The sequence below is a fragment of the Nuphar pumila genome, chromosome 9 (assembly GCF_984573655.1).
Source record: "Nuphar pumila chromosome 9, dmNupPumi1.hap1.1, whole genome shotgun sequence".
NCBI lineage: Eukaryota > Viridiplantae > Streptophyta > Magnoliopsida > Nymphaeales > Nymphaeaceae > Nuphar > Nuphar pumila.
This window is the reverse complement of record NC_143257.1, coordinates 42678617-42750705: the sequence shown is the minus strand read 5'-3', so window position 1 is coordinate 42750705 and position 72089 is coordinate 42678617.

The window sequence follows — 72089 nt, the reverse complement described above, 5'->3', positions numbered from 1 at the left end:
TGCCTCCGAATTTTTGGCAAAATTTCATGGACAACTCAGGGCGCATTCCGTGATTTTTTTGAGATTTTTAATAAAAAATAAATGCATGAAATGACGTGTGGACTTACTGACAAAAACAGAGACCTACTGAAAATAAGCAGAATTGAAATAAATGCTAAATTAATCCTAATTAATTCATGAAATATGCTAAATGAATGAAATAAAATGCAAATTAAACCTAGCTAAATGCATAAAGGTTAAAAATCATCAAGGAAGCATAATTAAACATTTTTATATATGTCGTTTTATGAGAATAGCTCAATCCATCTCTCGGATGAGCTCTTTCTTCAAACGACTCCCGAATCAAATTATGGCATCAAATCAAGGGGAAAAGAAGTGCACCTTACTTCGTTACGCAGCGTAGAAGTTCTTGAAAGGGGCGGCTATCACGAGCTTCCTTTGTCCTTCGCTCCAGGCTTCGGATGGTTCACCAAAATTGACCTATGCTTGAGTCGAATTGACCACTGCACGAACTTTACTCCACCTTCTCCAATGAGCTAAAGGGGGCACGATTTCCAAAGTTCAGAATCAGATTTTAGGGAGGCTAGGTCGGATTTTCAAGTTCACAAAAATGGTCTCCAAAGATGGTCTCCTCTCCTGGGCGTGGAGCCTTGTTTTTATAAATTTTTTTGAAGAAATTTGAAATTCAAACAGGCTCAATCTGAGCCCTCCATGTGGCGCCATCTCAGGGGGTGCTATCTGGGGGTTTGAAATTCGAATTTGGCTTTTGCAGAGAGCCCTCAGGTGGCGCCACCTCATGGTGGGCTACTTTTATTAAAAATAAAATAAAAATCAAAATGGAGCCAAGTGGAGTCCTGGAATGGCGCCACCTCAAAAGGTGTTCTGAGGTGTAAAGTTGGAACAGTAGGAGCATGCCATGTGGCGCCACCTCTGGGGAGTTCAAATGTTTGAAATTTTGCTTTTTCTGCAGGAAAGGAGGGGCTGACATGTGGCATTTCCTCAGAGTGGCTCCTACGATGCCATGTGGCAGGAGGACATGAAGGGAGGAAGCAAAATGTGCCACCTCATAGGGGGGTTTTTCTACTTTTTCTGATGCAGGGAGGTCTGGACATGTGGCGGACAAGTGTCAGCTGTCTGGAGAGGCTTTCTCAAATGGCGCCACCTTAGGGGGAAGTTTGAAATTCAAATGGAGGTTGGCCCTAGAGGAATGGAGGGTGGACATGTGGCGCCACCTCAGGGTGGCTCCTACGATGCCACGTGGCAAGAGGGAGGAAAAGGAGGGAAAGGACATGTGGCGCCACCTCAGACCATCTGGAAAAATCAGGGCTCAGGATTTGCGCCACCTAGGCCCTGTTTGAATTTTTGAATGGTTTGCTTTTTCTGAAAAAATCCAGGAGTGACATGTGTCTCCTACTTTTCTGAAAAAAAGTAGGGAGAAGACATGTGTCCTCTACTTTTTCTGAAGGAGTGAGAAGGAGACATGTGTCACCTGCTTTTTCTGAAAGAAGCAGAAGATGACACGTGGCAGAGGGGAGAGAAGGAGGTCCAAGCCATGTGGCGCCATCTCAGACAACATGGAAAAGGGTAGAAGTTCAGGATTTGCGCCACCTATGAGGAGATTTGAATATTTGAATTCTAGCTTTTCTGAAGAAGCAGGAAATGACACATGGCAGTTTCTTTTTCTGAGGAAATGAGAGCTTGTCACGTGTCCTCTGCAGGAGACACACTTCAAATGGCGCCACCTCAGAGGAGACAAGCCTATCTTTTCTAGAGGAATCTAGGAGTGACACGTGTCTCCTACTTTTCTAAGAAAAGTAGGGAGAGACATATGTCAGGCTACTTTTCTAGAAGGAGGGAGAGGTTGACACGTGTCCCCTGCAGGAGACCCACTTCAAGTGGCGCCACCTCAGAGGAGACAAGCTCCACTTTTTCTAGACAGGACAACCTATGACACTTGGCATCTCCTGGTAATCTTGGATTGACACATGGCGCAGGATGGATAGGGTGACACATGGTAGATAAATGGGATGACATGTGGCGGCTTCTGAAGGTAGCCCCACACTGACACTTGGCATGTGGATGAGAGGAGAGAGAAAAGACAAGTGGCACCAATCCAAGGGACAAGGCTCCTATTTTTTTGGGTTTTTTAAAATTCAAATTTTCAAAAGGAAAGCTTGTGTGACGCCACCTCAGTGTGGGTCCCACATTGCTTCTTTATTGAAATAAGGATAAAACCACAACTTCTTTTTGGAATTTTCATAAAATCTGAACTAATTGGTAAAACAGGAATTTTTGGAAAGAGTTGGCCCTTGTAGGGCAATTTTGTAAAAAGTGGATAGTTGAAATAGCTGACAAAAGGCAAAATCTGAGTTGAAATTTATTGAAAATTATCCAGATTGTTTTCTTGAGGAAATATTTTGAAATTCAGGGCCCTGGGGGTAAAATGGGAAGAATTGATAACTTTGAAGACCCAGGGTTTTGAAATCAATTTTGAAAAGAGTTAAAATTCTAATCTGGATTGAAAATTTTGAAATCAAGAGTTTTGGACCTCGAAATGACATGCTGTGCAGTGCAGTGATTTGAAATGCTCATGCAATGATATGCAATGTCATGTCTTATGCAATGCAACCTTGAACCAAGACTTGGAGATGTCTGTCTCCTGTCAGGAGTAAAATTTTAAACATCTGAGATAAAAAAATAGAGAAATTTTGAGAGTTTCAGATGAAATTTGGACTTTTGTAAGGTCCAGGCTCAGAAAATGACCATTTTGCCCTCCGGCGATTTCAAAGGCTGGATGATGGTGTTTGGTGGAAATGTCAGGGAGGTGAGTGAAAATTTGGGGTGTTTACAGATGCCCCTCTTTGCTACTAAGCCGGCTTGTGGCCGAGCTTAGTGGCAAAGAAAAACACACCAAATTTGGGCTATAAAAAAAATGCCTCAGTTAGAAGGATCTAACTGGGCGTGAAGATGGTAGATATGAAATGGAGAATGAAGAGGAAAGATTTGCTCTATGAGAGCGAAGTTCAGGTTTATGCCCTTGACCTGGATGGGACAAAAATACCTCGCATGGAACGAAGCTCAGGTTTGACCCTTAACCTGATTAGGGAATGGAATATCTCATCGAAATGAGACTGAGGTTTGTACCCTTAACCTGATCAGGCGGAAAATGAAGTACCTCTTTGAATGAGGCTCATGTTTGTACCCTTATCCTGATCGGGTGGAAAATGAAATACCTCTTTGAATGAGGCTGAGGTTTGTACACTTATCCTGATCGGGTGGAAAATGAAATACCTCTTTGGATGAGGCTCAGGTTTGTACCCTTATCCTGATCGGGCGGGAAATGGAAATACCTCATTGGTTGAGGCTCAGGTTTGTACCCTTATCCTGATCGGGTGGAAGATGGAATACCTCTTTGAATGAGGCTCAGGTTTATACCCTTATCCTGATCGGGCGGAAATGGAATACCTCTTTGAATGAGGCTCAGGTTTGTACCCTTATCCTGATTGGGCAGAAATGGAATGGAATCCTCGAAAGAAGAGACCATGATGGAACCTTCGGATCTTGCACAATAAATCCGATAGGGTTTTTGCAAAAGGAAGGAAAATGGGGTCCCTAAAGCTTGAAAAGGGATTGGTTTTGGGCGTCTCATTGCTGAGACTAAAATCAGCTTTTGAAATTACCTTTTGCGAGGAAATGATTGGTGGTTCGACCTCGAACCGAAATGGGACTGTCTATGGTGGGACAGTGGGGACACAGGGAAGTGTGCAATCTGAGAGTTCATGCTCTCAAAGAAGGGAAGGAATCAAGTCCTTAGGAGGGATTTAAAATTGATGTCAGGATGTATCAAAGGCGGACATCAAGCTCTCACTTCACGCCAGGATAGCTAGAAAATATTGTCAAAATGTTGGAAATCTTGCTGTTGATTCAAAATTTTTTGAAAATGTTGCATATTTTTGCAAAGATGTTCTTTCTCTTCTACCCAAAGCATTACCTCCAAACAAGGTTCACTTTGTAGAATCGAGACTTGAAATCCAAATTGCTCGCAATTGACCTTCTTCAAAGAAGTTATCAATTTCCGTGATATGAGCAAGAAAGAGAATTTGATATTATGAAAGCAGTTGATGAAAGAGTATTGATAATAGAACTTCACAAGATTAAAGAGGATTCTTGATAGATCTGGCAGTTTGATATCCTGAGGGCTTCTCTCATGATAATCTTTCTGCACTCTTTTGGTTCTCTGGGTTTTTGCTACATTCTCCTTTATTTTGGAGATGTTCTGACTTTTTCTCTCTTTCTTTTTCCTCTCTTTCTCTCTTTTGGGAAGGGTACGTCACAAACTCCTTCAACTTGGAGATGTTTCGTTCCTTCTTGGATGATGGGTTTGGAGATCTTTGGGTGATAGCTGAAATTAAATATCTTTTAGGGATTGTCGAGAGGTTCAGCGCATCTGCCTTCATCTCGACAGTGCTTTGGACTTTCCCTGGAAGGATCCGTCACAAACTCCGTCATCTTGGAGATGTTTCGAATCTTCTTTGGCCCCGGGGGTCTACTCGCCTAATTCGCCTTCATCTTGACGACAGGTGAGAGATCCCTTTTGCGGATATTTAGTTGCAGCTTAAGTGATTTTGAGGAAACGGGGCTTGGGTAAATGCTCTCTTTTCTAGCGCTCAGGATATTTCCACTGCCTTGTCTTTACAAGAATAATCCTTAAAGAGGTGCCATAACTGCGATCAATATCAATCATCTACGATTTTCAATAACATTGAATCTTCTTTTCTGGCCATATCGAGGACTTGTCCTTCATCCTTTTGGTTGGCCAATAAAAAGAATTTGAATTTTGAATCTCTTTTCGCAGAAGCTTCACTCTTTTGGAAGTAATGCTGACGGTAAACTGAAATAAAGATTTGTACAATAAAGATTCTGAAATCAACAATTGATTGACAAATTGACAAAATTTTCTTGAAATCCTTGGTGAAAATGAGTATTTGAAATCCGGCTCAACACATCCGTGACGAAAATTCTCCTCTCTTTTTCCCCAAAAAGAGAGACTCAGGCTTAGCCCTTACCTGAATGGGAAATGGGAAATACTCCTCTCTTCCCTAAAGAGGAGGTGTTTGCAAAACGAACTTTCGAAGAGAAATTGAGCTTTCGTCAAAGCTCCCTAATATTAGGCTTCTCTTATGGAAAGGGGGCCGATAATAGTGAGGTCATAAAATTGGGTCATGAAAGGAATGAGTCCATCACACTCTCCCTGCAAAGAGGGTCCTTCATGATGAAGATGGCCTAGTATGAAATTGGGGGTCACAAGAAAAGCGAGTCTCCGTCGAGCCTCTCCCTATTAAAAGGGTTCCTCGTGTGAAATTGGAAATTATTTTGCAAACGGTTCACAAAGACGCGAGTCCCTTCAAACTCTCCCTAAAAAGGGGCTAAGTGAACGAATTGGATAGCATGCGAAAAAAACGAGCTCCCTCGAACTCTCCCTAAAAAGGGTCTCTCGCAAGAGAAAATGATTTGAAATTGGATATTGAGACTGATTGACCCAAAGGTCGAAATTGGAAATTGGAAAATTGGTTGTTGAGAATTGAATGACCCAAAGGTCGAAATTGGATGACCTGACGGTCGAAATTGAGAATCGGTTCGACCAAAAAGGTCGAAATTGAGAATTGGTTGACCGAAAGGTCGAAATTGTGTGACCCGAAGGTCGAAATTGAGAATTGATTTGACCAGAGGTCGAAATTTGGAAATTGATTGACCCGAAGGTCGAAAAATTGGAAATTGGTTGACCCGCAGGTCGAGAATTGGAAATTGATTGACCCGAAGTCGAGAATTGGAAATTGGTAATTGAAATTGAGAATTGGAGATCGGGTGACCCAGAGGTCGAAATGGAAGAATTGCCTGATTTGAAGATTTAAATTAGAATTTGGAAGGCAAAATGTCAGATTCGAGCAATTGACAGACTTTGATGATTGAAATGACTTGGATTAATCAAAGGAGAATGATGAGTTCGAGTCAGCGCTCGAATAAAATTCAGAGATCACGAGTCAGAACCCGGATCAACAGAAGAAAATGAAGCGCTCGAGTCAAGGCCCGAGTAACTAAAGAGATCTCGAGTCGGAACCCGGATCAACAAGGGAAAATGAAGAGCTTGCATCTGAGCTCGAAATGAGATCACGAGTCAGAACTCGGATCTACAGAGAAAAAAAATGAAGAGCTCAAATCAGAGCTCAAGTGAATAGAGAGATCACGAGTCAGAACCCGGATCAACAAAAGAGAATGAAGAGCTCGCATCTGAGCTCAAATAAATAGAGAGATCTCGAGTCGGAACCCGGATCAACAAATGAAAAATGAAGAGCTCGAGTCAGGGCTCGAGTAAGGTAATGAGATCACGAGTCGGAACCTGGATCAACAAAAGAACATGATTTGAATAAAAAACTCGAGTCGGAACTCGGTTTTCTGAAAAATTGGGATTTTGAAAATGTGCCAGTTTGAGTACTGGATTTTGAAATAATACCAGTTCGAGCGTTGGGTTTTGGTTCAGTATTGGTGATGACCTTTTGATTTTGAATCATTAGGAATTGTGATGGGACTGTTTATTGAAATCCCAATACTGACCAGATTGTTGTTAATGCAAATGAATATGAATTGATGCATATGAATGCACATGTGCATGAAATGAGGAATTTGTTTATCCTGCCTGCATATAGAACAAAATTTTAAAATGCCTCAGTGTAACTGGGAAAGAAAGTTGGATCATTATTTGAAAGAAACAGGAAGGATTACAAGAGAAGGATAAATGTTTCAAGTATAAATTTTTTTCAAGTGTCGAGCATTAATAGGATCTGGCAATTCTACCCCATCGGCATTGATGAGCCGATATGAGTTGCGGGGTAATGCTTCTTTGACAACATAGGGACCTTCCCAATTTGGCGACCATTTGCCGCCGGGACGATGCTTGAGATAAGCTGTGGATCGAAGTACTAAATCATTGACTTTGAATCTTCTTTCGATGATAGATTTCACGTATTGCCTGGCTACTCTCTGGCGATAGGATTGAGCATGCTCTGCTGCTTTTAGCCTTCTCTCGTCGAGTAAGTCTAGTTCCACTAGTCGATGCTGCTGGTATTGATTAAGAGGTAATTGCAGAAGTGAAGCAAATTTCAAAGCGGGCTTCTGAACATGTAGCGGCAATACTACTTCTGTTCCATAGACCAGTTCTGATGGGGTAGCATTCGTTGGTGTGCGAATGGTGGTCTGATAGGCCCATAGTGCATCGTGGATCTTCTCATGCCAGTCACGGCCTGTTTCCACAGTTCGCTCCAAGATACGAATTAGAATCTTGTTGGTGGCCTCTGCCTGACCATTCTCTTGAGGATAATATGGAGCGGAAAAATGGTGATAGATCTTGAATTTTGAGCAAAATGTCTTCATCTTTTCATTCTTGAAATGACTGTCATTGACTGACACAATGTCATGTGGGATGCCGAAACGGCAAAGGATGTTCTTGTGGATGAAAGAGACCACATGTCGGCCTTCAACTGTGCGAAGAGTGATAGCTTCTACCCACTTGGTGGAATATTCTGTTGCGGCAAGGAAATATTTATGGCCATTTGAAGCTGAAGGAGTGATGGGACCTACGACATCGAAGGCCCACATGGAGAACGGCCATGGAGAGACAACAGACTGTAAATAAGTTGTCGGAGCATGAATAGAAGGTGCATGTATCTGGCATTGCACACACTTCTTCACATAATGATAACAGTCTTGTTGCATAGTCTTCCAGTAGTACCCTGCTCTTATGATTTGCTTGACAAGGGTTTGGTAGCCGACGTGACCACCACAAATACCTTCGTGTGCTTCTCGCACGACTTCTTTGGCTTCGTCTTCATCTAAACATCTGGAATACTCTGAGCTAAATCCACGACGATAGAGGACATTGGCCAAAATGAAATATCGAGTGGACATACGCTGGATTGCTCGCTGCTCTTTCTTTGAGAGTTCTGGAGGAAATTCACCGGTTTCTATGAAAGTTTTGATGTTGTAATACCAAGGCTTCTTCTTTTGCTCAGCCTGGTTTACTTGCTCCGATGGAAGGAAAGCAGGTTGGTCAAGTCTGCCAATTTCAAAAGAGCGACAAGATTCTCCATTCTTGAATGCCATAATGAAGCCTAAACTGGCTAGACTATCGGCCACTTGATTGAAATCTCTCTTGATATGGAAGAGATGAAATTCTTCAAACTGGCTGACAAGAGCTGAAACAATTTTCTGATAGGGAAATAACTTCTGATCTTTGACCTGCCATTCGGCTCGAACTTGATTAACAACGAGTAATGAGTCGCCATAGGCATGCACTCTCTTAACATTGAAGTCTAGTAGAATCTTTAGACCTTGAATCAGGGCTTCATATTCAGCCATATTGTGGGTACATTGAAAATCTAACTTGAGGGAAAATGGAATCATCTCCTTCTCAGGAGTGATTAATAAAATTCCGATACCTATTCCGGCCATGTTCTTAGAACCATCGAAAAATAAATTCCAGACTAGAAATTGCTGGAGATTGCAAATCTGCTAATCAGGGAAGTCATCTTCGGCTTTCACTTCTTCGGCCAGAGGAAAATCCGCCAATTGATCTGCAATTGCTTGGCCTTTGATTGATTGCTGCGAGACATATTCTAAGTCATACTGCATCAGTAAGACTTGTCATTTTGCGACTCGTCCGCTGAGGAAAGGCTGCTCTAAAATATACTTGAGGGGATTGAGTTTAGAAAAGATTTTGACTTCAGATGCCAACAGGTAGTGTCTTAGCTTCTGGCACATCCATACCAGAGCTACGCAGGTCTTCTCTATTTGAGAGTATCTCTTTTCATAATCTATGAAAGTCTTACTCACATAATAGATGGCGTGCTCTATCAGGCTGCCTTCTTTGTATTGCGCCAAGAATCCACCGCATGCGACTTGATTAACTGAGATGTATAATAAAAGGGGTTTTCCCAATTCTGGTGGCTTCAGGATGGGAGGATTAAGAAGATACTTCTTGATTCGATCGAACGATTGCTGGCATTCTGGCCCCCATTCGAACTTCACTCCTTTTCTGAGTAAGTGGTTGAAGGGCTCACATCTCATCGCCAAATTGGAAATGAATCGCCGGATTGACTGCATACGTCCTTGAAGGCTACGTAGTTCTTTGAGATTCTTCGGGGGTGGCATATCAATGATAGCCTTTGCTTTGGCCGGGTCAACTTCAATTCCCTTTTTGCTTACCAGAAAACCCAATAGTTTGCCTGATTCGACTCCAAAGACACACTTTTGCGGGTTAAGCCTTAACTTGTAAAGAATAAGTCTTTTAAAGACTTGATCAAGTGCTTCGAGGTGATCTTCTTCATCTTTAGATTTCACGAGAATATCATCAACATACGCCTCCATGATTTTGCGCATCTGATCGTGGAAGATGACAGTCATTGCCCGTTGATACGTTGCTCCAGCATTCTTGAGCCCAAAAGGCATAACCGTATAGCAGAAAGTGCCCCAAGGCGTAGTAAAGGAAGTTTTTGATTGGTCGCGGGCGACCAACTTAATCTGATTGTAGCCGGAATATCCGTCCATGAAAGAGAACATGGCATGTCCTGCCGTGCTATCGACTAGAAGATCGATGCTTGGAAGTGGATAGTCATCCTTCGGAGTTGCCTTATTGAGGTCTCTGAAGTCTATGCAAATCCTTACTTTGCCGCTTTTCTTTGGGACAACGACGATATTGGCTAACCAATCTGGGTAGTCAATAGCTCGAATAAATCCTGCTTTGAGCAGATCTTCAAGTCCTTCCTTGACTTGCTGTTCTATTCTGGGATCCATTTTTCTCAGCTTCTGCTTGACTGGCTTAGCATCCGGCTTTAAGACAAGACGGTGTTCGACTAATTTGGGGTCTAAGCCTGGCATGTCTTCATATGTCCATGCAAACACTTCTTCATGCTGCTTGAGAAAATCTATAAGCCTTTTCTTTTCTTCTGAACTCAGACTGGTTCCAATCTGGAGAATTTTTGGATCTTCCTCTGAACCGATATTGACACCTTCAGTTGGATCTTGTACTAGAGGAGATGGTTTGTCCTGCTTCTGAACTGCGGCGAACTCCGGTAATTCCTGAAGAGACTGATCGTGTTCTGCACAATCATCTGACTGCTTTGCAACCTTATCATTTCCGGTGCTTGCTTTGATTCTGTGAATTGCTGTCGACTTCTGAAAGGCCTTGGGATTGAGAACGAGCTTCTTGATTGTCCGAGAAGTCATTCTGAAATTTTGGATAAGAAATCTGGTTCAGATAAATCGGCCTACAGTAAGACAAGCAATCATTTGAAGAGAACCATGCATAAAATGGCATTGAATTATAAAATGATGAGATAGACAGAAAGGGAGTAGATGGCATCCGAATAGACAAAGAAACTGGGAATTTTATTGATTGAATTGATTAATGACATTGGTAAAATGAGACATTTATTTGGAAAAGAATAGAAAGAAAATAACAAATGGTCTTCATTGTGCCCCTTTGACAAAAACAGTCTTCCTTGATGAGCTTCCTCCGGAGAACCCCAATCCTGCATTGTGGGGACGATGCTTCTGGATCACTGGCTCGATGCGGCCATCTTCGTTCTGGCCGAGTCCCTTGAAGGGTTGATAGCCATGCTTCAGGAGCAAATCGAATCCCTTTTTTGACTTCATAAATTGTGGAAACAATGGATGATCCTTAATGGTGCTGTAGTCGATTCGACCTCCAACCTTGAAGAATTGAGGACCTTTCCATCATGTTGTGGCTACTGTGTGCAGAGATGGCTCTGATGGTGCCTGAAGTATTTCTCGATTCTCCCCGAGATTGATCTCTTCACTTTCCCTGATGCTGGGAATATCTGCATTGAATGATGGCCGAGGAATCATGGGCTGCGGGAGCCTTTCTTCTGGGTCTTCTCCCAATATTGTGGTTATCATTCCACCTTTTGACCACTTCACACATTGATGTAGGGTGGAAGGCACTGCATTAGCATTGTGAATCCATGTCCTTCCAAGCAGCAAGTTGTAGGTGGGTGGTACGTTAACCACATGGAAAAGCACTGAATGCACTGAATAATTAATGAACACCTCCAGGAATATCTTCCCTTTTGCCGTTTGACCATGGTTGTCAAACCCATAGATGGTGATAGGGTCTGGAATATATTCTTCATCCTTGATCCCTAATGCATTTGCGGTCATTTCAGGGCAAATATTGAGGCTACTGCCTCCATCGACCAACACATACGGTACTGTCATTCCTCTGACCCGAACGACAATGTAAAGAGCACTATTATGAAAGGAATGAGGCTTTGGAAGGTCCTTATCTGAAAAAGTGATTGGTGCATTGGTCATGGCAGAGTTCACAATCTGTGCCATGTCTTCTGGAGTGGTACTGGGCTTAACTTTGATTTTCCTGAGTAAATCATCAAGTACTTGTCGGTGCTTGCTAGAATTCTTGGCCAAGTCAAGGATGGAGACATTGGATAAAGCGGTCAGAGGCTTCTGACTTGAATTCTCTAGCCTGGGTCTAACGATTTGCTTGAAGAAGTCAGGAGTTCCTTTTGATTTGGGAACTGACTTCACAGGTGCTTCCGAAACTTTCATTTTACCAAATGCCGAAATTAAGTCCATCTTCTTAGAATCTGGAGCTGCTTGTCGTAGCACCGTCACCTGATGCTGAACTTGGAGATCATGCGCAGAACATGGCTTGATATGTTCATGCGGTAGAAAGGGTTGTGCAGACACTACTGCTGTGGTGTGTGAAGGGAAGGGGTGATTGAGAATGTCCATTTTCTCTTCTTCTTCTCCTTCTACCAATAGATTCTTTTCAATGAGATCTTGTATGATGTTTTTGAGAACAAAGCAGTTCTCGGTGTTGTGTCCCACTGTCCTGTGGAACTTGCAGAACTGATCTTTCCATTTCCCCATGGGCACAGGGGGATCGGCCAATCTGGGCAATTTGACCATCTCTTTTGATAGCATGTACTCGAGCACATCCTTGAGTGATTGGTCAAGAGGAGTAAACTTTCTGTCGTAGCTCCATCCTTCATGTCTAGTCTTCTCACGCAGTTTTGGCCCTTGATCCTGCTGAGGAGGATTGCTGTACTGAGGAGCAGGCTTTGCTTTCTGGTCCTTGTTGTTCGAACTGCCTGTGCCATAGCAGTAATCTTTCTTCTGCCCTTTGTATCAATTTTGGCCTTTGTTGTTGTTGCTGGCAGAATAAGTGAAGTGAGCTTTCTTTTTCTGCTCACCTTGGGAGTTGTTCTTGGAAAAGGTAAAGCCTTCATAGACTCCATTTTCCACACTTAGTTCGAGCCATTCGGCTCGTTCAGTCAACTCAATGAAGGTCCTGGATGGTGCTGTGGATATCAATCCTCTTAACGGCTGCGAAAAATTGTTGAGGATCAGGGACAATGCATGCCTTTCCGAGATAGGATCTCTCATCTTATTACAGGCTGATCTCCATCTGTGAATGAAGTCCCGTGCTTTTTCATTCTCATTCTGCCTTAAATTGCAGAGATGACTCAGTGTAGGCAGCGCTTCTGTGTTGAACAAGAAGCGTTCAATAAAGAGATTCACAACTTTGTCGAACTCCTTGAGATCGATGGGGTTGATATGCTCAGCATACCACTTGGCTGCCACTCCTTCCAAGCTGCGGGGGAAGCATAGAAACAATGCTCGGTTATCCCTCTTAAACCGAGAGCATTCAGCAAAGAAGGTGGCGAGATGAGCTTTTGGGTCGCCAGAACCATCAAATTTGATGAATTTTCGGGGGAGATTCCCCAGATCATCATCCCCATCTAAGCCGTCATAAAAGTCCTCACTGGTGAAGACTTTCTTGCCCTTGTCGCGGGCTTGCAGATCTTTGACAACTCGGGCCATTTCTTTAAACTGCGCTTGCAAAGGCTCTTCTTTATCTCTGCTTTTTGATCTGCGGCTTTTACTTTGGCCACGCTTCTGAAATGCCGGAGGCACCTCATATTCTTCATCTGTGTTTTCAGTTGAATCTGATTCATCTGAAATCTCTTCTGGCTGGATCTGCTTCTTGGGAGCCTTCTTACTCCTGCGACCATGGAACTTTTCTCTGAATGGGTTCCTTTCTGAGCTGGTCCCGGGCTGCTCATTCATCATCTTATTCATCATTTTTCTGAACATGGCATACATTTGAGGGTCTATGCCGTCATCTTCTTGCTGCTGCTCTTGACTCTTCTCGGATCGAGGGGAACCCATTTCTTCTTCCGAAGCTGACGAGTACTGGGATGCCGTGGTTCTTTTGCCTGATCTTGTCTCAACCATCAAATGGTATGGATGCTCTCTGCAGGGCAAAGACCTGATTAGATTATGAAGGAATTAGCTTTTGGAAGAAATATTTGTTGAAAATATGGTAGACAATTTGGAAAAGATGTCCCATTACTAGGGACTGAGTCGTCGTGGGAATCACGACAATTGTGTTGCCATTCCTTCTGCAAAAGAAATAAACAACGAAAATATGCCTTGTTACCTAGGCGAGGTCGTCAAACCACAATAGAAGGAAAGAGAATTTTATTAAAATGAGAAGAATAAGATTTTATTGATCTTGACAAAGAGGTGGAGGATAGACGATTTGCCACCATTCACGATAGTCGGCAGACACTCTAGGACCAGGAAATATTTTAAGAGAAACAAAAGAATCTCAGTTGTAGCGGGCAAAATGATATGCTCCGGACCATTGTGCGGAAGTGAGATCAAACTCTATCATAACTCCTGATAACAAGCGAGCTTCGACGTACTGCTGCCTTTGAGAGAACTGCCGAACACATCTCTCTGGTTGGTAGTAAGTGCAGAAGAATGGTCCTAGCAACTTGAACCGCTTGCCATAAGCGTAGGTATATCTGGGAGGAGACAGCTGCCGATCAAAATAGTCCCAAACTACGTCATCCTCTTGAATGTTGTTGATCATAGACCGGTACTGCGCCACTGGAAGGAGTTCTTGACCATTGTATCTGAAAGAGCTTGCTCGGGCTGGAATGTGCTGGAAAAACCAGGACTGAAGTGCGTAGATGCATCCTTCAACTAAAATGGACTCTCCAAGTGAGAATCGAGTCAGACCTCGATAAAGGAAGGCGAGCGCTGCCATGGCTATAGAGAGGCGATTGGTTTGCCGATTTCCCCATCTCCTCATAAGCTGGATTATTCTGATGTCCATGTAGTTTTGTCCATCTGGGAAGAGGGATAATCCTATAGTGCATAGAACCATTGCATTCTAAATCCTTTCTTTAGCTGTTCTTGATAGCGATCTGACTTCCATGAAGGTCTCGTACTGGCGGTACAACTCAAATAAGTCAACATACTCATTTCCTTCTAACTGGATTAGGGGCCAAGATCGGCGGCCTGTCATACGAGCTAAGGAGTCTCGGGGGTCTAAACCCTTGACATTGATAAGGAATTGATGCTCTAATGGGTCTCCTGGTTGACCGGCTGGTTCTGGTAACCCCATGATTTCTGAAAATTCATCCATTAAAACGGTCATCTCTCCCCATGGGAACCAGAAGGTACACGTCTGAGGATTCCATCGCTCCGCCATTGCATGGATCAGGTTGCCATTGATGGTCTGCTTTCCGACTGCTGATGCCAGCTCTAATCCGCACTCGCTCAAATGGTCCGGGAACATTCAGGAAAAGCTCTTTAGCCAGGAATAATACCACCAGGGAATGAAAGTTCTGGTGTTGAGGGCTCGATGTTCAGGACGACCTTGTCGCACCTCGAAGGAGATGTGACCTTCAGGAAAGATAGGATCGACTTGACTGGATGCCATCGAACTGAAAACAGAAAAAGACTCAGAATGAGACTTAGGAAAATGTGAGAAATTTTGAAAAATTTTGCAGGCAGGATAAAAATGCAGCTAGAAATTCGAGATCCAGTAGAAAGGTAGAATGTAAAATCGCCTGGAGTTTTGAAAGAAATTGGATATTTGAGAAAATCATCCAGGGTTTGAGAAAAAGACCTTGTGGAAAATAAGGATATTTTGAAAAAGACCTAATGAAAAAAAACATTGGGAAATATAAAGAATGGAGAAAATCATACATACAATCACATTCTGCACAAACATTTATGCACATTCAGCACTCCCTAAAAGGCTGACTCTAGATGCATCCATTTGAAAACAGCTGTAGGACCTTAATCCTAACTCTAGGTTCAGATCATCTTTGTCCAATCCAGTTACGCCGATATACCCGAATCGAAATCCGAGGTACGTGGCATAGAATTTCAACTCCGGTTCTAAGGTAAGGTTTTCCAACATCCTTGAGTGCCTACCGATATACTTCGGACTGTGGCCCGCGGTACGTGGTAGGGGGGGGTTAACCCAAATATTTGGCCCAGTTGTGAGGCTCTGTCCCGAACTATGGTTCTGGAAGAGAGCCCAGCAACGTGAAGACCGGGTAATGATAGGTAATGGAGTTTTTGAAAAATGATCACATGCAAGAAATAGAGAGCTCTAAATCCTAGAGATAGATTTTTGAAAATCTTTGAAGAAGCATACATTGTTTGCATTCAGATCCTAAACTGAGGAGAGTTGTATTTAGACCTAAGTCTATGTGAGCATGAAAATATCTCCTCAATCTGGTCCTACCAAACCATGCCTAGTCTATATGCAGCCAATGTCAGCTAGGTCAGAATCTAGGCTCCTAGGTTCGCATGATAGCAAAAGTAAAGAGCTGACATTTTGTGAACATGATTTCAATAATTGAACTAAATCAAGCACAATTTTGACCAAACGAGGATAGGTCCCATCACGGTCGCCAAACCTGTTATCGTCGCGAAATTTTTCCCCGTCTTTCCTTCCTTGCAGAAGAGAGAAAGTGGAAACGCTTTCGCGCTTCAAACTTGACCGGATTTTGGAAATTGCTTTTGAAATACTCGCCTCCGTTTTTGAAAATTGCAGGAAAATCCATGGGATGGGGCTCGACCTGTCGGTACGAGGTTCGACCGTTCCTGCCACCTTTAACAGGGGTAATCGAACCAAGGACCAAAACTATGTTTGACTTAGTTAAATCATCAAAATCGTGTTCTATCCTAGATGCACAAAGAATTCAGGCATGTGCTATGAGATTTTGGAAAATGCAAGTTGGAAAACATGATGTATGCTTAGAAAACATTTGGAGTTGGAAAGAATCTCTCAGGAAAAGGGTCAATTTCTCAGGAAACTCAGATAAAAAGGGTTTTTGAAAACATGAGAAAACTTATAAAGATGTGAGAAAATCAGGAATAGTTGAAAATCCTGGGAAAATGGAAGTGATTCTTGAAAAAAGGTGAACCTTTGAAAAGGGAAATACTTCTTAGGAAAACTTGGACTTTGAGAGTTTTTTTAGGAAAATAATGGAAAATTTATAGGAAAACTCATTGGGGAAGAAAATTCAAAACTTGGGAAATTGAAATCCTAGGAATTTTTACCCTTGAAATACTTGGAAATCGATTTTGATCTTGGAGAAAGATTGGAAAACTCTTTTGAATCTCTTAAGAAAATATCATTTTCCAGGGAAAACTGTGGAAAAACTTGTCTTTGGAAAACCGATTTTGGAAAATCCTCAGAGTTTCTTGAGAAATCGATTTCTTGAGAATGAAGTTTTCTTAAGAAAATCGTGGGAAAACTAATGATTTCATGATGCCAATGACATGTGTGAATGAATGCCCTTTGAAAAGACTTTCTGAGGAATTGGTTGGAAAATGTGCAGTAAGTCCAAATAAATCCTTCACATATCCTGACTGTGGCCATGAATATGTTCAGAACTTGATTGATTTAATGCACATGAATTTGAAAACTTTGGAAATATGATGTGCATTTTAAGATAGCCTAAGAGTGTAGGCTCTATGTGACTAGTAGAAAGATGACGGATCTGGGTCTCGTCCATATTCCGACTAGGGCCGTAAATATGGATCCCACCGAGTCCATCAACTCCCTAAGAGTTGGTGCACGTGCCATTCGTGAACATCCATAGTGCTTTTGAAATAAAATGCATGAATCATATAATCAGGATATTGCATAAATTTAAACTATATGATATGCATCCTAGTCTAAGCAGAAAATTAACTCTCTTATTCCAAAATTTACATTATTACATCACTTAAATAAAGGAAATAAAAGAAATTTGCAGACTTCAGCTCCTTCTTTTGATTGTTCCTGCCAAACTTGAAATTGGGTTAGCTCAAATATGTGGGTTTTTCCAAGATTTTCCAATAATATTATGAAATTATTGGATTTAATTGGATATAAACCCTATTCTCATGCTTTCTTGATATTTTGAAATGATGAAAATGCAAGAAACTCAGTAGAAAACAGTTTGAAATTCGGAATTGGTGGTCAAAATGACCAAAATACCCCTAAAATTAAAGTTACACCTTTAAAATCAGGGTTTTTTGAAGGAAAACTTGGTAAAACTGAGATTTCGAAATTGAAATTGAATTAAATGATGATGAAATGCAATAAGAGACATGATGACATACTGCTAAACACACTAAGGCTGTAAAATCAGAATTTGATATTTTGCAATTTATCAAATATAACGATTTTCGCTTGTTTTTCACTTGGATCCGGGTCCTGCGGGACCCTGTTTTGGTATTATGGCTAATCCGAACCTCAAATGGATTCCAAATTGCACCAAATTCGGAATGAAGCATCTACTTACTCTGATAAACCACCTAGAATGCTAAAAATCACGAAATGATATGATTTAAATGCTAAAATTCAAAGAAAGTCCTAAAATGGTGGATTTTGCCTATGGATCCGAACCAAATGCAATGCCTAATATGATAATGCAAGATTTACACCATGGAAACTTCTGATATTTTGCAAACTGCAAAAAGACCCGCAATGGAACATTTTTGGTTTTTATAGCCTCGCGATTTGAGCCATGGTGAGTTCAAAAACAGGGATTTAGTTCTGACAGAGGTAAAAATCACCCTAATCTGATGTAAAATGCCAAAAAAATATAAAACAGACATGGAAATTTATGAAATTAATCCGAGCTATGCAAGACACCTACATGAACAACTTTCATGTTTATGACTATGGAATTTGATCAACGGAAACACAGATAAAAATATAACTATTCCTGCCTAAACTAACAGAACAGACAAATGTAGCAAAACAAGGGACTAATAAAAAAAATTCGAAATAGGTATCAACACTGTTCTAAAAATCACAGGCTTTCATATGAAAACATAGGACATTTCGGACACAACTTTCACTTTTTACAGTTTTGGATTTGGAGCAACATACAAAGAGAAACCATATCCCTAAGTCGATCCAAAATCTCAAAGGCCCAAATTAGGCTCTGACATGTGTCCCGAACTCTCAGATTTTTGTCAGACATTATAAAAAATCATAAAAATCGGATAAAATCATATTACAAACTATACATTCTCCCGAGTTCAGAACATCTTTCGGATCGAAAATCGGATCTCGCGTGAGGGATATCTCGATTTTACAAGTCGGCAAATGATTTTCAAAACGCATCTCGGGTAACAAAACCCGGCTTGCCATTTTGAATGTTTACCGCAGTAAACAAATTCAAATGCCTTCGAATTTTTGGCAAAATTTCAGGGACACCTAAGGTCGCATTCCGTGATTTTTTTGAGATTTTTAATAAAAAATAAATGCATGAAATGACGTGTGGACTGACTGACAAAAACAGAGACCTACTGCAAATAAGCAGAATTGAAATAAATGCTAAATTAATCCTAATTAATTCATGAAATATGCTAAATGAATGAAATAAAATGCAAATTAAACCTAGCTAAATGCATGAAGGTTAAAAATCATCAAGGAAGCATAATTAAACATTTTTATATATGTCGTTTTATGAGAATAGCTCAATCCATCTCTCGGATGAGCTCTTTCTTCAAACGACTCCCGAATCGAATTATGGCATCAAATCAAGGGGAAAAGAAGTGCACCTTGCTTCGTTATGCAGCGTAGAAGTTCTTGAAAGGGGCGGCTATCACGAGCTTCCTTCGTCCTTCGCTCCGGGCTTCGGATGGTTCACCAAAATCGACCTATGCATGAGTCGAATTGACCACTCCACGAACTTTACTCCACCTTCTCCAATGAGCTAAAGGGGGCACGATTTCCAAAGATCAGAATCAGATTTTAGGGAGGCTAGGTCGGATTTTCAAGTTCACAAAAATGGTCTCCAAAGATGGTCTCCTCTCCTGGGCGTGGAGCCTTGTTTTTATAAATTTTTTTGAAGAAATTTGAAATTCAAACAGGCTCAATCTGAGCCCTCCATGTGGCGCCATCTCAGGGGGTGCTATCTGGGGGTTTGAAATTCGAATTTGGCTTTTGCAGGAAGCCCTCAGGTGGCGCCACCTCATGGTGGGCTACTTTTATTAAAAATAAAATAAAAATCAAAATGGAGCCAAGTGGAGTCCTGGAATGGCGCCACCTCAAAAGGTGTTCTGAGGTGTAAAGTTGGAACAGTAGGAGCATGCCATGTGGCGCCACCTCTGGGGAGTTCAAATGTTTGAAATTTTGCTTTTTCTACAGGAAAGGAGGGGCTGACATGTGGCATTTCCTCAGAGTGGCTTCTACAATGCCATGTGGCAGGAGGACATGAAGGGAGGAAGCAAAATGCGCCACCGTATAGGGGGGTTTTTCTACTTTTTCTGATGCAGGGAGGTCTGGACATGTGGCGGACAAGTGTCAGCTGTCTGGAGAGGCTTTCTCAAATGGCGCCACCTCAGGGGGAAGTTTGAAATTCAAATGGAGGTTGGCCCTGGAGGAATGGAGGGTGGACATGTGGCGCCACCTCAGGGTGGCTCCTACGATGCCACGTGGCAAGAGGGAGGAAAAGGAGGGAAAGGACATGTGGCGCCACCTTAGGCCATCTGGAAAAATCAGGGCACAGGATTTGCGCCACCTAGGCCCTGTTTGAATTTTTGAATGGTTTGTTTTTTCTGAAGAAAGCCAGAAGTGACATGTGTCTCCTACTTTTCTGAAAAAAATAGGGAGAATACATGTGTCCTCTACTTTTTCTGAAGGAGTGAGAAGGAGACATGTGTCACCTGCTTTTTCTGAAAGAAGCAGAAGATGACACGTGGCAGAGGGGAGAGAAGGAGGGCCAAGCCATGTGGCGCCATCTCACACAACATGGAAAAGGGTAGAAGTTCAGGATTTGCGCCACCTATGAGGAGATTTGAATATTTGAATTCTAGCTTTTCTGAAGATAGCAGGAAATGACACATGGCAGTTTCTTTTTCTGAGGAAATGAGAGCTTGCCACGTGTTCTCTGCAGGAGACACACTCCAAATGGCGCCACCTCAGAGGAGACAAGCCTACCTTTTATGGAGGAATCTAGGAGTGACACGTGTCTCCTACTTTTCTGAGAAAAGTAGGGAGAGACATGTGTCAGGCTACTTTTCTAGAAGGAGGGAGAGGTTGACACGTGTCCCCTGCAGGAGACCCACTTCAAGTGGCGCCACCTCAGAGGAGACAAGCTCCACTTTTTCTAGACAGGACAACCTATGACACTTGGCATCTCCTGGTAATCTTGGATTGACACATGGCGCAGGATGGATAGGGTGACACATGGTAGACAAATGGGATGACATGTGGCGGCTTCTGAAGGTAGCCCCACACTGACACTTGGCATGTGGATGAGAGGAGAGAGAAAAGACAAGTGGCACCAATCCAGGGGACAAGGCTCCTATTTTTTTGGGTTTTTCAAAATTCAAATTTTCAAAAGGAAAGCTTGTGTGACACCACCTCAGTGTGGGTCCCACATTGCTTCTTTATTGAAATAAGGATAAAACCACAACTTCTTTTTGGAATTTTCATAAAATCTGAACTAATTGGTAAAACAGGAATTTTTGGAAAGAGTTGGCCCTTGTAGGGCAATTTTGTAAAAAGAGGATAGTTGAAATAGCTGACAAAAGGCAAAATCTGAGTTGAAATTTATTGAAAATTATCCAGATTGTTTTCTTGAGGAAATATTTTGAAATTCAGGGCCCTGGGGGTAAAATGGGAAGAATTGATAACTTTGAAGACCCAGGGTTTTGAAATCAATTTTGAAAAGAGTTAAAATTCTAATCTGGATTGAAAATTTTGAAATCAAGAGTTCTGGACCTCGAAATGACATGTTGTGCAGTGCAGTGATTTGAAATGCTCATGCAATGATATGCAATGTCATGTCTTATGCAATGCAACCTTGAACCAAGACTTGGAGATGTCTGTCTCCTGTCAGGAGTAAAATTTTAAACATCTGAGATAAAAAAATAGAGAAATTTTGAGAGTTTTAGATGAAATTTGGACTTTTGCAAGGTCCGGGCTCAAAAAATGACCATTTTGCCCTCCGACGATTTCAAAGGCTGGATGATGGTGTTTGGTGGAAATGTCGGGGAGGTGAGTGAAAATTTGGGGTGTTTACACTAAGGTTACCCACTACCAAGATATAATTCCAATATAGCAACCTACCAGACTAAAGGCATCCCATAAAACTGGTTAAAAAATAAAATTAATAATAATGTTTACTGGGAGAGCAGAAAGAAGGATAAAAATTAGGCCTTAATGCTGGAAACCATGATCCAAACTAACTATTTTGAAACATGATGATCCTCTCACCAATTCCATAGAATCAATTGTACATTTGCTCCAAGTTGTCTCTGCTACCCACAGAGAAAGATGGTGAGAATAAAATTTATTACCTCTAAAAAAAAATGTAGGCAGTGAAACCGATGTCAAAAGATCTAAGGAACAAAAGAAAGTCAGCAGGCATGATGTCTCTTGTTCAAAGGCGCGGATGCATTCACCGAAAAGTCTACATGCCCAAACTGATGTGGCTTTGCTATATCAAGGCAAAATGAGAGACAAAACCAACATATAATTCGATCACTGTCTAAATGAAATTATAAGCACAATCGACAATCCATCCAGTTAATTAAACCACGTATAAGAACACTATAATCCATAATTCATATTATAGACCAAGTTCGAAAGAAGATCATATCATAAACCAAAGAAGAACATGTTATTTAATTTAGAACCCTCATTTGCTAGACAAATTCCAACTAACCAATCTCCGTGATAAGAAGAACTAACATGATCCTGCTCACGTTACGGGATCAGATTCAAGGGGAATGAAGAAAAGAAAAAGAAGAAGCAAAAACACCTCCAATAACTCGCCATCTGTGATCATCGCAAAATTTTTCCCTATTTTCTTGCTTCTTTCTCTTCCTTCTCTTTTCTTTTTCTAACCTCTATTTTCCTCCTTTTTGAAGGGAGAAGAATAGAAGAAAGAAAAGAGAAAGAGAAGAGAAAAGGAAGAAAGAAAGAAAGAAAGAAAGAAGAGGAATCCTTTTGCGCGGTTTCACTTGACCTTAATTTGAAAATATTTAGCAAATAACTCGCCTCCGTTTTTGAAAATATGTGGGAAAATGGAGAGACGTGATTCGCTCGTCGGTACGAGGTTCGACCGTTCCTGGCGCCTTTACCAGGGGTAATCGAACCAAGGATCGAATCTATGCCTTTTGCTTTGCCTAAATATAATCTAAGAATTTATTCTAACTCTAAATGCACAAAGAATCATGCTTGTGCAATGCAAAAATGTATGCTCCTTTTGAAAAATTGATTTGGAATTTTTCGAGTATTCTGAGATGAACTTGGGAAGGAAATGAAGGAATGATTGAATCTAACTTAGAACTTGGGATAGATCAGAGAAGTTCTAAGTTTTTGAAGTAAATCAGAGTTTTGGGAGAATGAATCTTGACTTGGAGAAAGAATGATCTAAAGCTTTGAAATGAAAAGGAAATGAATTTTTAGAAATGGACTTTGAATTTAATCATGGATTTTAGGGAAAGAAGATGAAATTTTAAAGTGATATTGGCTTTATATCATAGAATGGGTCTGAGAAAATCAGATTGTATTTAATAATGGAAATGGATTTTAGAAATCCGGATTAGATCCGAAAATGGAAAATCTAGATTTGGAATTTGATTCTGAATCCTAAAAAGAATGGGATCCAAGGTTTTAGAATCTAAGATGGATTTTTAGGTTCTGGATCCTGAAATGGAATGAATCCGAAATCTGAGATCCAATGTGGAGTTGGGTTCTGGATCCTAAGATGGATTTGGATCTGAAGTCTGAGATCCCAGATGAGATTGGATTCTGGATCCTAGGATGGATTTGGATCTGAAGTCTGAGATCCAAGGTAGAGTTGGACTCTGGATCCTAAGATGGATTTGGATCTGAAGTTTGAGATCCCAGATGAGATCGGATTTTGGATCCTAGAATGGATTTGGATCTGAAGTCAGAGATCCAATTGTGGAGTTTGATTCTGGATCCTAAGATGGATTTGGATCTGAAGTTTGAGATCCAAAGAGTGGGGATTTATACTTGGAAATCTGGATCCAAATCGGATTTAGGATTTAACTTTGGATTTTGGAACTCCAAGATTTGATTTGAGAATTTTGAATTTGGAATATGAATTTCAAAATCAAATTGGGCTTTGATTTTGAAGTTTGAATCGGAAATTCAGAAGATGAACCAGAATTTTCAATTGAATTTGGAAGATGAAATTTTAGAAACTGAATCTTGAATATACAGATGAATTTTCAAAGTTAAATTATACTTTGAATTTGAGATAGAATTTGGAATTTTGAAATACAAGATGATTCTGGATTTTCAAAGTCAAATGGGACCTTGAAATTGGCTCCTTTTGAGAAAATAGAGTTGAATTTGAATTTATAAATAGGATTTGATGAAGGAAAGAATCACTTGGTTTTATAAAGAAGAATTTAGAAATATGATGCAAATCTATCTAAATGATGAATGAATTTAAATTTTTGATTTTGAGTATTTGGAAAAGCTATTCCATTCTTTAAATGAATTAAAAGAAGATTGAAGATATAATACATCCTTGACTATGGTCATTGAATGAATTATATAATAATCTACATTTAAATTCAGGTGAAGAATGAAACACATTTGGTGCTTTTATAGAATTTAAAATGAAATTAACTCTCAATATACCCTGACTATGGCCATTGGTATATATTTTGAGTTAATTTTAAGTTAAATTCTGATAAAAGAAAAAAAAAATAGTTAAGGAAAATATGATGAATTTTGAAAATGGATCCAGTGTGGATCCGATGTTATTTTGTAAAAGATAAAAATACTAAGTTTTGTTCATACCCTGACTATGGCCATTGATGTAGATCATCAACTTAGGATTGACTTACCTCTTACAAAATGGTGCATGTGCCATTCGTGTTTCACCAATGTGAGATTTTGAGAAATAAAGGAAAAATGTATGGAAAATAGGCAATTTATGACATTTATAATGCTCATTCATTCTATCTAAGAGCTGAAAATATAACATTTTCATTAATGTTTAGCTATTACAATATTGAATTGAATTGAGATCAAACTCCTAAAAAAAATGATTTCTATCTAATTCCTGCAAAGTCCCAGGTTAGTATAAGCAATACGGATGGGGAATGTTATACTAGAAGCTGAACTACATGTATATGATTAAGGGACAAGATGGAATGTGTACATTTGAGATGCATGGATGGCATTCTAAGTTGATGGGAAAAATAAATGTGGTCCTACCTACCTATACTATCATTGGAAATATACACATGTTAATCTTTGAGCCCAATGAAAACCTACATGAGGAGGTGCATGTAATGGTATAGGCTGAAACTAAATCAAAATTCATACAGTTTACAACAAATCAAATACCGATTATGAGCTGATGAACCAGAGCCTTTCCCAAAAAAAAAAAAAAAAAAAAGAAGGGGCTCAGTCAATATTGCAGCAGGATGCCAAAATAGCGATCCAGATGGGGCTGAATAATGCAAAGAGATATAGGCCGTGATAACCTGTGCACTGAGTATTGTTGCTAAACGTGAGCATGCGGGTATTGTTTATGTGTTTGCAACAGGTGGCCGAAGAGGGGTTAGTGACAGGGTATTTACAGCAAAGCAAGTGATGAGATGATTGTGGTGTAAAATGGCGAAAATGCTTATGCTAAGAATAATCAAATTGTGAAGATGACTGGAGATATACACAGTATCTACAGCAGGCTGAGTGTATTTTACAGGAAGTGTGAACATATGGATGTTATGGGTAAGATGCAGGGGACTGTGCAATGGGCAACAACGGGGTGTTGTTGAGATGCCTAAGAGTGCTGGTAGAAAAGAAAAATGACGGGCATGATGCTATTAGTGCAATGTAATGAAAATACACACAGTAAGAAGACGTCGGATATCAATATACCCGAATATATGATATACTCATGAGTATCTCTAATGGCGGGTTATATGCTGTAACTTAATGGAGTTACTGTCTCACAATCTATCCAACCAAAGTTTTTATGACGATGTAATCATCAAAATGAGGACCTTTCTCCCCTCCTTTTTGGATGCAAACATCTCAGCCTTTCCCAGGGCCGGTGGCGTGATCATAGACTGAAGGAAGACCCTGATGACTTAGTGTCAATATTGGTGACAATTTCAGAATGTCACTCTCCGGCGGGACTCTCGTGGATTGGATCCACATCCCAGAATTTCTGGATTTGGTTTTAATGTAACTATTATTTGAAGAGAAATTTTGTATTTCTATATCGAAGCATTCGGCTACTTGTGAATTGATTATACCCAACAGATGTCATAGAGTTAAGCCAACATAGCACTAATCTATACAGATCTGAAATTTTACAAGATGGTCTACACAGATTATAAGAACACAAATCCAGTTTCGTGAGATGACTGAGTTTTTTTTAAAAAAAAAAAATCACCATGGCCTTATGGCAATTTCTAAACAGAAATTAGGTCAGGAAGTTAACAACAAAGAGAAGAATGGACACTGGAAAGGAAATTTTCAAACCTGTTGTAGGCTGATATTGTTTGTGAGTCACTGATAACCTGTCATGAACAGACATGCACCCGATCAGAAATCAATTTGCAGTAGTATTAGCAAGATGAATTTCAATGATATTAATAAATAAGTCTTAATGCGGTGCAGGCAAGCTATGAGCTATAACCAAGAACCGAATGGACTGTTTCTGTAGGATCTGAAGCTGGACTATTTCCGCGGCCGAATGGGGACAATCATCATTCTTGACATTTTCGTCCATCCCTTACCTGAGCAGAACTGATACTTTCCTGGTTTAGAGGCTGTTGAGGTATCATTGATCTATCGGCAGCCGAACCAATCCCCTCAAGTCGACTCAAGACAACAAGAGATCCCATAAGACCATCAGGGGAATGCGTCAGTCACTTCTAAAGATTTTGTAGTATATCATATCCGATCTTGGGAGGCTGGTCTAGTACAGTGATAAAAAAAATGTCGACATCCATAGGAGTCACGGGATTGGTATATCGATGCTAGAGAGAATAAAGTGGAAGTGAAACTAAAAGAAACAGATGGATAATACTGTATGTATCAGTTTGAAATACGCATACCATGATACCCAGGGCATAATATAATGAAAAGAAAAGGGAAAAGTGAATATGCATCAATGGCAATGTAAGAGATACTCAAAACATCGAACATGAGTATTCGATTTTATCATTATAATAGCCTGATTAGGATCATTTACTCAGACATCTTCATGAAAAATAAATATCTCCATAGAACAGAGGCATTTACTTAACCCCTTTCATGGAATTCTGACAGAATATCCATTTGAATATCTTTAATGGAGACTCCATTTCAAGCATCAACAACAACTCTTACCCAAACATTCTTATGAAATCGAGACATGACTTAGGCATCTCTCATGGTAAAAAAAAATGTTCTAAACAATTTAAGAAAAGATACGGATGCAAGGGAATCTATTACTCGTAGAAGAACTTTACATTGAATCTGCAGAGCTGAAAGCATAAATAACCCAAAATTCACTAAACAGGGGAGGCAAAACATGATAAAAATAAACCATACGTAATGAATAAAGTTACAGGAATTCACAAAGAAGGCAAGCCATAATGGTATTGAACGCTAGTGCGACCTGCAATCGTTAATGCCTGTTGCTGGAAATCGAAAAGAAGAAAGAGAGAGGGACAAAATACGCAACAACAACCTTAGTGAGAATAACAACATTATCAAAAATATGAAAGCAAAGGAGGGGTCACAACAGATAAAAAAAAACGATCCGACGCCGGGTCAGATAGGGTATTACTTGCAGAGGCCATCTTTTATTTTGAGACAATCGGTGCTAAAGTGGCTATATGATGGAGGAAATATAATGAACAATAAATTTCATGCCATATAGCAGAAAAAGCATCAAAAGAAGACATAACCCCAGCGTTAAAACCAGAGATAAAGTTATGCAATATAGCCTGACAATGCAGTGAGCATTTAAACAGAGGCAATGTTTGTTGTTGCAGTGGGTATCCACGAGTCTGCGATAGGCAGGTCGGCAATACCAGTCTGCCTTTCAGTGAGCAATGAAATGAAAGAAAGAGAAAAAAAAAAGAAAAGAAAAGAAAAGAAAAGAGGAGAGGCGATGGAGGCTCACCGGATGGAGATTTGTTAGATGCCGGGTGTTGATCCTCCCAAAAGGTAAGCAATCGGGAGATGAGAACTGAATACAGGGGCCCAATTGGGGCTTTTCTTCTTAATCACTGATGCGAGGATGATGGATGAGAAGAACAACTCCAACAGAAAGGCCAATGAAAATGGGTTGTAACGGATGCCAATGGGTTCCTCCCCCTTTTCACTCCCCTGGCTCTGTTTATATAGGGACGGAAGAAATATCGAGAGAGAGGGGAGGTTAGGGATCGATGGTCATCCCCGGAAGGTGATGATCGGAGGGTAGATGAAGGTGAACGCACCTGTTGGCGTGCGATGTTGTTGATGATGAACGAAGGGGATTGGAGGGGAAGGCCTGTGAGGCCGTTGGCCATCGACGATGCTGGGGCCATCGCTATGGAGCTTGCAATGAGGGGAGTGCGGGGGATGGGAAGAAACTTCTGGAAGAGGGCAGAAAGAAGCCGCCCCTGGACTTCCGACCCTTTCTCGCTAGGGGTTCTCAAAACCCCTAAAAAAAAAACTTTTCCCCGAGCCATTTTTGGGTTAAAAAAAAATATTTATGACAAAAAAGGGGGGCTCTTTTCGGGATTTTTCAAGAAGGTGGTTTTTCTTTTCATGTTTTCCTAAAAAGGTGGTTAAAAGGTGAGTTTTTCGAAAAAGTTTTTTTTTTTTTCCAAAAACCACGTAGTTTTTCCTAATTTCTTTGATTTTTTTGCATGATTTTTCCAATTTTTTGTATTTTTAGAATAAAATCCTAAAGAAAACAAGGATTAAAACTAATTTTTTATATTTTTTTTCATTTTTTGTATTTTTGTAATAGAAAAACTAAGATTTAAAACACTAAATTTTTGTATTTTTCTAAGAAATATTTAAAAATGTTTTCTCAAGAATTTCGGGCCATCTTGGGGAAGATCTCTTCAGAAAAAGGGGTTTGGACCCAGGTTTTGAGGAAATGTTCAAGTTTTTTAAACCTCGAATCGAAAAATACAACTCGATGGATCCAAACGGATACCGGACGAAGTGTGTGAGCTTTGCAAAAGATTATTTTGGTAATTTTGAGAATTTAATTTAAAATTGGATAATGAAGCTCAGATTTGGATTTTGATAATGGATCCGGATCCGAAATTGAGTCAGATATGGAAAATGAATTTAATTTCAACCAAATTTTGAGAAACAAAAGGGGATTTAGATTTAAAACTGACTCAATTACCTAGAAAAATGGGGACAAAGGGCAGAAAGGGGATATTTACAACATTTTGAAAAATTTGGGGTGTTCACAGATGCCCCTCTTTGCTACTAAACCGGTTGAAAGCCGAGCTTAGTGGCAAAGAAACACTCCAAATTTTGAAAAATGCCTCAGTCAGCCGACCTGAACTGAGTGTGGAAGAATTTATTTTTAAAACATGATTTTTCAGGCTTAAGACCTTATCCTGAACGGTCCTGGGGGGATGAAATCCTCGACAATGATACGACTGAATGATAGAAATGAGGAAATCGTGATGGGACTTTGGGTGAAAATTCTTGGGATGGTGAGAGATAAGAATTTTGATCAAGTTTCATGGGTGAGATAAGATCAGCCCTTTGGAATGACTCAGGTTTAGCCCTTAACCTGGATGGGACGAAGATAGATCAAGATAATTTGGATGGGAGAAAGGAAATATAAACGGACCTCGATGGGACATTTTTGATAGAAATGCCTTGTGAGATGAAATTTAAAACATGATCCTTTCCTGGATGGATATACAGAACATGGATTCTTTTGTGGGAAAAACCATGATGGGACGGGAAGAATTACCTCGTCTAAGCGAGGCTCAGGTTTAACCCAAACCTGAAAGGAAGGTAACTCGCAGAGCGAGGTTCAGGCTTCACCCTTATCCTGAGAGGGACGACCATACAGAATCTTTGAGTGAAGAAACCGTGATGGGACTAGAAAGGATATCTAGTCGGAAATGGGACTCAGGTTTAACCCTAACCTGAACGGAAGATACCTCATGGAGCGAGATTCAGGCTTAACCCTTAACCTGAAAGGGACGATGATACGGAATCCTCGGATGAAGAAACCATGATGGGGCCTTCGGAATTTGGACGAACAAATCCAGAAGGGGTTTGCGAGAAGAGAAAAACAAGGGATTCCCTAAAGCTTGGAAAGGGGATGATCTTGGGCGCCTCATTGCTGAGACTAAAAAAAAATCAGCTTTCTAAAAACATACGACCTCTCGCAGAAGGTCTGGGTTTGTACCTCGAGGGACGAGGTAACAGGTTTAATCCTTAGCCTGAATGGATACAGAATCCTCGAGGAGCGAGGAAAACTGTGATGGGCCTCTAGACTTTGCACAACAAATCCAAGAGGGGTTTTTGCAAAAGGATAAAAATGGGGGTCCCTAAAGCTTGAAAAGGGGTTGTTCTTGGGCGCCTCATTGCTGGGACTGAAAATAGCTTTTGACAATAACAAATATTTTGTAAAAAGTTCAGGTTTAACCCTTATCCTGAGCGGGAACTGTCTATGGCGGGACAGTGGGGAGCACAGGAAAGTGTGCGAATCTGAGAGCGCTCAGATCAGCCGGAAGGAAAGGACTTTTCAGTCCTAAGGAGGGATGACGTCAGGATACGTCAAAACGATCTCAAGTTCATACTTCATGTTGGGATAATTAGAAAATATTGCCAATAAAATGCCAAAAATTTGTAGTTGATTCAGAATGATTGAATTGTGCTCATGTGTGAAGATATCACCTCTTTCTACCTAGAGTATTAGCTTCAATTGGGCTAACTCTGTAGATTTTGAGATCTAAAATTCAAATTTGTTGCTGTTGAGTTTCCTCAAGGAAGATATCAATTTCCCTAATATGAAAAGAAGAGGAAACATTCTTAGCTTCATAAAAGCAATTAAGTGAAAAGACATTGATAAAGAATTTCACATAGATAAAGATGATTCTTGACAGTTTCGGGTAGTTTGATATCCTGGGCATTTCCCATGATGATCTGTTTGCACTCTTTTTGAACCATGGATCTTTTCTGGGTTCTTTTACATCCTCCTTCATTTTGGAGATGTCCTGACTTTTCTCTCTTTTTCGAGGAAGGGTACGTCACAAACTCCTTCATCTTGGAGATGTTCCGATCCTTCTTTTTCTTTCTCAGGAATTATGACATTGGTCCTTGGGTTGAAATCTCTAAATGATAGCAGAAATCAAATATCTTTTAGGGTTTGTCGGTAGGTCCATCGCATCCGCCTTCATCTCGACGGTGATCCGAACTTTCCCTGGAAGGATCTGTCGCAAACTCCGTCATCTTGGAGATGTTTAAAATCTTCTTTGGCCCCGGGGGTCCACTCGCTTAATTCGCCTTCATCTTGACGACAATTGAGAGATCCCTTTTGCGGATATTTGATTGCAGCTTAACCTGGATGACTGAGGATATATGGATTGGGTAGGTTCTTTTTACTGCCCAGGATATTTCCACTGTCTTACTGCAAAAGAATACTCTTTAAGCATGCGCCATAGCTATGATCAATATCAGCTCACTCATGGCTTTTCAACATCATTGAATTTTCCTCTGCCGATCATATCGAAGATTTTTCTTCATCCTCTAGGTTGACCAACAGAATAAGCTTGAATTTAGCTCTTATTTCGCAAGAGTCTTGCTCTTTTGAACATGATACTGAAGGTAGCTTGAGATAATTCTTTTGTGCGATGAAAATTTTGAGATCAACAATGACTTTTGATAGCAAATTGGCAACGTATTCTAAAAAAAAAAACCTTGACGAAGGTCGCTTGACATTGAGCCGACACATCCATGACAAAATTCTCCTCTCTTTTTCCCCAAAAAGAGAGACTCAGGCTTAAGCCCTTACCTGAATGGGAAGTTGGAAATACTCCTCTCTTCTCTGAAAGAGGAGGTGTTTGCAAAACGGAACTTTCGAAGAGAAATTAAGTTTTCGTCAAAACTCCCTATCTCTAGGCTTCTCTTATGGAAAGGTGGCCGAAAAACAAAGTTGAAAGTATCACAGAGGAACGAGTCCATCACACTCTCCATAGAAGAGGGTCCTCTGTGAAGGGGTTGGCCAAAGATGATAAAACGAGGGCCACAAAAGAAACGAGCTTCCGTCGAAGCTCTCCCTGGAAAAAGGGTTCTCTTGTGTAAAGTTGGTTGTCGTTTTGCAAACTGTTCGCGAAGAAAATGAGTCCCTTCAAACTCTCCCTGGAAGAGGGTCCTTGCGAACGAAAGATGGTTGTATGCGAAAAGAACGAGCTCCCTCGAACTCTCCCTGAAGAGGGTCATTCGCAAGAGAAAAAAAAAGATTGATTTTTTTGATAAAATGATAACCCGAAGGTTGAAATTGAGAATTTAAGACTTGAGTTGTTGCTTGGTTAGTACGAAGACTGAACCTGGATAGCTAACTGATCAGTCAGCCAAGCACTAGCGCAAGCGCTAGATGCACCAGCACGAGTGCTGGATTTCGAAAAATGCCCCAGTACGAGCGCTGGGTTTTCGAAAAATGCACACCTAGTACGAGCACTGGGTTTTTGAAGAATGCACACCAGTACGAGCACTGGGTTTTCGAAAAATGCACACCAGTACGAGCACTGGGTTTTCGAAATGCACACTAGTACGAGCACTGGGTTTTTAAAGAATGCACACCAGTACGAGCACTAGGTTTTCGAAAAATGCACACCAGTACGAGCACTGGGTTTTCAAAATGCACACCAGTACGAGCACTGGGTTTTTGAAGAATGCACACCAGTACGAGCACTAGGTTTTCGAAAAATGCACACCAGTACGAGCACTGGGTTTTCGAAATGCACACCAGTACGAGCATTGGCTTTCGAAATGCACGCCAGTACGAGCACTGAGGTTTCGAAATGCATACCTAGTACAAGCACTGGGTTTTTCAAAAGGAGGATTTGAAAAATGAGACCGACATTCGAAGATATTTGAGAATTGAGCGAAAGTGATTGCCGGTGTTTCAAGATTATCCCTTATCCTGAAGGGGAAGAATGAATAAAAGATTGATATGAATTGAAGAGTTTATGGGAAGTAATTCAGGTTTTTAACCCTTAACCTGAAAGGGATGCAAAATAAAAGATTGATAAAATTTAAAAGTTTTGATAAAAACTTGATAAAAACTTGACAAAATGATAAAATGGATAACAAATCGATGAAGATTCAATTAAATCGGAAAATAGATGTAATTTAAAAATAGATCCACTGAAAGATTGACAAGTTTTTCAGAAAGAGAGTTCGTCTAATCCTGCCTGCATATGACGAAGGAAGATATATATAGATCAAAATAAAAATGCCCCAGTATCAGGTAGAGGATGTGAGAATTTAATAGAAAATCATCGTTTTATTGAGAGAGATTCTTTTGAAGAGTACAAAAGGCTAGAAATTTAAGTGTAAAATCATTTCAAATGTAGAGCATTAATAGGATCTGGCAGTTCCGCCCCATCTGCGTTGATCAGCCGATAGGAATTGCGAGGCAATGCTTCTTTAACCACATAAGGGCCTTCCCATTTGGGTGACCAATTGCCTTTCGGCCGGTGTTTGAGATGAGCCGTCGATCCGAGCACGAGATCATTAACTCGAAACCTTCTCTCAATAACAGATTTGGCGTAGTGCCTAGCTATCCTCTGACGATAGGCCTGAGCGTGCTCTGCTGCCTTGAGTCTTTTCTCGTCTAGTAGATCAAGCTGTATCAATCTCTGCTGCTGATACTTATCAAGTGGAAGTTCAACGAGTGACGCAAACTTGAGTGCGGGCTTCTGAACATGTAGAGGTAACACCACCTCTGTTCCATAAACAAGTTCTGAAGGCGTAGCATTTGTTGGGGTTCGAATGGTGGTTCGGTACGCCCAAAGTGCATCGTGCATCTTCTCGTGCCAATCACGACCTGTTTCCACTGTTCTTTCCAAAATGCGGATCAAAATCTTGTTGGTGGCCTCAGCCTGGCCATTCCCTTGGGGATAGTAAGGAGCTGAGAAGTGGTGGTGAATCCCGAACTTTGAGCAGAAGGTCTTCATCTTTTCATTCTTGAAATGACTGCCATTATCTGACACAATATCATGTGGGACGCCGAAGCGACAGAGAAGATTTTTATGAATAAATGAAACTACATGTCAGCCTTCCACTGTTCGCAGAGTTACAACCTCGACCCATTTGGTGAAGTATTCTGTAGCTGCGAGGAAGTATTTGTGACCATTTGATGCAGGAGGAGTGATCGGACCAACTACGTCGAAGGCCCACATCGAAAAGGGCCAAGGAGAGACCACAGATTGCAAGTATGCAGCCGGCGCATGAATGGAAGGTGCGTGCATCTGACACTTGACGCATTTCCTTACAAATTGATGGCAATCTTGCTGCATGGTTTTCCAATAATATCCTGCGCGGATAATCTGCTTGATGAGTGTTTGGTAGCCGACGTGGCCACCACAAATTCCTTCGTGTGCCTCTTGGATAACTTCCATGGCTTTGTCTTTGTCTAAGCATCTGGCATACTCAGAACTGAACCCACGACGGTAGAGAGTATTGGTAAGGATAAAATAGCGGACTGACATGCGTTGAATCGCATGTTGCTCCTTTCTCGGCACTTCTGCTGGAAACTCACTGGTTTCAGTAAAGCTTTTGATGTCTTGATACCAAGGCTTTTCCTTCTGAGCGGCCTGGTTCACTTGCTCAACTGGAATGTAGGCAGGTTGATCAAGTCTGCCGATTTCGAAGGAACGACAGGATTCACTATCTTTGAAAGACAAAATAGAGCCCAAGCAGGCTAAACCATCGGCTATGTGATTGTATTCCCTCTTGACATGATTGAGCTGAAATTCTTCAAAGTTGCCTATGAGAGTTAAGGCAATCTTCTGATAAGGGATTAACTTTGAATCCTTGACTTGCCATTCAACATTAACTTGGCTGATAACAAGTAATGAGTCGCCAAAGGCGTGTACTCTCTTGACATCAAAGTCGTGCAAAATTTTGAGGCCTTGTATTAGAGCTTCATACTCAACCATGTTGTGAGTACATTGGAAATTGAGCTTGAGGGAATAAGGGAGCATCTCCTTTTCAGGAGTGATTAACAAGATCCCAATTCCTATACCAGACATATTTCTGGCTCCATCAAAGAATAGAGTCCAGAGTGGAGATTCCTGAACACTGCAGATGCGATCGTCAGGAAAATCATCTTCTGCTTTGATCTCTTCTGTCAACGGGAAATCTGCTAACTGATCTGCGATGGACTGACCCTTGACCGATTTCTGAGAAACGTACTCCAAATCATACTGCATCAGGAGGACTTGCCATTTCGCAATTCGTCCTGTAAGGAACGGCTGCTCAAGGATGTATTTGAGAGGGTTGAGTCTCGACAGGATCTTGATTTCTGATGCCATTAGATAATGCCTCAGCTTCTGACACATCCACACTAAGGCTAGACATGTCTTCTCCATCTGGGAGTATCTCTTTTCATAATCGATGAAAGTCTTGCTGATATAGTAGATGGCATGCTCTATCCGGCTGCCTTCCTCATACTGCGCAAGAAATCCGCCACAAGCATTGCGGTTGATAGAAATATATAAGAGCAGCGGCTTTCCGAGTTCGGGTGGCTTCAGAACTGGTGGATTGAGGAGATACTGTTTGATGCGCTCAAATGAGAGTTGGCATTTTGATCCCCATTCAAATTTCACTTCTTTTCTTAGCAAGTGATTGAAGGGCTCGCATCTCATGGCCAAATTTGAGATGAAACGTCGAATAGACTGAATGCGCCCCTGAAGGCTCCTTAATTCTTTGAGGTTGGTGGGAGGTGGCATGTCGATGATTGCCTTTGCTTTGGCTGGATCCACCTCTATGCCTTTCTTGCTGATCATGTAGCCAAGCAGCTTGCCTGACTCTACCCCGAAGACACATTTCTGCGGATTGAGTCATAATTTGTAGAGGATAAGTCTTTCAAAGACTGAGCTGAGATCATCGAGATGATCCTCGCCTTCTTTAGATTTGACCAGGATGTCATCCACGTAGGCATCAATGTTCTTGTGCATCTGATCATGAAAGATTACTGCCATAGCCCTCTGATAGGTTGCCCCTGCGTTCTTGAGTCCAAATGGCATGACTGTATAGCAAAAGGTGCCCCAAGGCGTGGTAAAAGAAGTTTTTGATTGGTCACGAGCGGCCAATTTGATTTGATTGTAGCCCGAGTATCCATCAATGAAGGAGAACATGACATGGCCTGCCGTGCTATCGATCAGAAGATCGATGTTGGGGAGTGGATAATCATCTTTTGGGGTGGCTTTGTTCAGATCTCTGAAGTCAATACAAATCCGAACTTTGCCATTCTTTTTGGGGACTGCCACAATGTTTGCCAACCAGTATGGATACTCAATGGTCCGAATGAATCCTGCCTTTAACAACTCCTCAAGTCCTTCTTTAACTTGTGGTGCTACTCGAGGATCCATTTTTCTTAGTTTTTGCTTGATTGGTTTGCAATCCGGCTTTAATGCAAGGCGATGCTCGACTAACTTGGAGTCTAAACCTAGCATATCCTCATAAGTCCAAGCGAAGACTTCCTGATGCTGTTTGAGGAAGTAGATGAGCCTTTCCTTCTCATCAAAACTTAGACTTGAACCAATTTTGAGGATTCTTGGGTCATCTTCTGAACCAATATTGACATCCTCTGTTGGATCCTGAACCAATGGTGATGGTTCATCCTGCTTCTGAATGCTGGCAAATTCTGGCAAATCTTGAATTGTCGAGTCGAATTCTGCCAACTCCTCAATCCGCTCTGTCATTTTGCTGACTTCTGCCCCTGCCTTCGCTTTGTACGCTTTGGCTGGTTTATTTTGAAAAAGGTTGGTATTGATAACGAGCTTTTTGAATGATTTAGGAGCCATGATCACGACAATCCTGTAAGTGAAAAGGAGGCTTTTGAGAAAAAGGGGAAATATCTGAAAAATAGACTTTTGTACAGAGATAGAGAATGACAACATAGATAAGGATATAAGCAGAGAATTTGTGTACACCAAGATGAACAGAGCAAACAAACTTTTCATTGATTAAGTAAACTTTGATATTTGCAAGCGACTTGTAACGCCCCGGATTTCCAAAACAAAGCTAAGTTAAAATTTTCATGAATTTTTTTTTTCTTTGCAGCGGAACTTAGAAAAGCTTTTAGCAGCGGAATCAGACGATAATGAGTCATCAGTTTTAGAAAACTCCGAGCACGTTGCAGGTATGTGGCCAAGCAACTCATTGACCACCAAAGTGTTCCATTTATCGAAAACCACTTGTTTATTACAACATCACTGCTTAGAAAAGTAGTGTAGGTTCAATAAAAAGGAAGCAGTACAACTCTGTCTAGAGAAACCCTGGAACTCGATGCCGCCTTGCTCCGCATATCGCCACGCAGGTACAACACCTGAAATCCCGATAAAACGGGGTCAAAACCACTGATGGTCTGGTAAGCATGCAGTCATACATCCATTCAACTCAAATACAATAATGACCACTCAGGGTCGCAATGCGCAATAACGACGCTCAAGCCTCCAAGACTTAGCGTATATCGCAAGAGCCTCCGTAGGGCTATGAGTTGAACATCCGCTCGAGTCCTCATGACTTAGAGCAAGCCTTTTCAGGGCGGTGATTTGAATAGCCGCTTAAGTCCCCACGACTTAGCCATGACCTCTTCCAGGTCTCAAAGTGATGTCTAGCTCAAGTCTTCATACTTGGCACATCTGTATCCCACGCATCTAAGGACAACTCTTCGAGCTTCGCTTAGTCGTGCGGATACAACACGAGTCTTTGCCCAGTCGGTCCAGTAGTATACCGAACATGACACCTTCACAAAGGTTATGCAGGACTGACTCAACACGTCATCCACTCATACATTCAAAGCATCGCTGAACCTAAGCTAATGCATTGTTTCGATAATTAACCGCTCCCGCCTTTGGTACGCAGGTAGAGCTATTGTCCGGGCATCAACGCGACGTTCTGGGGGTTGATTATTCTATGTATTTTAGATACCCCAGAGGCCTGTTGACCCTATCCATAGTAGGGCAGTGTGTTTCAACTGGGAGAACCCTACTAGGCCCATATTCGGATGCATCCTCTACTTGCAGTAGTTGGGTTCAATCCTTAGATCTTAAGGATAACCACGACCCCAAAACCCATGAGTGACTGAGGCCATCGTGGACTCTATCAGGTCCAAAGTAAAATACATGTCACTCAAGGCTGTACCATCACTGTCATTCCACAGTGAGCATAATTCCTGAAGGGGTCTGCCAGTCTTACAATTACTTGGACAGAATCTGCATGCCATTTAGGCAGCCCGTGCTTTCAGCACTACGGGAGTATGTACCCGACCCCATTCAGTCTTCCCCAACACAGTCATTACTGAGGGGGTACCCCTAACACGATTTTCAACCGCGGGGTATGTGCGACCTTAAGTCTTATTCATATGCATGCAGAACACCGCTCTTTGGCACTTCGGCCACCACGAGCATCACACCTCTTTGGGTAGAAACAACACACTCTGGCTCTTCGGCCCTTACGAGTCTGGTTGTGTAACCGTTCTCAATGAGCATGCATATGACTCGATCTAAATAGATCGGCTACTCGGCGTATTTTTACGCGACGAGTCCAAACCTAGCCAAGGCGCAACCTCTACTCCGGCTCAGCGGCCCTTACGAGCAAGGTGCCCTTGCAGGCACAAGGATACGAGCCGATCTGGCATCGTTCCATCAACGGACATCATTATGCCGTTCCATTGGTTCCGGCAGCTCTTCTGCCGACCATTTCGTCAGCACCTCCCCTGCTCTACCGGCAGTGGTGCGACGAACCCTTCTACGTTGTAGAGGGCAAACCATGAACTGGGTAGCACTCTGCTATATGTCAGAGTATCCTGCTACGTTCTTTCTGAGCTATTCTTAGCTTCTTTAGAAATTTCAACAGCACTTCCTCTCTTTTACGGCGAAAGCGTGCGTTTCTTTTATCCATTTCAGCGGCATCTCCCCTCTTTGGTAGGAAATCGCCACGCTTAATTCGAGGAAATGGATGCGCACCGTTGTGCGTACTTTGCATCCATCAAGGTTGCAGGAACCCTTGGCCATAGCCAGGCCATACGTAATTAACTTAGTCTTTACGTAAAGAGCATTTTGCCAAAAAGCGAAGCCTTTCCAATAGGGGCTTCATTCGTCAAGCAGAAGTCTTGGCATCGTTCGACGCGACGGCGTAAGTAAATACATTGCAGAAAGCAGAAGCCTTGGCATCGTTCGACGCGACGGCGTAAGTAAATGCATAATCGGAAGTGCAGTAATCAGAAGTACAGAAAGCAGGGAGCCTTGGCATCATACGACGCGACGGCAAAGGTAAATTACATAGCCTGTGCGATATAAGATGCGTCGGCAGAATCAGCAGATATACACCTAGATCCGCATCCAACGATAGTTACGAGGCGAGCGGGTGAACACCGAAGTGTCCTAAAGGGCTCAACCAAGAACTAAAGTGAGATACCATTTTGAAGAACGCATATACTGCGTGTTTGAACATAGATATATCCGACGATAGTTACGAGACGAGCGGGTGAACACCGAAGTGTCCAAAAAGGGCTCAATCAAGAACTAAAGCAAGATACTACTTCAGAAAGTATATTCTATATACAAACAGTCAAATACTTGAGAGAGATGGATCAACGAAGCGAACTTACTTCAAATCGTGGAAGAAACGGCTCCGAGTTGCTTCTTTGGCTTCGAGCCTTCCTTCGAGAGGTCAGACTAAGTCAGATGAAGCTGACTTAGTTGAGAAAGAGGTAGAGCAGGTCAAGCTACTCAACCTAAGTGGTTTGAACCAAACAGGGTTCGATCCAAGTCAACTGGGTTCAGCAGGTTCGAACTCAGCTCAAGTAGGCTAAGTCTGGGTTCAGAAACCCAAACCGGAATCTGGACCAAAAAGGACTTTGACTTTGACTTTAAACCCAACTAGGTTCAAGTCAAGTCAACTGGGTTTGGACCAGGTCAAGTGGGTTCAGACCCAGGTCAGGTGGGTTAGGACCAGGTCAGGCAGGCTCAGGCTAAGTCAGGCAGGCTCAGACCAGGTCAGGTGGGCTAGGCTAGGTAGGGGAGGTTTAGGAGAGAGAGAGAGAAGGCAAGAGAGAGAGGGGGGGGTCGAAATTATGAGAAGAGAGAGAGTGGGGAGGGCTATTTATAGCCCAAGCCCACCTCCTCTTGGGTTTTTCCATGCCCCTTTAATCCCTTGGCTTCTTTTAAATTCCTGGAGGTTCCTTTTGAGGTGGGGCCCACAAGATATTTCCATAGGATATTTTGTGGGTCCCACAAGATATTTTTTGAGGAATATTTCTGTGGGTCCCACCAATATTTCTGTGGGTCCCACAAGAATTTCGGGTTTCCGGCGATTTTTTCCGAAAAATTCTGAGTACGCCATTTTCTTCGTATTGACGTAACTAAGAAAGTTGGCTCGCAGGAATCCTTTGATTTCGTTTAGTTAGGAAGTTATGGCTTCCAGAGTGTTTGAGCATATATTCGCAATTCGACGAATATCCTAAGTATAACTGGCTCGCAGGAATTGATTCGTTTCGCATTCTGAGAAGAAATGCTATTTTTACCGGTAAATGCCTCATGAATTTTATTCAGATATTTTCTGAAAAATTGCGGGTCTTACACGACTATTTGAGACAAGGAAAGAAATTGGGGCGGATCTTGCCCTTACAAGATGACAAAAGGGAAAGAGAACAGAAAACACTGGCATTGTCTTCATTACTGAGCTCCCTTGACGAAGATGGTCTTTCTGCCGGATGACTGACCTGTGAAACCCAAGCCTGTGCCGGTGGCATGCTGAACAGGGATGATCGGCTCCAGAATGCCGTCTTCATTTTTGCCTAGGCCCCTGAAGGGCTGATACCCATGCTTCATCAGAAGATCAAATCCTTTCCTTGATTTTGAGAATCGAGGAAACAGAGGGTGATCTTTAATTGAGGTGCAATCGAGGTGTCCTCCTAGCTTGAAGAAGCAAGGTCCCTGCCACTGAACAACTGCAGTGACATTTTCTGTTGACTGGATTTCCTTCAGATTCAGCATATCCAGGCTTTCACTCAGATTGATCTCGTCGACTTCCCTAATGCTCGGGATGTCGGCAGTGAAAGTGGGATGGGGAATCATCGGCTGCGGGAGTCGTTCTTCTGGATCCTCTCCTAGGACCGTGGTGATCATGCCTCCCTTCGACCATTTGATACACTGGTGCAGGGTTGATGGGACCGCATTGGCATTGTGAATCCAAGTGCGTCTGAGGAGCAGATTGTATGTAGGTGGCACATTCACTACATGAAACAGGACCGTATGTACCGAATAGTTGATGAAAATTTCGAGAAATATCTTCCCCTTGGCTGTCTGCCCATGGTTATCAAAACCGTAGATAGTGATCGGATCTGGGGTGTATTCCTCTTCCTTTAATCCCAAAGCCTTGGCTGTCATTTCTGGACAGATATTTAGGCTGCTGCCTCCATCGACGAGCACATGAGGGACTGTCATGCCCCTGGTCCGCACTACTATGTATAGGGCGTTGTTATGAAACGAATGAGGCTTTGGCAAATCCTCATCAGAAAAGGTGATTGGTGCATTTGTCATGGCCTGATTGACGATCTGAGCCATATCTTGCGGAGTCGTGCTAGGCTTGACTTTGATCTTTCTAAGAAGATCTTCTAGCGCTTGTTGGTGCTCAGATGAAGCGTGGGTCAGGTCCAAGATAGAGATGTTGGATAATGCAGTAATCGGCTTCTGAAATGACCCTGAAGCCTCTTCTTTCTTCGAAGCTGCCTTGATAAAGCGCTTCGAGATCCTGGGGACTACTTTGGCAGTTCCTGTTGCTGCCTTTGTTGATTCATTGGAAAATGGGGTGACATCCGCCCTCTTGACGGATGACTATGCCTGGCGAAGGACTAGGACCTGATGTTGATCCTGAATGTCCTGCCTAGAACATGGTTGGATACTGTCTTGCAAAGAGAATGCTTGCTCTGAGATGACTGAAGCTGAATGCTTAGGGAATGGTTTGGACAAGATTTCTGGCTGCTGCTCATCCTTGTCCTCAATTAACATGTTCTTGTCAATACAGTCCTGAATGATGTTCTTGAGAACAAAGCAATGTTCGGTGTCGTGTCCGACAGTTCGATGGAATTTGCAGAATTTATCAGTCCATTTACCCATAGCGACAGGAGGATCTGCCACCTTGGGGAGCTTAATCATTCCTTTCGACATCATATATTCTAAGATGTCTTCGCGGGATTGTTCTAAGGCTGAGAATTCCCGATCATAACTCCAACCTTCGTGCTTTGGCTTTTCTGGCTGCCTCGCTTCTGGCTGGGGTGCTGGCTGAACAGGCTGCGGCTTAATAAATTTTCCCTTCTGGGCTGCCGAGTTTGTCCTTTCGGCACTAGGATGTCCTGAGTTCTTGTTGTGGCCCTTCTTGTTCTTCTTTTTGTCGGAACCACTGCTGCCCTGATTTGTCAATCCTGCGGCATAGGCGACGTGCGCCTTTTTCTTTTGATCAAGATTTCCTCTAACAAAAGGATATCCTTCGTATAGACCATTGTCCAGGCCGGTCTCGAGCCACTCGGCTCTCTCAATTAATTTGATGAACGACTTGGCAGGTGAAGTGGAAATGAGGTTCCTCAAAGGCTGGGCAAAGTTATTCAGAATAATCTGCAGGGCGTGCTCCTCCGGGATGGGGACCTTCATTCTGTTACAGGTGCTCCTCCACCAGTGGATGAACTCACTGGCTTTCTCATTCTCCGTCTGTTTTAAATTGTACAGATGATTGAGGGTTGGTGAGGCTTCAACATTGAACATGAAGCGCTCAATGAATAAGTTGACAACTTTATCGAACTCTCGTAGTTCGATAGGATTAATGTGGTCTGCATACCACCTGGCCGCTACCCCTTCAAGGCTGCGAGGAAAGCATATGAATAACGCCCGATTATCTTTTCTGAAGCGGCCGCACTCGGCATAAAAGGTGGCCAAATGAGCCTTGGGGTTACTGGTTCCATCGAATTTAAGAAACTTTCGAGGGAGATTCTCCAAATTGTCATCCCCGTCCAGACCATGATAGAAGTCTTCACCGGAGTAGGTCTGCTTGCCCTTGCTTTTAGCTTGAATATCCTTGATGGCCCGATTCATTTATTTCATTTGCTCCTGCATCGGGTCATTAGTTGGAACGGGCTTGTTGATTGATTCGGGCTCTGCAGTGGTCTTTGCAAACTGCGGTGGAGGATTCTGATAGACAAGCTGCTCTTCTTCTTCTGATTCCTCAACTGATTCTGTTTCTTCAGAAGTGGTGTCGGGCTGTACTTGCTTCCTAACAATCCTGACTGGCTTCTTCACGGCCTTCTTCTTTGGCTTGCTCTTCGGAACGACTTCTTTTTGACTGGCTTCGGCCTGTTCAGCCATCATTTTGGTCATCATTCTTTTAAATAGATTATACATGGCTTGATCGATATCATCTGTTTGATTCTGATTTTGTCCTCTGACCGATTTGGGAGAATCCATCCCTTCGGCCTCGCTGTCGCTGTGTTGAGGAACTGTTTCTTTTCCTGCCCTTGTTACGACCATTTTGCCAATGCCAGTGATTCCTGTTAAATATTGTGAAAAGAATGATTAGGGTTCGGAGGAATTTTTTTTTGAAAATGTGATTTCTTTTAGAAAAGGCATGAGGGAAGGAATTGACAAATTTTTGCAATGATCGCATCACCCTTTTATGGTGACAAAATGCGCCTTATGACCTAGGCGAGGTCGTCTATTATGACGAGGGATAGAAGAATAGACAGAATGGGTCTCATCACTGGGGATGAATCCGTAATTATATGAAATAAAATAAGATTTGGCCACAAAATAAAAGTTTGCATTTTCATTGATGACGAAATTTAAATACAAAGAGAAGGTGGGCGGACAGTTTGCCACCATTCTCGATACTCTGATGATACATTAGGACCAGGAAATATAGACAAAGGAATAAAGGAGTCCCAAGTGTATTTGGCGACGTGGTATGCTCCAGACCACTGATCTGACCGTAGATCGAACTCTAGCATGCGGCCTGTCGGAAAGCGAGTGTTGGCACGAACCTGCCGCTGCGAAAACTGTCTGAGACATCTCTCTGGCTGATAGTCTACGCAGAAGAATGGGCCGAGCAGTTTGTAACGCTTGTCACGAGCATAGGTGTAGCGAGGAATGGTCTCTCTTCTGTCGAAGAAGTCCCAAGCGATTTCCTCCTGATGCAGTTTCTCGATCAAAGCTCGGTACTGAATGGCTGACTTCGGCTGCTTGCTGCTGAATCTGAAAGAACTGGCTGTTGTTGGTACATGTCGCAGGAACCATGACTGCAAGGCATACGTGCATCCTTCCACTAGAATGGTCTCTCCGAGGGCGAAACGTGCTAAACCTCTGTAGAGAAAAGCTAGAGCTGCCATGGATACTGAAAGCTGACGGGTCTGCTTGCTTCCCCATCTTCGAAAAAGCTGGGCGACTCTGATATCGATGAAATTCTGACCATCCTGAAAGAATGCTAGCCCCACTGTGCATAGGACCATGGCATGCTGGATCCTTTCTTTTGCTGCTCGAGATAAGGTATCGACTTCTTCGTAGGCCCCATATTTGTTGTAGAGTTCAAACAGATCGATGAACTGATTTCCGCTGATCTCTGTGAGAGGCCAGGATCTGCTCCCTGTAGCTCTGGCCAATGCTTCTCGAACATCTACTCCTTTGACATTGATCAAGAATTGCTACTCGACTGGATCATCTGGCTGACCAGCTGGTTCTGGCAATCCCATGATATCATTGAACTCGTCCATTAGCATAGTCATTTCTCCCCATGGAAACCAAAACGTGCAGGTACGCGGATTCCATCTCTCTGCCATAGCTTGAATTAGACTGCCGTTGATGGTTCGCTTGCCAACTGCCGATGCCATCTCCAATCCACAATCATCCAAGTGGTCTGGGAACATACGCGAGAAGACGGTGAACCAGGAATAGTACCACCGAGGGAAGAAGGTACGGGACTGAATGACCCGATGATCTGGGGTTCCATCCCTTATTTGATAGAAGACATGATCCCAAGGAAAGATAGCATCGGGAGATTCAGATGCCATCGGAGTGATACTGAGGCAAAAAAGAGGAAGAGAGTCAGGTAGAATGCAGGACTTACAGATAGACTTTTCGATGAAAGAAGGGGACAAACATTAATCCTGGAAATTTTGAAAAGAACAGGGGGTTTGAAAAAGACTTTCCAGGGTTTTGAAGAAAAAGTTTTGACATACAAAAAAAAAAAGGGGAAAAGAATATAGGCAAAGGGAAAAATATGCACCTGGGGTTTTTGAAAATAGAGGAAGTTTTAAATAGTACACCCAGGGTTTTAAAAGAGGTCGATATAGGAGAACACAAGAAAAACATCGCATAATCATAGTTGCACAAACAAGGATGCGCACACAGCACTCCCTAAAGTCTGACTCTATATGCAATATTTGAAATAGCTTGTAGGACCTTAATCCTAACTCTATGGTTCAGATCATCTGATTCCAATCTAGGTATGCCGATATACTCAAGCCGGAGCTCGAAGTACGTGGCATATAAGATTTTTCTCCGGTTCTAAGGTAAGGGCTTCCCAACATCCTTGAGCACCTACCGATGTACCCCAGACTATGGCCCTTAGGTACGTGGTAGGGGGCGCAAACCCAAATAAGTGGTCCAGTTGTGAGGCTCTCTCCCAAACTATGGTTCAGTGAGACAGCCCAGCAACGTGAAGACCGAGACAATATAGGTAGGGATGTTTTCAAAATATGATCAACATGCAATAAAATCAGAAGGCTTTAATGCAAGTCCTAAAGAGATAGATTTTAAATGAAAAATAAGCATACACTTGCATACATTGTTTTTGCATTCAATCCCTAAAATTGAGAAGAGTTGTATTTAAAACCTAAGTCTAATGTGAACATGGAATATTCTTCTCAATATGGTCCTACCAAACCATACTTAGATCCTATATGCAATGATGTCAGCTTAGGACAGAGTCTAGGCTTCTAAGGTTTGCATGGAAATGTAGCTGACATGTGTTAGAATAAAGACTTAGATTATATAAAAGCAAAGCAAAGGCATAGATCCAACCGGACGAAGACTGGTCCCATCACGGTCGCCAAATCTGTGATCATCGCAAAATTTTTTTCCTATTTTCTTGCTTCTTTCTCTTCCTTTTCTTTTCCTTTTCTAACCTCTATTTTTCTCCTTTTTAAAGGGAGAAGAATAGAAGAAAGAAAAGAGAAAGAGAAGAGAAAAGGAAGAAAGAAAGAAAGAAGAGAAATCCTTTTGCGCGGTTTCACTTGACCTTAATTTGAAAATCTTTAGCAAATAACTCGCCTCCGTTTTTTAAAATATGCGGGAAAATGGAGAGACGGGATTCGCTCGTCGGTACGAGGTTCGACCGTTCCTGGCGCCTTTACCAAGGGTAATCGAACCAAGGATCGAATCGATGCCTTTTACTTTGCCTAAATATAATCTAAGAATTTATTCTAACTCTAAATGCACAAAGAATCATGCTTGTGCAATGCAAAAATGTATGCTCCTTTTGAAAAATTGATTTGGAAATTTTTGAGTATTCTGAGATGAACTTGGGAAGGAAATGAAGGAATGATTGAATCTAACTTAGAACTTGGGATAGATCAGAGAAGTTCTAAGTTTTTGAAGTAAATCAGAGTTTTGGGAGAATGAATCTTGACTTGGAGAAAGAATGATCTAAAGCTTTGAAATGAAAAGGAAATGAATTTTTAGAAATGGACTTTGAATTTAATCATGGATTTTAGGGAAAGAAGATGAAATTTTAAAGTGATATTGGCTTTGAATCATAGAATGGGTCTGAGAAAATCAGATGGTATTTAATAATGGAAATGGATTTTAGAAATCCGGATTAGATCCGAAAATGGAAAATCTAGATTTGGAATTTGATTCTGAATCCTAAAAAGAATGGGATCCAAGGTCTTAGAATCTAAGATGGATTTTTAGGTTCTGGATCCTGAAATGGAATGAATCCGAAATCTGAGATCCAATGTGGAGTTGGGTTCTGGATCCTAAGATGGATTTGGATCTGAAGTCTGAGATCCCAGATGAGATTGGATTCTGGATCCTAGGATGGGTTTGGATCTGAAGTCTGAGATCCAAGGTAGAGTTGGACTCTGGATCCTAAGATGGATTTGGATCTGAAGTTTGAGATCCCAGATGAGATCGGATTCTGGATCTTAGAATGGATTTGGATCTGAAGTCAGAGATCCAATTGTGGAGTTTGATTCTGGATCCTAAGATGGATTTGGATCTGAAGTTTGAGATCCAAAGAGTGGGGATTTATACTTGGAAATCTGGATCCAAATCGGATTTAGGATTTAACTTTGGATTTTGGAACTCCAAGATTTGATTTGAGAATTTTGAATTTGGAATATGAATTTCAAAATCAAATTGGGCTTTGATTTTGAAGTTTGAATCGGAAATTCAGAAGATGAACCAGAATTTTCAATTGAATTTGGAAGATGAAATTTTAGAAACTGAATCTTGAATATACAGATGAATTTTCAAAGTTAAATTATACTTTGAATTTGAGATAGAATTTGGAATTTTGAAATACAAGATGATTCTGGAGTTTCAAAGTCAAATGGGACCTTGAAATTGGCTCCTTTTGAGAAAATAGAGTTGAATTTGAATTTATAAATAGGATTTGATGAAGGAAAGAATCACTTGGTTTTATAAAGAAGAATTTAGAAATATGATGCAAATCTATCTAAATGATGAATGAATTTAAATTTTTTATTTTGAGTATTTGGAAAAGCTATTCTATTCTTTAAATGAATTAAAAGAAGATTGAAGATATAATACATCCTTGACTATGGTCATTGAATGTATTATATAATAATCTACATTTAAATTCAGGTGAAGAATGAAACACATTTGGTGCTTTTATAGAATTTAAAATGAAATTAACTCTCAATATACCCTGACTATGGCCATTGGTATATATTTTGAGTTAATTTTAAGTTAAATTCTGATAAAAGAAAAAAAAATAGTTAAGGAAAATATGATGAATTTTGAAAATGGATCCAGTGTGGATCCGATGTTATTTTGTAAAAGATAAAAATACTAAGTTTTGTCCATACCCTGACTATGGCCATTGATGTGGATCATCAACTTAGGATTGACTTACCTATTACAAAATGGTGCACGTGCCATTCGTGTTTCACCAATGTGAGATTTTGAGAAATAAAGGAAAAATGTATGGAAAATAGGCAATTTATGACATTTATAATGCTCATTCATTCTATCTAAGAGCTGAAAATATAACATTTTCATTAATGTTTAGCTATTACAATATTGAATTGAATTGAGATCAAACTCCTAAAAAAATGATTTCTATCTAATTCCTGCAAAGTCCCAGGTTAGTATAAGCAATACGGATGGGGAATGTTATACTAGAAGCTGAACTACATGTATATGATTAAGGGACAAGATGGAATGTGTACATTTGAGATGCATGGATGGCATTCTAAGTTGATGGGAAAAATAAATGTGGTCCTACCTACCTATACTATCATTGGAAATATACACATGTTAATCTTTGAGCCCAATGAAAACCTACATGAGGAGGTGCATGTAATGGTATAGGCTGAAACTAAATCAAAATTCATACAATTTACAACAAATCAAATACCGATTATGAGCTGATGAACCAGAGCCTTTCCCAAAAAAAAAGAAGAAGAAAGGGGCTCAGTCAATATTGCAGCAGGATGCCAAAATAGCGATCCAGATGGGGCTGAATAATGCAAAGAGATATAGGCCGTGATAACCTGTGCACTGAGTATTGTTGCTAAAGGTGAGCATGCGGGTACTGTTTATGTGTTTGCAACAGGTGGCCAAAGAGGGGTTAGTGACAGGGTATTTACAGCAAAGCAAGTGATGAGATGATTGTGGTGTAAAATGGCGAAAATGCTTATGCTAAGAATAATCAAATTGTGAAGATGACTGGAGATATATACAGTATCTACAGCAGGCTGAGTGTATTTTACAGGAAGTGTGAACATATGGATGTTATGGGTAAGATGCAGGGGATTGTGCAATGGGCAACAACGGGGTGTTGTTGAGATGCCTAAGAGTGCTGGTAGAAAAGAAAAATGATGGGCATGATGCTATTAGTGCAATGTAATGAAAATACACACAGTAAGAAGACGTCGGATATCAATATACCCGAATATATGATATACTCATGAGTATCTCTAATGGCGGGTTATATGCTGTAACTTAATGGAGTTACTGTCTCACAATCTATCCAACCAAAGTTTTTATGACGATGTAATCATCAAAATGAGGACCTTTCTCCCCTCCTTTTTGGATGCAAACATCTCAGCCTTTCCCAGGGCCGGTGGCGTGATCATAGACTGAAGGAAGACCCTGATGACTTAGTGTCAATATTGGTGACAATTTCAGAATGTCACTCTCCGGCGGGACTCTCGTGGATTGGATCCACATCCCAGAATTTCTGGATTTGGTTTTAATGTAACTATTATTTGAAGAGAAATTTTGTATTTCTATATCGAAGCATTCAGCTACTTGTGAATTGATTATACCCAACAGATGTCATAGAGTTAAGCCAACATAGCACTAATCTATACAGATCTGAAATTTTACAAGATGGTCTACACAGATTATAAGAACACAAATCCAGTTTCGTGAGATGACTGAGTTTTTTTTTAAAAAAAAAAATCACCATGGCCTTATGGCAATTTCTAAACAGAAATTAGGTCAGGAAGTTAACAACAAAGAGAAGAATGGACACTGGAAAGGAAATTTTCAAACCTGTTGTAGGCTGATATTGTTTGTGAGTCACTGATAACCTGTCATGAACAGACATGCACCCGATCAGAAATCAATTTGCAGTAGTATTAGCAAGATGAATTTCAATGATATTAATAAATAAGTCTTAATGCGGTGCAGGCAAGCTATGAGCTATAACCAAGAACCGAATGGACTGTTTCTGTAGGATCTGAAGCTGGACTATTGCCGTGGCCGAATGGGGACAATCATCATTCTTGACATTTTCGTCCATCCCTTACCTGAGCAGAACTGATACTTTCCTGGTTGAGAGGCTGTTGAGGTAGCATTGATCTATCGGCAGCCAAACCAATCCCCTCAAGTCGACTCAAGACAGCAAGAGATCCCATAAGACCATCAGGGGAATGCGTCAGTCACTTCTAAAGCTTTTGTAGTATATCATATCCGATCTTGGGAGGCTGGTCCAGTACAGTGATAAAAAAAATGTCGACATCCATAGGAGTCACGGGATTGGTATATCGATGCTAGAGAGAATAAAGTGGAAGTGAAACTAAAAGAAACAGATGGATAATACTGTATGTATCAGTTTGAAATACGCATACCATGATACCCAGGGCATAATATAATGAAAAGAAAAGGGAAAAGTGAATATGCATCAATGGCAATGTAAGAGATACTCAAAACATCGAACATGAGTATTCGATTTTATCATTATAATAGCCTGATTAGGATCATTTACTCAGACATCTTCATGAAAAATAAATATCTCCATAGAACAGAGGCATTTACTTAACCCCTTTCATGGAATTCTGACAGAATATCCATTTGAATATCTTTAATGGAGACTCCATTTCAAGCATCAACAGCAGCTCTTACCCAAACATTCTTATGAAATCGAGACATGACTTAGGCATCTCTCATGGTAAAAAAAAATGTTCTAAACAATTTAAGAAAAGATACGGATGCAAGGGAATCTATTACTCGTAGAAGAACTTTACATTGAATCTGCAGAGCTGAAAGCATAAATAACCCAAAATTCACTAAACAGGCGAGGCAAAACATGATAAAAATAAACCATACGTAATGAATAAAGTTACAGGAATTCACAAAGAAGGCAAGCCGTAATGGTATTGAACGCTAGTGCGACCTGCAATCGTTAATGCCTGTTGCTGGAGATCGAAAAGAAGAAAGAGAGAGGGACAAAATACGCAACAACAACCTTAGTGAGAATAACAACATTATCAAAAATATGAAAGCAAAGGAGGGGTCACAACAGATAAAAAAAAACGATCCGACGCCGGGTCAGATAGGGTATTACTTGCAGAGGCCATCTTTTATTTTGAGACAATCGGTGCTAAAGTGGCTATATGATGGAGGAAATATAATGAACAATAAATTTCATGCCATATAGCAGAAAAAGCATCAAAAGAAGACATAACCCCAGCGTTAAAACCAGAGATAAAGTTATGCAATATAGCCTGACAATGCAGTGAGCATTTAAACAGAGGCAATGTTTGTTGTTGCAGTGGGTATCCACGAGTCTGCGATAGGCAGGTCGGCGATACCAGTCTGCCTTTCAGTGAGCAATGAAATGAAAGAAAGAGAAAAAAAAAAGAAAGAAAAAGAAAAGAAAAGAGGAGAGGCGATGGAGGCTCACCGAATGGAGATTTGTTAGATGCCGGGTGTTGATCCTCCCAAAAGGTAAGCAATCGGGAGATCAGAACTGAATACAGGGGCTCGATTGGGGCTTTTCTTCTTAATCACTGATGCGAGGATGATGGATGAGAAGAACAACTCCAGCAGAAAGGCCAATGAAAATGGGTTGTAACGGATGCCAATGGGTTCCTCCCCCTTTTCACTCCCCTGGCTCTGTTTATATAGGGACGAAAGAAATATCGAGAGAGAGGGGAGGTTAGGGATCGACGGTCATCCCTGGAAGGTGATGATCGGAGGGTAGATGAAGGTGAACGCACCTGTTGGCGTGCGATGTTGTTGATGATGAACGAAGGGGATTGGAGGGGAAGGCCTGTGAGGTCGTTGGACATCGACGGTGCTGGGGCCATCGCTATGGAGCTTGCAATGAGGGGAGTGCGGGGGATGGGAAGAAACTTCTGGAAGAGGGCAGAAAGACGCCGCCCCTGGACCTCCGACCCTTTCTCGCTAGGGGTTCTCAAAACCCCTAAAAAAAAAAACTTTTCCCCGAGCCCCTTTTGGGTTAAAAAAAATATTTATGACAAAAAAGGGGGGCTCTTTTCGGGATTTTTCAAGAAGGTGGTTTTTCTTTCAAGTTTTCCTAAAAAGGTGGTTAAAAGGTGAGTTTTTCGGAAAATTTTTTTTTTTTTTTTCCAAAAACCACGTAGTTTTTCCTAATTTATTTTATTTTTTTGCATGATTTTTCCAATTTTTTGTATTTTTAGAATAAAATCCTAAAGAAAACAAGGATTAAAACTAATTTTTTATATTTTTTTTCATTTTTTGTATTTTTGTAATAGAAAAACTAAGATTTAAAACACTAAATTTTTGTATTTTTCTAAGAAATATTTAAAAATGTTTTCTCAAGAATTTCGGGCCATCTTGGGGAAGATCTCTTCAGAAAAAGGGGTTTGGACCCAGGTTTTGAGGAAATGGTCGAGTTTTTTAAACCTCGAATCGAAAAATACAACTCGATGGATCCAAACGGATACCGGACGAAGTGTCTAAGCTTTGCAAAAGATTATTTTGGTAATTTTGAGAATTTAATTTAAAATTGGATAATGAAGCTCAGATTTGGATTTTGATAATGGATCCGGATCCGAAATTGAGTCAGATATGGAAAATGAATTTAATTTCAACCAAATTTTGAGAAACAAAAGGGGATTTAGATTTAAAACCGACTCAATTACCCAGAAAATGGGGACAAAGGGAAGAAAGGGGATATTTACAACATTTTGAAAAATTTGGGGTGTTCACACCATCCTAGAGGCAATTGAATATCGAAAATCAAGGAAAAAAAAAGAAACAAAAAAGCCTCCAATCCTAGAGGCAGTTTGGACAATTCTGGATGAGATTAAACACCAAAACACCCAAAATCTTTACTATTGAAGCCTCTGAAATGCATACGTTTCCGAATCAAGCAAAGGTAGTCACCATACTAACTCAGAACATGGTGGTGGAAACCAAACCTATGTGAAGAGAAAAAAATGCAAACCCACTGGCATAGACAGCAGCTTTCGGGTATTCAAATAAATCTGATATAACCTGGAATGTAAAACCAAAACGAAAATACCGATAATAATAATCCTGTATGAAGAAAGGAATGGGGAGGGGGGGGTCAAAACAGGGAATCAAAACGAAAATAAAATCGATAAATCAAGCAAGAATCAGAGCAACTGGAAATAAAACAGGAAGCAAGGCAAAAAAAAAAAAAACTAAGAACAGATCGTAACACAAACAAAAATTGAAATGAAAAATAAAAAAAAAAGAGAAAGAAGAAAGAAAGAAAAATTTGTTGGAACACATTCGTTCCTGTTAATCTTGCATATACGTAGGTCAGTTTTGCAATAAACAAAACGACACCACGATGGTTGTGTTAAGGTGAAGGAAGCATAAAAAAAAAATGAAGGAGACGACACTTACCTTGGTCCTTCATTGCAGGACTAACCTGTATTGCTGGAGCTGAACGAATACATGGTGGAGAAAATAAAGCAAGAAGGGAAAATAAGAGAGAGGATAAGAGGGAATGAAGAAGAGTCATATACACAAGAGGATGGAGGGGTGAAAGCGATGCTGAAGATGAAGGAAGGTGCGGGGGTGAGAGGCGGTCCTTTGCTTCTCCTGTGTGTTCCTCTTTTAAAGAGGAAGAGGAGGGTTCGGTTGGGGGATGAACGGGAGATGGAGGAGCTGTTGGTGATGAGGGGTTGAGAATGGAGAGAAGGAAAGGGAGAAGGCGGCTGAGGGTTTCGGGCGAGAAGAGGAGAGGAGGCGCTGCCCCATCCGACTTCTTTACAAAGAAAACCCTAAAAAAAGTTTTGTAATGGGGTCCTTCATATTTTTTCCGAATTTTCCAAAAAAAGAGGCTCCTTTACAAGGTTTTCTAAAAAAATGTTTCTTCATAAAAAAAAGGTTTTTAGAAAAGTATATTTGAAAAGGAGATTTTCAAAACTATATTTTTTCTTTCTTTTCTATATTTTTATTTTTTTGTTCTTTTCAAAATTTTTTATATTTTTTTGTATTTTTTAAAACAAAACTCTAAAAACTAAGGAATTTAAACTATTTTTACAAAATTTCAAAATATTTACAAAAGAAGAGTTTTTCTGAAAAGTCAGGGTTTTTTTGGAGAAATTTCTTTAGAAGAATGGGTTTGAACCCAAGTTTTTGAGAAAATATTTGAATTTTAACCTCGAATCGAGGAATATAACACGATGGATTCAAACAGATACCGGACGAAGTGTCTGAGATTTTCAAAAAGTTATTTTGGTAATTTTGAGACTTTGGTTTAAAAATCGGACAATGAAGCTCAGATTTGGATCTTTCATCGGAATCCGGATCCGAAATTGAGTCAAATAATAAAATAAATTTAATTTCAGTAAAAACTTGAGAAATAAAATGGAATTTAGATTTAAAAGTGACTTAATTGCTCAAAAAATGATATTAGGGGCAAAAAGGGAATATTTAAAAGATTTTGAAAAATTTAGGGTGTTCACAGATGCCCCTCTTTGATACTAAGTCGGTTGAAAGTCGAGCTTAGTGGCAAAGATAACACTCTAAATTTTGAAAAATACCCCAGTTGGCAGATCTGAACTGGGTGTGGGAGAATTTATTTGAAAGACATGGCTTCTCAGGCTTAATACCTTATCCTGAATGGCTTTGGGGAGATGAAATCCTCGAAAATGATATGACTAGACAACAGGAGTGAGAAAATTGTGATGGGACTTCGAGTGAAGATCCTGAAACGATGAAAGATAAGAAGTTTAATCAAGTTTCATGGGTGAGACAAGATCACCCTTTGGAATGACTCAGGTTTAGCCCTTAACTTGGATGGGACGAAGATATATCAAGATGACCTGAATGGGGAAAGGAATATATGAAGATCTTGATGGGACATTTTTGGAAGATGCCTCATGAGATGAAGCTTAAATAGGATCCCATCTTGGATGGATATGCAAAGCATGGATTCCTCGACGGGAAGAACCATGATGGGACTGAGAGAAAAACACCTCATCTAAACGAGGAACCTCGTCGAAACGAGACTCAGGTTTTAAACCAAAACCTAAAAAGGAAGATACCTCGAGGCACGAGGTTCAGGTTTAACCCTTAACCTGAAGGGGATGACCAAATGGAATCCTCGAGTGAAGAAACCATGATGGGACCTTCAGAGTTTGGACGAACAAATCCGAAAGGAGCTCGTGAAAGGGGAAAATGGGGTTCCCTAAAGCTTTGAAAAATGGATGATCTTGGGCGTCTCACGGCTGAGACTGAAATAGTTTTTTGAATTTAATGACCTCTAGCAGAAAATACAGGTTTTGACCCTTAACCTGAGTGGGAAGGACCATACGAATTTCTTGAGTGAAGAAACTGTGATGGGACAGGAAGAGATACTTCAACTGAATGAGGCAACTCTTCTAAAAGATATAAACAATGGTAGGTTGCATCAAAATGGATATTGAATATTTATTTCATTTTTGGAATATCTAGAAAATTTTGCCAATAAGATAAATTTATAGTTGACTTCAACGCTTGAAAATGTGCACATGTGTGCAAAGATATTCCCTCTTTTACCCAGAGTATTTCTCCCAACGAGGTTAACTTCTTGATCTTAAGAGTCAAATTCTGAATTTTAGCGCTGATGATTTTCTTCAAGGAAGCTATCCATTTCCTTGATATGAGAAGAGAAGAAATATTCTCAATTTCATAAAAACAAGTAGTGAAGAGACATTGATAAAAGAATTTTGCATGAGAAAAGATGACTTCTGGCAATTTTGGCATGTTTGATATCTGGTTGTTTTCCCATGATGATCGTTTTACACTCCTTTTGAGTCATTGGGCTTTTCGGGCTTTTTACATCATCCTTTATTTTGTAGATGTTTTGACATTTCTCTCTTTTTTGGGGAAGGGTACGTCACAAACTCCTTCATCTTGGTGATGTTTCGATCCTTCTTTTATCTCAGGAATTATATTGATGGTATTGGCTCAAAAGGTCTTTAGATGATAGCAGAAATCAAATATCTTTTAGGGTTTGTCGGTAGGTTCATCACACTCGCCTTCATCTCGATGGTGATCTGAACTGTCCCTAGAAGGATCCTTCAGAAACTCCTTCATCTTGGAGATGATCCAAATCTTCTTTAGCCCCGGAGGTCTAGCTCGCCTATTCGTCTTCATCTTGACGACAATTGAGAGATCCCTTTTGTGGATATTTGATTGCAGCTTGAATGGATGAGGAGATATGAGTGGGTTCTTTTATAGCTCAGGATATTTCCACTGTCTGATTGCCAGAAAATCATATTTAAACATGCGTCATAGCCATGATCAATATCAATTCGCTTCTGGCTTTTCAACGTCATCGAATATTTCTTTCGCCAATCATACCGAGGATATTTCTTACATCCTTTTGGTTGATCAACAGGAAAAGATTTAAATTTTACCTCTTTTTTGCAAAAAGTTTCACCTTTTTGGAAAGAATATTAGAGGTAATCAGAGATAATTCTTTTGTGCAGTAAGATTTATTGGAGTCAACAAGTATTTTTAGCGTATTGACAAAGTTTTCAAGGATCCTTTCTGAAATAATCACTCAATATAGATTTTGATGCGACCTTTAGCTGCATTTATGATTTTGGACATTCTGACCAATAAAACTGGGACCTTTCATTTAACGACCAGTGAAGGAGCTAGAACCTTTTATTTAACGACCAACGAAAACTGGGACCTTTCATTTAACGACCAGCGAAGTAGCTGGAACCTTTCATTTAACGACCAGTGAAAAACTGGAACCTTTCATTTAACGACCAGCGAAGTAGCTGGGACATTTCATTTAATGACTAGTGAAAAACTGGAACCTTTGATTTAACGACCAGCGAAGTAGCTGGGACATGTCATTTAACGACCAACGAAGTAGCTGTGACATTTCATTTAACGACCAACGAAGTAGCTGGGACATTTCATTTAACGACCAGCAAAGTAGCTAGGACATTTCATTTAACGACCAGCGAAGTAGCTGGGACATTTCATTTAATGACCAGCGAAGTAGCTGAGACATTTCATTTAACGACCAGCGAAGTAGCTGGGTGTTATCATCGCAAAATTTTTTCCCTCCCTTGCAAGAGAGAAACGAATTTGCGAGTCAAACTCGACCAAAGTTTTGAAAATGGTTTTTCAAAATTACTCGCCTCCGTTTTTAAAATTTGAAGGAAAATTCCGTGGAATGGGATCCGCCTGTCGGTACGAGGTTCAACCGTTCCTGGCGCCTTTACCAGGGGTAATTGAACCAAGGATCAATTACGTGCTTTAATTTGACTCAAATAGCTAAATTATGCTCTATTTTTCCTAGAATGCATAAAGAATCAGACTTGTGCTATGAAATTTTTTAAAAAAATGAAGTTTGAGAAACTATGATGTTTGCTTTGGAAAATTGAAATATGCTTGAAAATTGATAGGAAAAGTGCTTGAAAATTGAATTCTTGGGGAAATCATTGAATTTCATTGGAAGTCAGAAATTTGCATTGTAAAGTGATTTCTCAGGAAAATTTGAACTTTGGAAAATCGATTTTGAAATTTGGAATTGCTTTTCTAGGAAAATGGATTTGAGAATTCTAAGAAAATCTAAGAAATTCATTGGAAAAGGATTTTTGAAATGGAAAATAGATTCTCAAGTAACTAGATTCTCAGGAAAATAGGAAATCTGAGAAAATTGATCTTTTTGAAAACTTGAGACTTTGAAATTTGAGAATTTTAAAACATTGGAAAATCTTGGTTTGAACTTGGAAAATGCTTTGAAATCTCTTTTGAAAACTCAGTATTTTGAGAAAATCAGATCCTGAGAAAGACTTGGAAATTCTTGAGAAAGTTGAATTTTCTGAAATTGAAATCGGAAAATGAATTTGAGAATAATGCAATTTGAATGATATGAATGAATGAATCTGAATTTGATAAAGGGAATTTTCATTGAGGAATTGAGAAATCCTTTTGAAGTTTTGAGAAATGCAGTGCATTTTTGAAGTTAGCCTAAGTGTGTAGACTGAATGTGGCTAATATGAAGATCATAAATCTTGGTTTTCTTCGTATTCTGACTATGGCCATAAATACGAATCCCACCGAGTTTATAAACTTCATAAAAGCTTGTGCACGTGCCATTCGTGTAAACCATAGTGAATTTGAAAGAAATATGCATGAATCATACATCAAATATTGAAATTTGCAGAAATTAAACTATATGCAATGCAACCCTATTCTAAGCAGAAAAGTAACTCTTATTCCAAATTATTAAATTTGAGGTTACATTGAATTGAAATTAAAAAAAAAATAAAATCTAAGTCTTCTTCTTGAATGTTCCTGCAAAACTAGAAAACAAGGTTAGCACAAAAATGTAGGTTTTACTGAATTTATCCGAAAATATGGGAAATTATCGGATATTATTCAGATATAAACCCAAATTCATACCCCCTTTGATATAAACATGATAAATAATGAATAAATTTTGAAAATAAACTTGGAAATTCGAAATTGGTGTCAAAATGACCAAAATACCCCTGATGACCTTGAAATCAGGGTTTTCTCAAAGAAATTTTATAAATTTTGGAATTTTGAAAATCAAATGAAATAAATCAAACATAACATGATAAAATATGATGATATGCATGAAATTTTGGAGAATTAGAAATTGAAATTTCGAAATTTAGGTCAAAATGACCAAAATACCCCCGATAACAAGACTATGGCCTTGAAACCAGGGTTTTCTGAAATAAATTTTACAAAATTGAAAAATATGAAATGCAAATGACATTAAAATTAACCCTAATACGATTCTACATGCTTATGTGCATGATAAAAACCCTAAAATGATGAAAATATCATAAAAAATCAAATTTAAGTTGATTTTCGCTTCTGAACTTAAAGATAAACTAACACATGGAGAAAATGAACTTGGAATTAAACCAAATTTGGCATGGAAACCTAAAATAACCCTAAAAACAGAATGGAGCTCGAAAATCTAATTTTTTTGTTTTTTTAAATATGAAAATACAAATAAAAACCCTAAATTTTGTAATTTTTTCCTAAAATGTTGATTCTAAAGGAGATTTAGGATATCAGAATTCCATACAAATTTCCCAAATTTTATGGGGTGACAGAGGACAGTAAGGCAAGGATTTTTTCCTTTTACACTTTCTGTTTTTGACCTATGGTCGGAGCTGTGTCACTCCGGCAAGTCGGATCGAAATCTGGCGACTCTAGGATTTAGGGGAAACAGACAGGTTTCGGTATAAAACATGGGAAAAATGGAATAAAGAAGGGAAAAAGGCTGAAATTGTGGGAAAATGTCTCTGACAAACATAGGAAGATTTGATCTTTTGACACCATTTGGATTCGGGTTATGGTTTGGAAAAGACCATACTGTTATCAGAGATCTAAATCTCTGGAATTTCTGGACATTGGAATCTGTTAGACAGAAAAGGAAAATCCGGGAAAAATAATGAAACAGATCCAAAAATTCCCAAATGTTAAGAAAGGACAGAAAATTATGTTGGGAACAACTTTAGTGTTGAAAGTTTTTGCAGACAGGCTACAGATTGGATGGACTCGGTGCATTAGAGTCTGTCTATACCCTGATAAAAGAAAATTGATATTTTCCTAGAGGTCTGAGAAATCTGATTTTTTACAGAGGTCAAAACTAATAGGAAAAACCTCAAAATTTCCAGATCATTAGTAGATTCAATCATGAATCCACTGTGATTTTTGAAGAATGATTCGAATCCCACAAAAGGGTGAATCCGAAGGTTTTTGTCTGCTAAAGCAGGAATCAAAATTTTTGGATGACAGAAAACCCGATTTAGGGTTTGATCGGTTTAGAAGGGTTTCAAAACCCAAATTGAATCAAATTTTCGGCAATAAAACAAAGACATAATCCTACTTGATCTAAAATTTACAGAATTTATTGGTGTAGAAATTCTCATAAAATAATGCATGGATTTTGCACAAAATTGAAATTCTTATGGATTCTAAATCAACTATTAATAGAACTATATGAAATGAACAAAATACATAATGGAATTTAACTAAATGCAATTTTTAAATCTAAAATTGTATGAAACATGGAAATAAAATCAAAACCATCATGAAGGGTGTATGACCTATTTTGATGTTGGCTCTCAAAATGAGAGAATCAATCCCATAGATAGACGAATCTCATCGTTTACTTAGCCTAAATACGTGAGATGAAACTACTATCATATTTTTTTTTTTAATTTAAGAACTATATATATATAAAACATTTATACTACTGCCAATTCAATCTTCGACTTGACTTTATAGCATCCATAAAAATAAAATAAGACTTGGATTTACCTTTGTACTGGTGGGAACAATGGTAATGAACCGGTTGAGGATGAGGTTTCGAGGCCCGAAAGGGTGGTTGGAGATAATGGTATGGATGTGGACTGATTGCACTTGATGGGGTTGTTGTAGATGATAACCAGTTGCAAAGGAGAGGAAGCAAAAGGCTGGGCGCCAATGAGGCCTATGATGCTGCCAACATGGAAGGGTGCTGTTGGACTCAAGGTTGGATGGCTTGGAGATTGCTGTCATGATGAAGGATGAAGGATGAAGGATGAAGGTGGAAGAGCTGCAGCGGCTGCTTCAAGATCACTGCTACTATGCTGAACCAGTGGTGGAGAAGAGGCTGACGGTGGCTGGGCAGGGCGTCCAAGGAGGTTGTCTTGCTGTAAAGAGGCGTGGCAATGGCTGCTACAAAGGAAGGAGTTGCTCCCTGATGAAGGGCTGCTGCTGGAGGTGGCTGTGTTGCTGTCAAAGTGTCGTTGACACAGGTGGCTGAAGAAGGCTGCTGCTGTGGAGAGCTTGAAGTTTGAAGGTGCTGCAACGATGGAAGTTGGAGCTAATGATGATAGTATGTTGCTGCTGCCTTGATTAGGGAGGAGCTTGCTGGAACTTGAAGATGAAGCTGCTGTGCTGTGGTGAAAGATGGGCTGCATCAAGTGTAGGTGGTGCTGTCAAGGAAGGAGAGGTGGAGAAGCTGCTGTGGATGTTGTAGCAATGGTGAGGAGCCGCTACAAGGAGGATGGCTGTTGTGGCTGCAACAGCCAAGAGAGAAGGAGAGAGCTCAAGGGAGAGAGAGAGAGAGAAAGAGAGAGACGTGAATTGAGCTTGGGAGGCCAGCCGTTCTTTTTTTCTTTTTGTTTTTGATTGGTAACTTAGGAAAGATGATATCTTTCCCTAAGTTACCATTGATTAATGAAGAAGGTTGTGTAATGCCCAAGGTTACAGCCGTATGGCTTTTGAGGAAGAAAGGAGTAAGGAAGGGAAGAAGGAAAAGGAAAAGGAAAGAAGAGGAGAGAAAGAAAAGGAAAGAAAGGGAGGAAAAGGAGAGGGAAAGAGGAAGAGAAGGGGGCTGAAAAGGGGTATACGTGAGTGGAGGGAGAGGAAAGAAAGGAGGAAAGAAAGAAAAAGAAAGAAAAAAAGAAAGAAAGAAAAGAAATAAAGAAGAAAAGAAAAGAAAATAAAAATAAAAATAAAAATATAAAAAAAAGAAAATGGAGGAAGAAAGAAAGGAAATGGGCTGGAAGTTTGGGTGACCCCCTTGTGGGTCCCACCTTAGGAAGAATAAAATAATTAAAAAAAATTAAAATAAATAAAATAAAACAAACAAAACAAAAAAAAAATAAATAAAGAAAAAGATAAATTTTTTTTCTTATAAATTAAAACAAGAAAATGCAAATGAATGGGCCATCTCAGAGCGGGTCCAAATTTTACTTTTGAAATTCATTTTGACAATTAAAGGGGTAAAATAGTCTTTTCAAAAAAATTCTAGACGAAACGAGCTATTTTTGGCAGTTTTTGAAACAAGTTCGGATTTTGAAGTTCAATACCCCGTTGCAAAGCAAATCCAATGTAGAATTTAAAAATGTAATTTTGAAAGAAATCCAGATTGTTTTTCTTGAGAAAATGCTTCCAAATCTATTTTTAGACAAAACGAGCTATTTTTGGCAGTTTTTGAAACGAGCTCGGATTTTGAAGTTCAATACCCCGTTGCAAAGCAAATCCAATGTAGAATTTAAAAATATAATTTTGAAAGAAATCCAGATTGTTTTTCTCGAGAAAATATTTCCAAACGAAATGAGCTATTTTTGGCAGTTTTTGAAATGAGCTTGAATTTTGAAGTTTAATACCCCGTTGCGAAGCAAATCCAGTATAGAATTTGAAAAATTGATTTTGAAAGAAATCCATATTGTTTTTCTCTAGAAAATATTTTCAAATTTAGAATCTTGGGGGTAAAAATGTCAATTTTGAAAACCCAGGGTTTGAAATTGATTTCTGAAAACTTTTAAAACTCAATCTGGATTGAAATTTATAAAACTGGAGTTCTGGACTTCGAAAATGGAATGAAATGTGACGAAATGTTATGAAATGCTGAGAAATGATATGAAATGACATGAAATGCTATGCGAAATGCTAACCCTGAATGAAGAATTTTGGATGTTAGACCCTGATTGACACTTGTACCAGTTCAAAAAGTGTTAAAATTGACAAAATTTGCAAAAATGGTTGAAGAAATGATTTTCGACCTCTGCCAAGCTAGAGTAACACTGAAAATTAGGGTTTGAGCTGGATTCAACTGAAATGAACTGGATTGAGCTGGGTTTTAGAGTTTCAGAACTCAAATGAACTCACTAGATACTGACTCAACTGACCTTTTGAACTGAATTTTCAAGAAAAACTGCCATTTTTAGAGAAATGGTATGGAATGGTCATTGGAATGAAGTGAATTACGAACCTGAACTGGGTTTGAGCTGAAACAAAGGTCAGTAATACTGAGGTGAACTAAAATCGAAGCTTGAACACTAGCTCAATTGGCTGAACTCGACTCAATTTCAGTTGAAAGAGCTGAAATGGACTAAAATGGGCTCCTGGACACTTGGAAATGGTTTTGAACTGAAACTGGAGCGCTTGAACTTCTGGTGAGCTCAAGTTAGACTCTGGGGAGTATAACTGACTATGAATGACTGACTCAGAGACAATTGGCTTGGATTTGAGTAAGAAATGAGCTCATTTCTAAAGAGATGATCCCATTTTGGCAGTAATGGTTAGAAATGAAAATGGCCTGTTCATTGTGAGTTCAGATGAGCTTGAGATGATTGACATTCTAAATGTTCTGAACTGACCAATGAGCTTGGTTGACTCCGACTAACTGGGGTCCGGGATGACCTAGGGGTAAAATGGTAATTTTCCTAATAAAAGTTGGTAAAATGGTGATTTTCTGAAACTGACTCGAGGTTTGACTCCTACACTGACCTAACAGGGTTGGCACTGCACGAGGAGGGTTGTTTGAGAATGAATGTGGAAAATTTGTGGTGTTTACAGATGCCCCTCTTTGCTACTAAGCCGGCTTGAAGACGAGCTTAGTGGCAAAGAAAAACACACCAAATTTGGGCTATAAAAATGTCCCAGTTAGAAGGATCTGACTGGATATGAAGAGATTTAGCCCTGATGAAAATGGTAGATATGAAATGGAGAATAAAGAAGAAAAATTTTGCCTCAAAAGAAGTGAGATTCAGGTTTTTGCCCTTAACCTAGATGGGACAGAAAATACCTCGTGTAGAAACGAAGCTCAGGTTTAACCCTTAACCTGACCTGGAAATGAAATACCTCATCAAAATGAGGCTCAGGTTTGTACCCTTATCCTGATTGGGCAGAAAATAAAATACCTCATCAAAGGAGGCTCAGGTTTGTACCCTTAACCTGATTGGGAAACGAAATACCTCATCAAAATGAGGCTCAGGTTTAACCCTTAACCTGACCGGGAAATGAAAATGGTAAGTTGGATGGTGAATAAGACAATTTTCTTGAAGAGAAATAAGGTGACTCTTTCAACAACACGAAAAATGAATTCTTTCGACAACGCGAAAGATGATAAGGCGATCCAAAGGAGCAAGGCGATTCTTTTGACAATGCAAAAGATGAATTCTTTCAACACGCGAAAGATAACAAAGGCGATCCTTTCACAGAAAAGGCTAATCTTTCAACAACGCAAAAGATGATAAAGGTTACTCTCTCAAGGAGGTAAAAGGTGATATCAGGATGTGTCAAGATGGACATCGAGCTCTTCACTTCATGTCAAGATAGTAAGAAAATATTGCCAAAATGTTAAAAATTGTTTGTTGATTCAAAATGCTTGAAATTGATGTATATTGGTATGAAAATCTTTCCTCTTTTCTACCTGAAGTATTACCTCCGACTGGGCTTAACTCTATAGAATCAAGATTCGAATTCAAATTGCTTGCAATTGGCTTTTTTTTCAAGGAAGCTATCAATTTCCTTGATATAAGCAGAAAAGAGAGTATTCTTGATATTGTGAGAGCAATTGGTGAAAGAATATTGATAATAGAATTTCACAAAATTAAAGAAGATTCTTTGGCAAATTTGGCAGTCTGATATCCTGGGATTCTTTCCTCATGATGATCTTTCTGCCCACTTTTTTTTCTTTTTTTGGCAGAATTAGAGCTCTCTTAGGTTTTTGGGGATTTTATTACATCATCCTTCATTTTGGAGATGTCCTGACTTTTCTCTCTTTTTTTTTTTGGAAGGGTACGTCACGAACTCCTTCATCTTGGAGATGTTCCGATCCTTCTTTTTCTCTCAGGGATTATATCGACGGTTATTGGCTCATTGGTTGGAAATCTCTTGATGATAGCGGAAATTAAATATCCTTTAGGGTTTGTCGGGAGGCTCATCACAGTCGCCTTCATCTTGACGGTGCTCTGAACTTTCCCTGGAAGGATCCGTCACAAACTCCGTCATCTTGGAGATGATTCAAATCTTCTTTGGCCCTGGGGGTCTACTCGCCTAATTCGCCTTCATCTTGACGACAATTGAGAGATCCCTTTTGCAGATATTTAATTGCAGCTTAGGTGATTGAGGAGATATAGGGATTTAATAGATTTTTCTGTATCACCCAGGATATTTCGACTGCTTTATTTTCCAAGAATAATCTTTAAAAATATGCCATTGATTGCGATCAATACCGATCACTTATGGCTTTGCAACAACATTGAATTTCCTTTTGCTGGCCATATCGAGGATTTATTCTTCATCCTTTTGGTTGGCCAATAGAAAGAATTTGAATTTTGAATCCTTTTTCACAAAAGCTTTGACCTTCCGAAAATAATATTGAAGGTATTCTGAGGTAATGTTTTTGTGCAATAAAAATTTTGAAATCAACAAATATTTAATGGCAAATTGGCAAAATGTTCTTGAAATCCTTGGTGAAAGAAATTGCTTGAGGTCTAATTGACACATCCATGACCAAATTGAGTCCTGAAAAGACTCAGTGAAAGATCAACTTGAAAGTTGGGTTTTGTTTTGACTAACCAGCTCGAAAGCAGGATTTATTGACCGACCGGCTCGAAAGCAGGATTTGTTGAACTACCAGCTCGAAAGTAGGATTTGTTGAACTACCAGCTCGAAAGCAGGATTTGTTGATCGACCAGCTCGAAAGCAGGATTTGTTGAACTACCAACTCAAAAGCAGGATTTGTTGACCGACCAGCTCGAAAGCAGGATTTTTTGACCGACCAACTCGAAAGCAGGATTTGTTGACCGACCAGCTCGAAAGCAGGATTTGTTGACCGACCAGCTCGAAAGCAGGATTGGTTGACCTACCAGCTAGAAAGCAGGATTTGTTGACCGACCAGCTCGAAAGCAGGATTTGTTGACCGACCAGCTCGAAAGCAGGATTTGTTGACCGACCAGCTCGAAAGCAGGATTTGTTGACCGACCAGCTAGAAAGAAGGATTTATTGACCGACCGGCTCGAAAGTAGGATTTGTTGAACTACCAGCTCGAAAGCAGGATTTGTTGAACTACCAGCTCGAAAGCAGGATTTGTTGAACTACCAGCTCGAAAGCAGGATTTGTTGACCGACCAGCTCGAAAGCAGGATTTGTTGACCGACCAGCTCGAAAGCAGGATTTTGTTGATTTAAAAATGATTGACATTAATGAAATTGTAACCCGAAGTCTTGGAAAGTGATAGATATTGACAAAGTTGTAAACCGAAGGCAGGAGAATGATTGATGTTGGTAAGATCGTAACCCGAAGGCTTGAATTGAGAATCTGATAGAGTGGACGGCCCAGAGGCCTGATTGATCAAATTGGATGACCCGAAGGTCAAGATTTGAGAATTACATGACACGAAGGTCAAGATTTGAGAATTACATGACCCGAAGGTCGAAATTGGGAGTCGAATGACACAAGGGGTCGAAATGGGAAATCAAATGTTGAGATTGAAGGATTGAATAACCCGAAGGTCGAAATTGAGGATTTGGATGACCCGAAGGTCAAAATTAGAAATTGAGTGACCTGAAAGTTGAAATAGAGAATTGGGTGACCTGGATGTCAAAATTGGAAATTGGAAATTTTGGATTTGGAAATTAGAAATTTTGAAATTGATTGACCCGAAAGTCAAAATTGAAGTTGATTGACCCGAAAGTCGAAATTGGAAATTTGGAATTTGAAACTTGGAAATTGGAAATTGAGAAATTGATTGACCCGAAGGTCAAAATTAGAAATTCGGAAATTGATTGACCTGAAGGTCAAATTTGGAAATTTGGAAATTGGATGGCCCGAGGGCCGAAATTAGAATTTGGAACTTTGAAATTTGAAATTTGATATTTGAAATTGGATTTGGAAGAAGATTCGAGTCAGAACTCTAATCTTCTAGACCAATTCTAGGACATTTGAATTGGATTTGGAAGAAGATTCGAGTCAGAACTCTAATCTTCTAGACCAATTCAGAAGGGAAAGAAATTCAAGTTGAAACTCGAATCCCAGAGGAAAGAAAATTCGAGTCAGAACTCGAATCCCGCAAGAAGACTAGATCAGCATGGATTAGGTTTGAAAACATTAACCAGTAAAACCAGATTTAGAAAGTTTGACCAATAAAAATTGGATTTTGAAAGATGTACCAGTGTGAATACCGGATTTTGAAAATGAACCAGTATAAGTACTGGATTTTGAAAATAGATCAGTACGAATACTGTTTTTGGAAGAATTACCAGCACGAACACTGGATTTTGAAGAATTTACCAACACGAACACTAGATTTTTGAGAATTTACTAATTGATTTTGATAGAAGATTTTCAGTCTTCACCCTCACGACGACTTGGACAACTGTCGGGGTCTCAGGATTTATCCCTTAACCTGAAGGGGAAGTGAATTTGATGCAAATGAATGTAAATGGATGCGAATGAATGCATGTAAATGCAAATGAATGCAAATATATGCAAATGAATGCATGTAAATGCAAATGTATGCAAAATGATGTAAATGAATGCACATGTATGCAAAATGAGAGATTTGTTTGATCCTACCTGCATACAGAATGTTTTGAAGACAAATTTTCAAAATAATGCCCTAGTGTAACTCGAAAAGAAGAATTTGACCATTATTGAAGAAAATATATTGAGGAATTACAAATGATGGAATAGAGGATTTAAGTATAGAAAATTTTCAAATGTTGAGCATTGATGGGATCTGATAATTCCACACCATCGACATTGATAAGCAGATATGAATTACGGGGTAATGCTTCCTCGACAACATAGGGCCCTTCCCAATTCGGCGACCATTTGCCACCCGGGCGGTGCTTGAGATAGGTCGTTGATCTGATCACTAGATCATTGACTCAGAATTTCCTTTCAATAAAAAATTTTGCATATTGCCTGACTATCCTCTGACGATATGATTGAGCATGCTCTGCTGCTTTGAGTCTTCTTTCATCGAGCAAATCAAGTTGTACCAGTCGTTGTTGCTGATACTGATCAAGAGGTAATTCTAAAAGTGATGCAAATTTTACAGCAGGTTTCTGAACTTGTAGAGGCAGTACTACTTCAGTTCTGTAGACAAGTTCTGACGAAGTAGCATTAGTTGGAGTTCGAATGATGATTCCGTATGCTCACAATGCATCATGGATCTTCTCATGTCAGTCACGAACTGTTTTTAAAGTTCGCTCCAAGATTCTAATAAGAATCTTACTGGTGGCCTCTGCTTGACTATTCCCTTGAGGATAATAAAGAGCGAAGAAATGATGATGGATTCTGATTTTTGAGCAGAATGTCCTCATTCTCTCATTTTTGAAATAACTGTCATTGTCCAACACAATATTATGTGGTATGCCAAAACGACATAGGATATTCTTGTGGATGAATGAGACCACATGTTGACCTTCTACTGTGCATAGAGTGACTGCTTCTACCCATTTAGTAAAATATTCTGTTGCGGCAAGAAAATTTTTGTTGCCATTTGAAGCAAAAGGACTAATGGGGCCTACAACATCAAAAGCCCACATAGAAAATGGCCATGGCGAAACGACAGATTGTAAATATGTTGCTGGCGCATGAATGGAAGGTGCATGCATCTGACATTGAACGCACTTCTTCACAAAACGATAGCAATCTTGTTGCATAGTTCTCCAGTAATATCCTGCTCGGATGATTTGTTTGACAAGAGTTTGGTAGCCAACGTGACCACCACAAATGCCTTCATGTGCTTCTTGCACAACTTCTTTGGCTTCTTCTTCGTCTAGGCATTTGGAATATTCAGAATTGAATCCACGATGATAGAGGACATCAGCGAGAATAAAATATCAGGCAGACATGCACTGAATCGCTCGTTGCTCTTACCAGTGATACTCTGAGAGAAGGAGACAGATGTCTTCTCCTTGATGGGAGCCTTTCTGAAACTGTCTTCAGCTTGCTCAGACATTATCCTAATCATCATTTTCTTGAACATCTGATATGTAGCAGGATCAATGTCATCCCTATCATTTAGACTCTGTCTTCTGGCAGATCTTGGAGAATCCATTTCTTCTTGTCTGCTTCTAAAATCACTGATGCCCTGATACAGTGGTGTCTTCGTGCTTGATTTGATCTGAACCACTTGGGAATACGGATGCTCTCTACAGAATGGATGATTAAATTTCGATGATGAAGATTCAGGATAGAAATGAATATAGAAAAAATATTTGATGAGAATTTGGTAGATAATTGAAAGAGTATCCCATTACTAGGGATTGAGTCATCGCTGGGATTACGACAATTATGTTGTCATTCTTTGCAAGAAGAACGAACAACTGCAAATATGCCTTGTCACCTAGGCGAGGTCGTCAAACCAAGAATGAAGAATTTGAAAGATTTTTATTCATTGAAGGGAAAACATGCTTGTATTAATAATAAACTCGAGAAAGAGGGGGCGGACAAACAATTTGCCACCACTCTTTATGATCAGTAGAGACACGAGGATTGGAGAAAAGAGTGGGAATGATGAAAGAATCCCAGCCATATTTGGCAGAATGGTATGTTTCGGATCACTGCGCTGATGCAAGGTCAAATTCTGGCATAACCCTTGATAGTAGCCGAGCTTCTACGCGCTTCTGTCTCTGAGAAAATTGTCTGACACAACACTCTGGATAGTAGTAGGTACAAGAAAATGGGCCGAGTAGCTTGAATATCTTACCATATGCATAGGTGTATCTGGGAGGTGATAACTCTCGATCAAAATAGTCTCACACCACTTCTTCTTGCAGTAATCGATCAGGAATCAGTACCGTGCAATTTGAAGGAGCTCCTTGCCGTTATATCTGAACGAACTAGCTTTGATCAGTACATGCTGAAGGAACCAAGACTGAAGAGCATAGGTACATCCCTCGACTAAGATAGACTCTCCAAGCGTGAAACAAGTCAATCCTTTGTATAGAAAAGCAAGCGCGGTCAGTCGACTTCCCCATCTTCTCAAAAGCTGAACTATTCTGACATCCACTTAATTCTGTCCATCTGGAAAGAAAGCAAGTCCCACAGTACATAGAACCATCGCATGCTGAATTCTCTCTCGAGTTGTTCTGGACAGTGAGTTGACTTCTGCAAATTTTCCATGCTGTCGGTAGATCTCGATCAGGCTCACGTACTCATTCTCGTTTTCTTCAATCAGTGGCCAAGACTTGCCCCCTGTCATGCGAGCTACGACATCTTTGGGGTCCAGACCCTTGACATTGATCAGAAATTGCTGCTCTAATGGATCTCCAGGCTGACCGACTGGCTCGGGCAGTCCCATAATCTCTGAAAATTCATCCATCAATAGTGTTATCTCGCCCCACGGGAACCAGAACGTGCAAGTGCGCGGATTCCACCGCTCTGCCAGTGCATGAATCAGATTGCCGTTGACTGTCAACTTTCTCACTGCAGATGCCAATTCCAACCCGCAATCGCTCAAGTGGTCCGGAAACATACGAGAGAAGTTTTTGAACCAGACATAGTACCACCGGAGGAAGAAGGGTCCGGTGCTAAGAGATCGATGCTCAGGAAGACTTTGTCGCACCTCTTAGGAGATGTGACCCTCAGGAAAAACAGAATCGAGCTGACTAGATGCCATTGGACTGAAAGACAAGAAGACTGGAATTAGACTTTGGAAAAATACAAGAATTTTGAAAATTGCAGGCAGGATAAAATGAAAGCTGGAAATTCGAAGTCCAGAGGAACGAAAGAATGGAAAATCTCCTAGAGTTTTGAAGGAAAAGGTGGATAATTTAAAAAAATCATCCAGGGTTTTTGAGAAAAAAAAAAAAGATATTTCATAAAAGATAAAAAAATGAGGTATTTTGAAAAATTGGGAAAAATATGAGAAAATAAGGCGAAAATGAATATCATATATTCAATCACAAACAATTATGCACATACAACAATCCCTAAGAAGCCAACTCTAAATGCATTGATTTTGAAAGAGCTTTAGGACCCTAATCCTGACTCTAGGCTCAGATCAACTGTGTCCAATCAGGCTATGCCGATATACTCGAGCCGAGGCTCGATGTACGTGGCATAAAACTCATCTTCGGGTCTAGGCTTGTGTTTTCCCAACATCCTTGAGCGCCTACCGATATACGTTGGACTATGGCCCTTGGTACGTGGCAGGGGGGCGTTAGCCCAAATAAGTGGCCCAGTTGTGAGGCTCTGTCCCGAACTATGGTTCTGGAAGAGAGCCCAGCAACGTAAAGACCGGGTAGACATAGGTGGGGTGGTTTTTGAAATATGATCACATGCAGGCAAACAGAGGGCTCTAAGTCCTAAAGAGAGAATTTTGAAAACTTTTGAAGAAGCAAACATTGTTTTAATACCAGTCCTAGATTGAGGAGTGTTGTATTTCAGACCTAAGTCTATGTGAGCATGCATAATTCTCCTCAATATGGTCCTACCAAACCATGCCTAGTCTACATGCAATCCATGTCAGCTGGGTTCAAGTCTAGGCTCCTAGGTTCACATGATATCAGAAATTAAAAGATGACATTCCATAGAGCCTAATTTTGATAATTGAGCTAAGTTAAAGCACATACTTGATCACGCGAAGACAGGTCCCATCATGGTCGCCAAACCTGTTATCATCGCAAAATTTTTTCCGTCCCTTGTGAGAGAGAAACGCATTTGCGAGTCAAACTCGACCAAAGTTTTGAAAATGGTTTTTGAAAATTACTCGCCTCCGTTTTTAAAATTTGCAGGAAAATTCCGTGGAATGGGATCCGCCTGTCGGTACGAGGTTCAACCGTTCCTGGCGCCTTTACCAGGGGTAATTGAACCAAGGATCAATTACGTGCTTTAATTTGACTCAAATAGCTAAATTATGCTCTATTTTTCCTAGAATGCACAAAGAATCAGGCTTGTGCTATGAAATTTTTTTAAAAAAATGCAAGTTTGAGAAACTATGATGTTTGCTTTGGAAAATTGAAATATGCTTGAAAATTGATAGGAAAAGTGCTTGACAATTGAATTCCTGGGGAAATCATTGAATTTCATTAGAAGTCAAAAATTTGCATTGTAAAGTGATTTCTCAGGAAAATTTGAACTTTGGAAAATCGATTTTGAAATTTGGAATTGCTTTTCTGGGAAAATGGATTTGAGAATTCTAAGAAAATCTAAGAAATTCATTGGAAAAGGATTTTTGAAATGGAAAATAGATTCTCAAGTAACTAGATTCTCAGGAAAATAGGAAATCTGAGAAAATCGATCTTTTTGAAAACTTGAGACTTTGAAATTTGAGAATTTTAAAACATTGGAAAATCTTGGTTTGAACTTGGGAAATGCTTTGAAATCTCTTTTGAAAACTCAGTATTTTGAGAAAATCAGATCCTGAGAAAGACTTGGAAATTCTTGAGAAAGTTGAATTTTCTGAAATTGAAATTGGAAAATGAATTTGAGAATAATGCAATTTGAATGATATGAATGAATGAATCTGAATTTGAAAAGGGAATTTCCATTGAGGAATTGAGAAATCCTTTTAAAGTTTTGAGAAATGCAGTGCATTTTTGAAGTTATCCTAAGTGTGTAGGCTGAATGTGGCTAATATGAAGATCATAAATCTTGGTTTTCTTCGTATTCTGACTATGTCCATAAATACGAATACCACCGAGTTTATAAACTTCATAAAAGCTTGTGCATGTGCCATTCGTGTAAACCATAGTGAATTTGAAAGAAATATGC